Genomic DNA, 68780 nt, shown 5'->3' with positions numbered 1-68780 from the left:
ACAAATACTCTCCCAGAAGTTTTATGAATGATTTGTCAGGCTTCTCGGCAGCTCTCATGTCCCCAGGAGGCCTCCAAGCAGCCAGGACTGGTCTGGATCCACTGCACGGGGATCCCAAGCTGGGAACATCAGCTTGGGGGTGTCCCCATCCCTGAACTGCAGTGTGAAAATGCGATTTCCTTTCCATTTCATGGCAATCCCTCCAGGCCAACAAGTACTGCTAAGGCAAAAAAAAGGAGATGGCTGAAATCTTTCACTTTCCTTTCCAGTCTCTGCATGTCTGCCAACATCAGGAGGTGACATCTGAAGGACAGCCCAAACGCCGATTACCTTGACATTCAAATCTGCACTGCAGATGTCCTTCTCTAAACAGTATTTTTAGTTCAGAAGCAGCATCTCCATCTGTTTCTTCCTCCTTTCCTATAAGATTATAAAAAAAACCCTAGAATTCCTGGAATCCCAGCTCCTGGTTCACGTAAGTGACTCACTAGAAACAAGTGTTGAAACGCAGAAGGCGCAGCTGCTTCGCCAGTGGCCACGGGCTACAGCTTTAAATCTCATTATCTTCTGAGTTTTCCTCCTCACTGGTCTCATCAGTTTGCCTTAATGGTAAAGATTTTTTTTTCTAGCAGCCAGAAGTATCTAGAATTTAAGATCAGATTTTCCCTTTATTCCCCTGTCTCCAATCAGCAAAGCCTTTTCCTCTAGGCTAAGAGAAAGTGTCGCATCACCACACAGTTGATATCACAGCCTTGCAGGCTTGGTGGCCAAAAGATGCAGCTGAAGCAAGTTTTCCTACATAGGATGATGTTTTTTTCTTGGCTCATATGACAAAAAAACCCCAAACCAAACCCAAGAGCATCTTTAGATGCTGCTGATAGTCACAACATCTGACCCATCTCCCACCAGGTCAGGCTTGGAGATAGGCTTGTGTGCAAGGTGTGCCTTTCTATGGTCTCATCTGGAGAGATGCTGCTTCACCTTCATTTTCACTGGGTCTTTTTCTGCTGTTTGAAAGGTTTCAGACAGATCTGGTGTTTCCTGGAGCCAAAAACGGGCTTTAAACACGCTTCATCTAAATGCCTTACATCAGGGAGCACACAGAGAGCTGCGCATCAGGGATACGTCTTCACCCAGGCTGGTGTGAGTCAGCAAGTGGAAAAGCCAATAAAACAAGGGAAAAAGAAGAAATTGATGGGAACAGGGTCCCCCAAAACTATCATGCACCGTGGTGTAGCTGTGCTTCACGAGCTGGTACTCAGCAAGATGCAGACAATCTGGTTGGCTTTTAATTAATTGCCCCTGCTCCTGTTTTGAGCTGCATGAGCATCCTTTGATAGGAAGCAGGGATACCCCCTGTGACTCCCATCCCTGGTGCTCTTTAATGGGATTTGGGATGAGGTTGGTGGGGGTTTTTTTGCAGACTTGCTCACTTCTTCTATGGGAGCATCACTTGGCTGAAGCCCCAGAGTGGGACAGAAGATGAGCAGAGCCGTTTGCTCTCTTGTCAGGGACCTTGGCGGATCAGTGGGGTTGCGTTTCCTTTTCTGGGAGGGCAGGGGAGCGAATGCCAAGTGCACAGAAAGGGTATTGCACAACGCAGGGACACAACGCTGCCCTCCAACCGTCAGGGCTGCGAGGCGGCAGAGGCAGCAGGAGGAGAGGACGTGCAAGTCGATGCCTCTGTGGCCCCCCCACCCCCCATCCCCCTCACCACCCTCCCCCCGGATCTTTTTATACTTTTAGAGAAGTTGGGCTCATCCTAAGTTCCTCTCCCACACATTGTTCCTGTTGTTGTTGCTGCTCCGACCCCGCAGATCATGTGGCTTGGTGTGACCTGGGCGCAGCAAAGTTGGGTGCCGGGAGCTCTGGGTGCTCCCCTCCCACGCTGGGGGGATGAGGGGGACAGTGGGGGACAGAAGTCGCTCTGGCTCGGGTCTCTGGGTGCTTTTGCCTGTTTGCCATCCTGCTCAGTCTCGATCCATCCCTTCAGGAAACTCAGTTCTCCTTTAACTTCCTAAATACGAAGCACTCTCTGTTCCTCTCTCAGCTACCTTGGCAGCCGTTCCAGGGAGCAGCTCCAGCTCCTGGAACCCAAAAAGCCATGCACAGGCAGAGAAAAGGGATCTCCTTTCTAGGAGGCATCCCTTGAGCGCTCCTGGCATAAAAGGCTGGGTAACCTCCAAAGGTGAAGCTTTCCCACACAGCTGCTGGGTCTCATTTCGCCTTTATCTGCTGCATTGTGGCTGAGTCCAAGCTCCCTCTTGGCTGGATGCAACAAATCATCATTTATATGCAGGTTTGCTCAAGGGCTCAGCCAGGGAAGCGAGCTGGGGGGGTTGCAGGGTGGCCATGGGGCTGCTGCAGGCAACACAAAGCCGGAGACAGAAGGGATGGCACCATATCCCCTCCTCCTTGCTCCCAGGAGCATATTCAGAGCCAGGCTGACGTAGAGAGCTTCAGCACCGGGACAGTTAGAGACATCACTGTGAAACAGGTCATTAAGTAGTTGGTCAGGCAGCTCCTCGGGATGGGACTGTGTCAGCAGATCCCCATGATGCTCTCTGTTCAGAGCTGCTAAGCTCAGATGTGTGCTCTGATGCTCTCTCCAAGGCTGCCAGCACCCGTGGGCAGCGATGCGTCCCATTCCCCTCGCATCTCCTGCCAGCTCCCAGGAGCAAAGACAGGATTTTAGTACCAAAATGATTTAAAAATAACCCTTTATTCTAATGGAAAAACCCCAAAGAGGGATGCAGGGGCTTGGCAGAGGAATGAAACCCCTCAGCTCCATGGAGAACAGCCCCGAGCCGGTGCCCTACAGCTGGACACACACACCAGCCCAGCCCAGAGGTTTTTTAATTATCCAGTGACTAATTTCTGAATGATCTGTACATATTCACAGCACCACTCCAGCTGCAAACCCTCTGTGCAGGGAGCAGCCAGTGAGCCACAAGAGCAGACAGCTCGCTCAGTTGTCTAAGGGACGGGGATGGTGAATAACAGCAAGACTCAGCCCATGGCTGGAGCACACTGGGAAGGAGATGGAGATGCACAGGGAGGAGGGAAAGAGCAGGGACAGAGCCAAACCAGCCCAAACCATGCTAAAAAGGTGGCGGGGAAGAGGGGATGTTTCACCTCCCAGCCCCAAACCGAGCCACACAAGCCAGTGATGGGGCTGCTTTCACACAGTGCGTGCTTCAGGTCTGCCTCTGTCACTGTAGAAGGCAGCAGACACCACAAGCCCCATCCAGGACAGTTACTACCTCACTAGCAAGGTTGCCAAAGCCATACAAATTTATGACAGGGGAAAAAAAAAACCCCAAAGCCAAACCAAAAACCCACAGAAAAGCCATGAAATCCGAAATTTTGGAGATTGGAGCAAGACACAGGGAAATGACTCCCCCCTGCTCCCAGCACACCTATGTTTTTTGCAGGGCCTTCAGCTTTTCTGATGGGGAAAGAGCAGCAACGATTTTGGGGAAGTGGTTTCTCACAGCCCTAAAACTTTCTCTGGAGAGAGGAGCATCCTGAGGCAGGGCTCTCTGCTGTCACCCCCGTGCCTCCAGCAGGATGGAGGATGAGGGCTTCCAGCGTCCCTGTTTCCCACCTTTTGAGGACATGGGGCTTCACGGGGAGTGCAGCTTCTCCATCTGTGTTCCTGCCTTCGAATCCCTTGGGATGCACTTCCCAAGGTCTCACTTGCTCCCCACCCTGGAGAGCATCCACCATCGCTCTCCCAGGCTGCAAACCAGGGCTGGAGCTGGCGAGGAGGCGTTAATTGGGGATGATGTCCGATGCTGGGCTCCTCCATCACTCAGGGCCATGGAAAATCCCACCTGCTCATTTTTATATATATATATTCTTATATTTTTTTCCTCTAACAGCTTAGCATGTGGTTTTCACAGTGACTCAGTAGGGGCTCTGAGCTGCACTGGGAGCAAAGCCGAGCTCACGTCGGCCTCTGTTTTTAGTCAATCAGCCCTAATTAACACTGACTGTAAATGGTTTTCGATGGCTGTGGATTCTTCCTGTTCACATGTAAGAACATTTCCACTGCTCACTTTCCAGTCTGTGGCTGCTGTTTCCAGTGAGATATTTTGGGGGGGTCTTTGTTCACTTAAAAATCCTCTTTTCCTCTTGCAAACGGGGCTGTTAAATTTATTGCAAGCAGAAAACATGTTTTTCAGCCTCAGCTGCTAAGAATGAGGGGCTAAAGAGAAATCCATACATCAAACAAGCTACTTTTGCCTTCCCTTCCTTACTAAATTTGGCATATTTGAATTTTGATAGGACATGAGAGGAGTTTCCAGCTGGAAAATAATTGCCATAGAGGATCCTTGGCACAAACATTCATGTTTTCAGCGATCCAGGGAGTTGGTTTTGGGGGATGGAGTTTAAAAAGAATTCACAAAGAGAAATATTTTCAGCCCCTTGGAGTGCAGAGTGGGTGGTTGAATGTGGGCAGAGGGAGCGGTTCGGCTTGGGAGATGCCCAGCACCAGAGACCCCATTGGATTCCACGCAGGGTGGATTGTCCATACACCTTCATGGTTCACATAAATAGAGGGAACTCACCAGGATTTGTTATTGCTGAGCTTAATCTTGTCTCAAGGAGCGCTGGGTGCCTATGGAAGGTTTATGTTCATGGCCTATTAGAGCCCAGATGATTTAACAAGCTTATCATAACCTGGAGAGGGGGGTTAGTGTGTGAACAATACTCTGAAGGATATAGATATACATATATATATGTATATATGGAGATATATGTTTATCTCCATATATAGATATGTGTCTATGTGTATGTATATATATATGGAGGTGGATGGATGGATAGATAGATAGATAGATAGATAGATAGATAGATAGATAGATAGATAGATACGGCCGCACCACGCAGCAGCCCAAGACCTAAAGACAGGCTGGGATGGTGCAAAATGATGGTCACTGAAGGAGCAGCATGATATTCCATCTCCAGTCTTTACAGATCTGCCAGAGCCGTGGGCAGAGATGATATAACAGCACCCAGCTTTGGCGCCCAGCTTTGGCCCCCAGGCTGGCCCCACTGGCACCAAGATGATGGGGCAGCTCTGGACAGACAGATGGACCGACCCTCACAGTATCCATGGGATTTGCATGGTGCCTGATGCTCCTCTGGCTGCATCTCCTCCTGTGTCACCCTCCCCAGCAAGGCGAAAAGGCCTGGTAAAGCAAACCCAAATCGCAGCTCAGCAGCACGTGGTGCCAAATAACCCCATGCCCCCATCACCCCCTGCCCCAGCCCTTGCCTGGGTCCTGGCTGGGAAACCGATCGGAAAATGAAAATTAAGTCACCCTAACCAGCAAAAATACTGCAGTGGGGCAGATTATTTTGGGTGACAGCACCAGCCAAGCAGAACCGGGACTGGGCTGTCCCCCGCCTTCGAGCAGCACCCGCTGTTCTCTCACCCTTCTCTAGCGTGCTTCCTGCTGCCACCCAGCCCCAGCGATTTCTGGGATGGTTTTTGCAATTAAGCTGTGTGGGATGAGAAAGTGGCCAACATCGTGCCCAAATTCCCCCTGCCAGCACCCAACGGCATGCCCCAACTCCCCACGAGCATCCAGCAGGAAGGATGCAGGGTGATGGGTACAAAACTGCATGCAAATACAGCTAGAAAAGGGGGTTATCTTCTTACAACCTCCATTGTTTCGATGCAAAGCTTTTCCTTACCCCAGCTGTGGCTTCTCACACGCAAGAAGCCGTGGTGAAGCCCTTTTCTTGGGAAAGCCACCGCTCAGGGGGAGGAGGGAGGGGGGGATTTTGCAGGGCGGGCGAGGTGGGGAATGGGGAAACGCTCCTGAGATGCTGCACCAAAAGGTTGAGGGTTTTTTTATTGTTATGTTTATTATTTAATTAATTTTTAGGGGGGGGGGGAGTGTTGTGCTACCTTTGTGTCTTTATGGGAACTCGTGGGAGCCTTTCGGCGTGGAGCATTTTCATTAAGGAACAAGAATCCTGTTTTCTTACAGATCTTCCTCATTGCCAAAACCCAAAGGGAGGAAAAAAACATCATTACCCAGGAGACAGCGAAAGCAGGTCTCCTTAAATACCCGTTTCTCAGCTTGCTGCTCCTTGCAAAGGCTGCAGGCAGCAGGGACGAGCTCCCAGGTCCTTTGCAGAAAGGATGGGGCAAAAGGCAATCCCAGAGCCTGGCTTCCCAAAGCAGCATCTTTACTTCCATCTGAGCCCCAAAATGACATATTTTTGTAGATAGAAAAAGGCCCCAAAAATCTCCATGAGCCACCCCTGCAACATACTCCTTCACATTTCCTAATTGCCTTTTTGCAGAGGTTATTATTGAGTAATGCCTATTTTGTTGAAAAATTGCACCATAAACAGCCAACAGGGAAGGAAATAAATAATTGCTAATAAATGTCAAAGTAGATTAGCAAACCAGAAAGGCCAAGGAAGCTTTTTTTTTTTTTGGCCTTTTTCTTTTTTTTTTTTTTCTCTTTCCCCTGGCTTGGAAAATAACTGCAGGGTTCTTGCAAAGCTTGTATTTAAAATGAAAACTATTGCAGTACCTTGCAGGGGAGTTAATGCTTTGTCATTTCCTCAGACTGGGTTAAAACACTGTCTGACTCCTCCATCGTCTGTAGCAAGCCTGGAAAAGAGCCTTTTCTTTTGTAACACAAGGAAAAGAAGTATATATATATATATGTATATATATATATATATAAAAGAACTATATATATTAAGAACATATATATATATATATAAAAGATATATATATGATGGGTTTCTACTGAGTGCATCAGGAGCTCGGAGTACTGGATGCAAAGGGCTCAGGCAGGCTCCAGTGCTGGGAAATTTGGGGGGGGTTATTAGATCTCTGGAGTCTGAAATTAGATAAAGATAATGTGCTTCTCTCTGATACTGAGCAAAAAAATTAGCTTCCAGGTCCCTGGAAAAGCAAAGAGGGGGGGAAATAGAATTTAAAGCTTTAAATAAACTGTAGGCTCATATATAAACATCAAAATGAGCAAAGAGATGTCAAATAATGAAGATGAAGATGCTGCTACTTCAGTGTTGGGGAGTTTTCTGCATCTCTGACACCCCAGGCCGTGCATCCCTGGCCTGGATGGAGACACAATGTACTATTTGGCCAACACAACCCTTCAGCTGCCCCTTTGATTTAAGGGCTCATAAAACATCGGTGCAAAGCTCCCATGCTGGGAGCTGTTAAAGTGACTCACAGAGAGGCAGAAAAGTGTCGGGGGGAAGCAAGAAGAAACCCCTCTGGGTTCTACTTGTGGACCCACCAGCTCCACACTCCTTCCCAGGGTGTTACCCTTGCTGAGAAAGGGCTGGTGCCTCCGGTTGCTGCAATGACCTCGGCTTCCACAGTTCAGAAAGCTGGTGGGTTGGTGTTTTTTCTTGTGAGAGAGCACTGCCCAACACAAGCTACTTCAGCACAAATCCCAGGCCATATTTTTCTCCTTTCCATTGTCTCCTCTTTGCTCAGCAGAAACCCGTATTTCCTTGCCCCTTGTATTGAAGAAATAAAAACCTCAAGAGCGCAGAGGATGCAGAAATTAATAGCCAACCCTCCGCTTATCCCTCGCGGCTCCCCTGGCTCCTGCCAGCTCAACTTGTGGTTGAGATTACAGCGATAAATCACAAGCTGCTCTTTGAAATAACAGCTCTGATTTCACCCAGCGCAAGGAAGAAGGACTTGGAAGGGTTGTGCAAGGTGGTGGTAAGGAACGGGGCTGCCATGGGCTACCCTGGGCTTGGTGGTGGTTCAAGTGGAGCTGGACAGGACTGCACAACTTTCAGGCATGGCAGGAGCTCGTGGTTCATGGGTGGAAACATCTGATGGAGGTTTCTCTTCATCCCAGCTGCTGTCCTTATAAAAGGCTGGAGGGCCTGAGCATCCTCTCAGGGCAGGATGGGGCTCAGCTGATTTGGATGCTATCAAGCACGGGTGAAATTACAGGGGGATGCTGGGCTGGGTGCAAGCTTGGACCCACCACACAAGGTGAGGGAGCCAAACTCCCCTGTTTTCATCCCCAAAAAGAAAATCTGCAGGTACAGGACAGTCTTAGCACCTCTGGTCCCCAAGAAGGCAGCCCCTTGCCCGGGCAGTGAGCTCCTAAGGGTTTACACGATCGATACAAAGAGCTGATGGAGATGCCCCACTAAATCCACGCTACCAGGTCCCCTCGTTTCTCCTGTTGAGCCTCCCCAAGCAGAAACAAGCCCTTTGACACGCTCAGCTCTTCCGTTAACCCGGACTGAGTTTCACCTTATATTTCAGGATCTTCTGAAACTCGTACCCTGCCCCTATTTTTAGCCTGTCCTCTCAGTCCCAGCTGCTCTGGCTGCGAGACCCTCGCAGGACGCCTGCGGCCAGGCAGTATTTGTAGGTATTTTTAGCCATGTCCATCTGTGATGGGCTGGGCTGGGTGAAGACGAGTGTGGTTTGAGCATCTGCGAGCGAGACCGGCCAGGCAAGAGGGAGCAGAAACGGTTCCAGAGCTTTTTGGCCGTGGCCAGTAGAAAATGTGGAAGTGGCTCCTCGATCCTGGGGTCGGGGAAGGTTAAATTAAGAAAAGAGCCGCTATGGCCCGTGGGTCTTTTTGGGTGCAGCTGAGACCAAGCTCGCCGGTGGGATGGGAGTGATGGAGCTGCCTTGTGCCCAAATCCACCCACCCAAAGCCCTAACGAGGCAGAGGGGGAGGATAAGGGGAGGATAAAGTGATCTTTGATAGGACACATGTGGCTCATCCCTCACCTCCTGGCTCTGCCACAGAAACCTCAGCATCGCTGTCGTGTTGCCCAAGCCCTGATGCAACCCAGGATGCTGGGGGTCACCCCCCACCCCATCTTTGCTCTCCTGAGGGGGACCCATGAGAGGTGCACAACCCTACAGAGCCGATGGTCCCCATGCTTCCCCTTTCTCAGAATAAAGCCTGATGTTTCTCCAAAAACAACAGCAACAACAACACACATTAAAAAAAAAACCAAACCCAAAAAAGCAATGCTGGAACTTTTACTTTTTTGGGCGCCTTTTTAGGTGAGTTTTTGGGTGGGATTTGGGAAGTTGCTCAGGTTCAGTAGCTTTCAACTTCATGTTTTCACTTTTTAAAGTCTGCTGCAGTGACTAATATCTGCCTGCCCCTATCACACTACCTTGCCCTGGAAATACCCACCGGTACATGGAAAATGATCTACACAGGAGTCTCTGGTTTCCCTGAAGATCTCACCAGAGTCCCTGGGGGCTGGTGGGGGCTGAGAGCCCGCAGGGTGGGTGTGAGCCAGCTCTCACCCTGTCTCTCATGTTGGTGGGGAACTCAGCACCTTCTCCAGAGGTGGTGGCCAAGGCCAGTGGTGATGACTCCAGGTGTAGCCCATTGGCCTCCTGACCTCGCTAGTGCTGCTTCCCCATCACCCAAACCTCTATGGGGACATGGAGGTGCACAGACTTTCAGCTCCAGTGGGCAATACAGGTTGCAGTTCAGTAGAATTTCCATTCCAAAAACTGGTCACCCAGAGATTGCAGCCTGGCATCACTGACACCAACACCAACCCAAGGGTTGCCCATGAGGTGCCCAGTGGAGTTTCCATCCCAAAAGTCACACAGAATTTTGCAGCCTGGCATTGCTTTCACCAACATCAACCCAATGGATGCCCATGAGGTGCTTTATGGAGTTTCCATCCAAAAACTGGTCACCCAGAGGTTGCAGCCTGGCATCACTTACACCAACATCAACCCAAGGGATGCCCATGAGGTGCTTAGAGGGGTTTCCATCCCAAGACTGGTCACCCAGAGCTGCCCAGCCCAAGCACTGGTGTTCCCACCATCTCAGCTGACCATTAACCCACAGACATCTCTCTCTCTGAGCCGGCCATGACCCCAATCATGCACACCAGAGCCAAGCTTTCATACAGCCACTCCATACCGCGACGGCGGCTCTTCCCTTTGCCCTGTCCCACGCACTTCCCAGCCCAACAAGAGCGTGTGCTTGTCTTCAGCACACAAGCCTTAGGATTTATAAATAAAAGAAATAAATAAGGTCTTTTTTCTGTTCAAAATTAGCCCCTGGCAGACAATGTGTACGCTCAGTGAAAGACTCGGTTTCCTGTCTGTTTGTTGAGGCTCCTAACAAGCTTCCTCTGTATAACAAACCCGGCCGGAGGGCGGAAAGGGTAAGGACCGAACTGAAACGTGTACAGTGGGATTGCACAACACCCCAGGCCACCAGCGGTCTCCAGGGTTCGTAATCCAAGGGGGGAGATCCAGGAGGCTGGGGAGGGGGAGTTCAAAGTCCCTTCTGCACCCACCAACCTGGAGTAGTTTAAGCTCATGGGCAAGCCGTCGGGCTGCAAGCATCGGCATGGGACTGAGCTGGGGAGGTGCACACTCTGTCCCAAAATAGTTCTTCAGATCCACAAATGAGTCATTTGATGTCTTGACCAGAAATATCTTCCTTCTCAGAGCACGGGGCTTAAAGGAAGAGACGGACACCGGCTGCACCGGGCGCCGTTCAGTGATGCTACCCCAGGAACTGAGGCCAGCGCCAGCAGATCCATAGCCCAGAGGATGTTTGGGAGGATAATCCCTGCCAGGAGTGTGGGAAGAGCAAAGCCAGCGCCGAGAATGATGACGCAGCGTTGTTCTTGTGGTATTTCTGGCTCGGCCAGAAGTGGGAAGTATCAGAAATCTCATGAGACGCTGCTTGGCCTTGTGAGATTTCCAGCTATTTTGCAAACCCCCTGAGACCTGGAATCAGTTTTCTCCCTTGTTTTATTGTTTTATTGTCCCTTTTTGCCCTAAGAGGACGCCCCGACACAGGTACAAGGACAGGGCAGGTGCATGAGGGTTAATACCCCATCCCACCCTGCAACCTTCTATATCAAAAACTGGGGAGGGGGGTAAGGAGTCAGCAGCAAAAAGGAAATATCTCTTTCATTCATTGGCACACTCAATATGGCAGGAAAAACCCCTCCTCCTCCAGCCACAGCTTGTCTGTGGAGTGTTTATTGAATACACAAAGCATGGGATGTGAGGGAGGCTCCTCATTAACTGTTAACTCTATTAAGAACACAAATTGGTTCTGCTGTCCCCAAGGGTATCTCCCACACCAGTGCATGGCAGGTTGGGGCTTTGGAAGGGAGCTGCTGTTTCCTTCAGGCCCACAGATCGATGTTTGGGCAAACTGCCTTTTTGGAGTTCTGCTGGGGATGGGGCAGAGTTTGAAACCTGCAGAGTTAGAGAAAACAGGGTGGAGGGGAGCTTTCTTTGCCTTTTATTCTGAATTTCAAGTGGACAAAGATGTGTGAACCTCTCAGTCACTCTCAGCCATACCTAGTTTTCCCTTCCAGTACCTCTCACCTCCCATCTCACCCCTGCAAACAGGGATGCTGTGCACACCCAGGGACAGTGGAGACTGCAAACCCTTCATTTCCTCTCCAGCTATGTATCTGCCACTTCTGAGCAATCCAGTCCTTGCAGGGGAGAGGTGATGACACCAAAAAAAAACCAACCCTAATCCCAGCAGCATGAAGCAACCAGTCTGGTCCAGGGAGTGATGCACCCAGACGAGTGCACCAACCCAACCCAGCAGGGATGATTTGTCCAGCCAATTGTGGGAAGGTCTCCAGAGCCCCTGTGGGTCCCAAGGATGTCCTTATCACTCATTAATGCTTGTCAGACACTTAATTGCTGTTAAATCCTTTGATGTGACCACTGGGGAGCTGCTGGTGGTACCCCAAAAACCAGGCAACCTCCCAGGAGGAGGGAGATCTATGGCTGGAGCTGAAGAGGATGGGGGTCCCTTTGGGGTTCTGTGCAGGGAGCCCCAGCACAGGGACAGCACGTTTGGGGGCCCGGTGCACGCCGGGGCCATGGGATACCGCTGGCTTCCTGAGCAGAGGCCTCGCAGGTGCTTCCTCACCGTCGCACGGCCGGCGGTACCACCAGGCCCTCGAAGCCTGCGGCTGCCAGAAATAACAGCAGGACAGGTACGAGCTACAAGCATCACATCAGCCTTGGGGCTGGTGACAGCTGGGGGAAAGGAGGAGAGGCCTCTGCTACAGTGAGCCCCGGGGGTTTGCGGCTCCATTTCCTCAGGCAGGGGATGTGTGTAATCACGTCTGTGCACCTTCCTCGATACCTCAGCACCACCTGAATTCAGCCGCCTCTGAAGCGCTGGGTTCCTGCAAACCCCCTGGAAACAGTGAATTTAACAATAGAGGGGGATGAAGAGGAGGGTGAAGCTCAAACCCCATTACTAGACACCAGGGAATCCACCCACGAGGGGAAAAATAAAGGCTTGATGGCTCGCAGGGCTTTGCACCCTCCAAGGTCTCATTGCCAAGCCTGAGAAAGGCAAAGCAAATGGGGGAGGGGGGTGGTGGGGTGGAGATTTGGGTCAAGTTGGGTGCTGACAGGAAAGCAGCTCACGCCTGAGGACTTCTTCCTCAGCGAGATGTAAATCAGCCCTGAGGCCACCAGCCCGGGACAGACCCCAGGGCTGTCAGTCACCAGGTCTCGCTGTGTCACTTTTTCTGCCAGTATTTTCAGGAGGAAATTGGGATTTTTATTTTTTTTTTTAAAGCAGGGACACCCCCACCTCATCCCCACCCCCGTCCCCCACTCAGGCTCCGTGTCCCACAGCGGGAAACCAAAGAGCTGAAATCTTGATAAGCACAACACTGATTAATTAATTCCTGGCAGAAGCCAAAGTCCAAGCTCAGACCCAAGGCTCGGTTTGGCATCAGAGGGAATGGATTTCATCCCAGGGACATGGCTCATCCCAGCAGGAAAAGTCCTGCCTCTTTAGGGAGCCTTAGTTGAGCAAAATAAATATTTATTTGGTGAATTTTGGTGAATTTTGCTCTTCTGTACACAGAGAGGGGAGGGGGGAAGGGAAGGAGGTTTTGTGCACCAGAGATCATTTGTTTAATTCTAATCTATTTCCTTCTCAAAACCTGGTTTTAAGCCAGAATCCCTCTTGAAGTCAAGATGCAGGTGGAGGCTGTAACATAAACACATGATAAATAGCTGCAAAAAAAGGGGGGGAAAGGGGGTTAACAAGGCATTTTGGCAGCTTGTTTCAGTGAAACTCCAGGTTTTGCCAGTGTACAAAACTGAGAGAGGCTCTCAGTATCAGGACGCGGTGGGGGGAAGAGGCTGGGGAGGGGGGGCGGGGGGGTATCTGGTTTTTATTTCAGCTTTGTGGATTTTTCAAAGCCCTGAGGCTGTTTGGATTTCTTCTGGGGGTGTTTCAGAGGCGGCTGAGGTAGTTGCACCTGTAGCCACAAGGAGATGAAGGGTGTGATGGGAAGATGGGTTGGGGAGAAGTGGTTCTGTCCCAAATGCACCCTGAGAAATGCTGGTTGAGCATAGAGGGCTGAAGGGTTGGCCAAGAGTGCATCTTGGCTAAGAGTGAGATGCACCCAGTCAAAAATAACCCCCCAAAATTGCTAAAAATTGCCAAAATTGCAGAAAAGAAAAAAAAAAGAGAGAGATGTGATCAGCTCACAAATCCTTCTGGTCTCAAGGAAAAGAAAAGGAGGGGTGATAAATCAGCTCAGGTTTGGGGTCAAGGGTAGAGCAGCAGGTCCACCACAGGCACAGTTCCTGGAAGGACTATCACATCGTGCCCAGCTATGGCTGGTCCTGAACATTTATGGCATGCCAATAAAAGGGAAAACAAAGGTGCCCATTCATTCCCATCCTGCCATTTTAAGGTCTGGTCCTGCCTTGAACATGGGATCACCTCTCCGGCAAGACCTCAGCATCCACCGCAGTGCCAGCCGTGTAAATCCAGAGTGAATTATTAAATTCACCTGGCTCCTTTCCCAACCTTATCTCCTCCCAGGATGATAAAGACACATGGTATCCTAAGGAACGAGTCGTGATGCATCAGCTCTTGCTGAACGACTCCTGGTTGTTTGGAGATGAGTGAAATCATGGTGGTGCAAGGCGACAACCGGCGCGAGCGGCCCCGGGTGATCCAGCCTTTGGCAAATAAACCTTCACACACAGGCAAGGCTTTCGGTGGGGTTGATGCTGCTGTGCAAAGAAATCCTCCCTAGGCTGCAAGCCATCATGTCGGGCACTTCTCACTTCAGAAGCAGGCTGCTATAAACCATATCAGTTTCCTCAAAACTAGGGTGAAACCCTCCGTTTTCCGCTGCTGTACTTAACTGTTCCAGGCTGGAAGTTAGGAAGAAAGACTGGAGAAGACATGGCAGCCCATGTGGCGATGAAAACAGCCACCTCTTTCCCTCCAGCTCTAACTGGTGTTGTCACTTTTTACCATAGATTAATAAAACCCAGGCAAGGTTTTGCTTTCTCGCTCCTGCTTTCGCGCCGAGGGCTGCAAACCCTCAGCATTAGACCTCTACAACCCAACGCAGTTTCAGGCTCAGGCTGGTAAAAGCTCCAAGCCAGGATGCTCCAAACCCTCCTGCTCTTGATTTTGTGGCCCTTCTTCAAAATGAGAAGAAGCTTTGACCAAACAGGTTGGCAGGGAGACAATTAACAAGACGAGTTTCTCCATTCCCAACCATCTTCCAGCGCTTCTTCTACACACCCTAAGTCACCACAGGCCTTGAAAACCCATTTCCCCCCACCCCCAAATCATCTCTGCTGTGCATCTCATCGGAGCATACAGCCCAAAGGGAGATGGGCTGCCCAGCCAGGGAGAGGGGTTTCCAAGGTGGGGGGCTGATTGCTGTCCCAGAGGACACCGATCCCGCCCCGCTCCACACCACGGCTCAGCTGGGGCTCAGTGTTTCTCCTGGGGGAGTTGCATACCGTGACTTTGACTACCCAGCACAGCAGCCCGTAAAGCCCCTTGGTTTCTCACAACCCACGGCACAGCTATAATTACCCCAGAATTTCCAGCCTCTTCTAAAGACTGAGAATTTCCCACATCCACCCCGAGAGCGGAGCCGGGCACAGCGGGTTCATTTTCCCCACCGTGCTTGGCCTGAGGCTGGTCTCCTGCTTCGTCTCAGGAGGCTCAGCACCATCGCTTGCTGCAGCCAGGAAAGAGGAACCGAGGCAGCGACGTGCACCAGAGATGCTCTCAGGCTCATCAGGAGGAACCCAGGAGCCGCTTCGTTTTCCAGGGCAAACCAGGGCTGTACCCTGCCCAACAGGGATAATCCCTCTCCCCTCATAGTCCACCTCTTGGCCTTCACTTCGTAGGGGCTGGCCACCACAGCCACAGGCAGGTTAAGGGCATTAAAGATGTCCACAGAGAAGAGCTGTGCTGGGGGCTGTGTCCCACCATGTCGTAGGCACAGCCTGTGGTCCAGGCTGTTCCTCAGTCTCTGTTTTTTGGGTTCAGCACAGCTGTGCTTGCTCCATCCCCTCCCAAAGATCTGTTGACAGATGTTGGGTGTAGGACCTGGGCTGGGTGGGCATTTGGCAGGCCTTGGTATGGCAGGTGCTCGCCCTTCTCCATTGACTTCCTTCCACCAGCTCCTCCTCCGCTGCATCCGTCATGAGTCTTTCCCTCCATCCATCATCATCCCTCACTTCCCCCTTCCCCCACCTTCTTGCTTGGTGGTGAACACCACAGCCCACCTTCCCAACCACGAGACTCCTTCCTCCAGGCTCTCCTTGCCCTTGCTGGTGACACCACAAGGAAACATTTCCCACCGCCCTTTTCCTTCCTTGCCTTAAGTGCAATCAAGTGGTCCCTTCCCTTCTCCATCCGAAAGCACACTGGCCCTGGACACAGAGCAGTGAGGTTTTGCCCACCTCTTTGAGAAGCACATCTCCTCCAGACCTCAGGCCTCCCCAAGGAAGGACAGGAGGTTGCAGGGGTGATGGTACCATTTAGGAGCAAAGAGAAAACCCCCAGAGCAGGAGCTTGGTTGGAAGCAGCAAAGCAAACCAGCAAATTCTAAATACTCGTTATTTTTATAGAAGACATGTCCAGACCTTCCTCCAAAACAAAACCAGAGCATCTTTTCTGGGGCAGAAGTGTAAAACCATTTCCCAGACTGATCCCTTTTGCTATTTTCTAGCCATGCTTGCTGGGAAGAGCAACCTGCAGCCACGCCGCCACGTGCGTGTCCAGGAGCCAGATTTATCTCAGGGAGAAGTGGTTACATCTACAGAGAAATACAGAACAGAAAGATCCAGGCAAGGGAATCACTTGTTTCGAACCACTGTGCTTCTTCCACATCCTTTGGTCCCCCCACCCCACACCTCCTTCCAGGGGGCTGCAGTGCCTGGTGGATGGGGACCTGCTCTGCCATCGCTGAGCAGAAAATGGGGAAATGTTGAGTTTGGTAGGAACCTTGATGGGTTCTTGGAGAAGTTTCGGATCCCAGGGTGGATTTGCAGGGCAGTTTCCTACGCTGCAAGGCTAGGCAGGGAGAGGGGTTGTCAGGTGTGGGAGGACACCTGGGTTGAATGAGAAGGGCATCCTTGGATTGATCATTGGAGGTGACTTTGCTGGCATGGAGAGACCAAGGTGACATTTAGTGGCCTCTGGACACAGCCCCTGCAGCATGACGTGGATGAAGATCTAGCACCAGTGCACTAAGGCATCAGATGTCAAGGAAATGTGTGTTTCCTTTACAGCCTCAGTGAGCAAACAGGTTATTTATTACTCAATCACAGCCCCAGATTCTGAGCTGGAGCCGTGCTGGGATGCAATCCTGCAGGACCTGCTAGAGGTGAACCCGTGTTAGCTGGGGGGGGGGTCAGACTACATGATCTCCAGAGGTTCCTTCCAACCTCCACCATCCTGTGATTCTGTGACATGGAGGAGATGAATTTGGGCAAAATCCCCTTATAATCCTATCAGAAGGAGAAAGAGGACCCACAGCATGCTGGCAACCAGGGTGATTGCAACCCACAACCTCCCGGCTCCAAAGTTCCAAATCACATTCTCATTCGGGGTTCCCTGTGGAACACCCAGCAGAAGGGAGGGAGGTTTGCATAAATCAGGAGGATTACAGCCTCAGTGAGAGCTGGAGAGACTCTGCCAAACCAGCAGCTACTCTACCACATTGTAGGGGGGGAAAGAAGGAGAAGGAATGTTTCTCCAGCTTGGAGTACTTTTTTAATTGCCACTTTACACAGATATGGAGAGGAGCTCTGTGGAGAAGGACCTGGGGGTCCTGGTGGGTGACAGGGTGGCCATGAGCCAGCAGTGTGCCCTGGGGGCTGAGAGAGACAATGGGATCCTGGGGGCATCAGGAGGAGTGTGGCCAGCAGGTCACAGGAGGGGATCCTCCCCCTCTGCTCTGCCCTGCTCAGGCCCCACCTGGAGTGTTGTGTCCAGTGCTGGGCTCCCCAGTACAAAAAAGCCAGGGATCTCCTGAAGAGAGTCCAGAGGAGGGACAGAGATGATTAAGGGCCTGGAACATCTCCCTTATGAGGAAAGGCTGAGTGAGCTGGGGCTGTTCAGCCTGGAGGAAAGGAGCCTGAGAGGGGATCTGATCAATGGGTATCAATAGCTGAAGGGTGGGACACAGGGGGACATGGGCAGCCTCTTCTCAGTGTCTGTGGGGACAGGACAAGGGGCGATGGCCTCAAGTTGGAGCACAGGGAGTTCCCCACCAATCTGGGGAAGGACTTCTTCCCAGTGAGGGTGAGGGAGCCCTGGGACAGGCTGCCCAGGGGGTGTGGAGTCTCCTTCTCTGGAGAGATTCCAGCCCCATCTGGACACTGACCTGTGTCCAGGGACCCTGCTTTGGCAGGGGGGTTGGACCCAATGATCTCTGGAGGTGCCTTCCCACCCCTTCAAGTCTGTGATCTTGTGATATCTTTGTGAAACAGCCTTTTGCTTCTTCCCATTCCCATGAGCGTCTCTGAGCTGAGTCCAAGTCCTTCCGTGTAACCATTCTGATGAGCAACACAGACTCAGGTTACCTGGTACCTGGGCAAGTTGTGACACCAAAAGCCATCTGACCATGTTTCATGGTTCCAGCCATTCCGACCCATCATGGTGTTCATGTTATTTACTGCAAGCAAATCTCATGCACCAAAAATGGGCTCAGAGCAGAACACAACATCTAAGCACATGCAAACTCGGTGGGGAAGGGAGGGGATTTCAGCCTGGACCTTGGTTTCACAGGCTCAGTCTCATAACAAACCCAAAGGTCTGACCAAACAAAACAAGTATCACTGAATTTCTTCTCCACCCTGGGCATTTTTGCAGCTGTGGGCAGGGAGGAGCCTGTCCTCATGCCCTTGTAGCTGGTGCAACAGCAAAGGGGGAGGAGGTCACCTGTTAAAAATGTGTCCAAAGAAATGAGCAGCTGTCAGGCTCTGCTGGAGTCTGGGATCTCCTTTCCCCTTGCAGGAGACCTTTCTGCAGCCAAGTGTAACCTGGGGATAACCAGCCAGCTGGCTGCTTCCCCAGGACCAGAGATACAGGGTCACCAGGGTGACCATCCAAAGCAAGCTGGAGGTAGAAGTGCCACATGATCACAGAATTACAGACTCACAGAATCACAGGGGTGGGAAGAGACCTCCAGAGATCATCAGGTCCAACCCCCTGCCAAAGCAGGGTCCCTGGGACAGGTCACACAGGTTGGTGTCCAGATGGGGCTGGAATCTCTCCAGAGAAGGAGACTCCACACCCCCTGAGCAGCCTGTCACAGGGCTCCCTCACCCTCACTGGGAAGAAGTTCTTCTCCACATTGGTGGGGAACTCCCTGTGCTCCAACTTGAGCCCATCGCCCCTTGTCCTGTCCCCACAGACACTGAGAAGAGGCTGCCCATGGCCCCGTGTCCCACCCTTCAGCTATTGATACCCATTGATCAGATCCCCTCTCAGGCTTCTTCTCTCCAGGCTGAACAGCCCCAGCTCACTCAGCCTTTCCTCACAGGGGAGATGCTCCAGGCCTTTAATGACCTTTGTACACTCCTCTGGACTCTATCCAGAAGATCCCTGGCTTTTTGATCCCAGGGAGCCCAGCACTGGACACAACACTCCAGGTGGGGCCTGAGCAGGGCAGAGCAGAGGGTCACACCTCAAACAACAGCCCAAGTCCTTTGAGCTGCACCACAGACAACTTCACCGAGCTGTCCTCATCTTAAAACCAGCCAGGAGGGTACAAACCCCTTGAAGAGGGAGATGCAAGCCCCCTGAGCAGCTCTCCTGCCTTCTGGAGGGCAGGGATACGTCCTGCCATGCAAAGGAGGGTTGTTCTCCATATTACCACAGGGCTGCTGTGCTGAAACGGGGCATTGAGCAATCAAACCAGTTGGAAACCCTGGTGTCTAGAAATAAAAAGTGACTGTTTGTTTTCTAACGCTTACGGGGGCCGGTGGGGGCCCGGAGCCAGCGGCAGCAGGTTGGAGGAAGCAGCTGTAGCTGGTCTGTGTTGGATTCCTCAGCAGTTCAACTGTGAGCTGGGACCCGCCATTCAACTGCGGTCGTCTTTCTGCCCAGGGCACTCACCCCCTCCAAGGCTGGATGGGGATGGCTGCAGGGCTTGGCCTGTTTCTCCAGGATGAGGTGGGCTAAATCTCAGGAGCTTTAGCTGGACTAAACCTCACCTTCCTTCTCCTTGCTCCAGCAAGCCTGTTGTCCATGCAGGAGAGTTGTCAGCGGGTTGACAACCAGGAGGTGGTTGTCCTTGCACTGAGCTCTGCTCCTGAAGCCACAGGCAGTGGTCCTCTCTGCATTTGTTGAAGGGAATGTCATGGGAAACCACTGAGGCACACTAAGGAATGAGAATGATGATGCTGCAGGGTGCAGCTACTCGTTTGCTCCCAAGGAAAATGCTTCCCAGTGGCACAACAGCCTTCCAGCCGTGAGCAATGTCATGAGTAAGGTTGGCTTTGAACCCAAACAGCACCCAGCAAACCTGAGGGAAACGTTGGGTGGGGGCTGAGGGGTTGATCAAGCCCTTTGTAACACCCAGAGATCGAAGTGCTCCATGGAGTGTGCTCCATGGAGTAAGTGTCTTTATGTTGGAGGACCTTAGAGAGAGGGTCAATAGAAAATCCCCCCCACCCCATTGTCTGCCTGGGTCCACCCTTCTCTGCTGGCTGACAGGAGGATTGGGTAAGCACATCCTTCCCAAACCTGTTTGAGGAACACTGTGTGTTTCCTGCAAGGAAAGGGCAGGTTTCCTCCACAGAAACCTTCACTCTGCCCTTCTGCTCCTCAAAGCAGGAGTTTAGTGTGGGCATGCCCCAGAAAGTACCTTCCCATGTCCACAGGGGCTGCAGCCCTCTCCAGAGGAGCAGCAGGATGTGGTACCTGGGTTGGCCTTCCCAAGAAGCAAGGAAAGATTTCCCCATCAGGTGAGAGCTTGATGACATGACTGCTCCAACCCAATCACATGCTCAAGGTGTAGGAAACCACACCTGAAACAGCAGCAAGCACCCTGGAGAGGACAGCTGCTGAGCTTCTCCTCCATGCTGCCCACCATCCTGTCAGGATCACTCAGTGGAGCAGATGCCACAGAAGCTATAGGTAGTAGGTGCTGCATCCCCAGGATCTGGGGACAGGACCCTCAGCTAGAGAAGCCATGGGCCACTCTTTGGACTCACCAACAGCTGAACCGTAGGCGAAGAAGAGATGACACCAGGCACCAAGGTTTCACTTCAGTGAGGCCATAGAGAAGAACCCAAGTGAACAGAAACCAATGAAAGTATTTGAGTCCCCAGTCACCCAAAACCGCTGAGACTGGGTGCAGCTGCAGTGAGCAGCTCACTGGAGCTGCCCAGGACCAGGGGAGGTGCAGGGACAGGTGCTGGGGATGCAGGTGCTGCCTCCAGGTCAGGATGCTCCCAGAAGACACAACCATCACCAGCTCCCCAGCCAGGGCAGTGGGGATGGCAATGCCTGCCTGGCCAAGGAGTTTGGGAGTAAAGTAGATGTGCAGAAATTCCTCCTAGCTTTTTTACAAAGGCCACCACCAGTCTGGTGGAGCTGAGCATCCCATTGTATGACCTGTCCAGTTACCTCAAATCCCATTCCCACCTGCTGAATCATCCAGTCCTTTGTCTGTGAGGGAGCACCAGCCTCTGAGGTTTCTCTTATGCTGGATTTTTGGGGGTGGGGGGCAGATCCTGGAATTTCAGCTGCAGCCAGGCATGAGGCACAAACCCAAGTGCAAGTCCTACCAGAGCAAAAAAGAAGACCCCTGCCCACAGCCATGTACCCACATTATCCTTCATGCATCCTACCTCTGCTGTAAGACCCTATCTCACAGTTTCCTCCCCAGTCCCTCCACACCCACCAGTTGTCCCCTCTTGGACATGGCTTTAGAAGCCCCTCAGGACAGGAGCTGTGCTGCTGGTGTTGGGGAATAAGGCACAGTGTGGTCCCAAACCCAGCTCTGGGCTGTGAGACACAATGGCAATGGTAAAAATAAACAGGGCAGCCGGGTCCAAGAAAAGGTCCCTGCGGTCCCCAGCACTCTGCCACAGTCTTGGGGTGGAAATTGAAAGAGCCCTGAATACGTAGCAGGTGGCTCCAGGCGAGCACAAGGTGGTGGTTTCTGGGGAAGGACTCACACCAGGACAGCTGGGGAAACCGCAAGTGGTGTTTATGGCATCCCAGCCTGCAGCCCATCATGTGCTCCACAAGCAGGCACGGGTTGTTCCAGCACAGACCACAGCAGGTACCTGGCTCCCACCTCCTGCCCCACCAGACACCTCACCCTCAGGGAGGTGAGCCTTCCTGAGCCTTCCTGAGCCTTCCTCACGCTCCCAGGGAGCGCCGAGGACTGGCACAGGGTAAAACCCCAAGGGCAACACCACAGTGGTCCTCAGGAGGAGCAGGGAAAGACTCCAGCTGAATGCTGAATCCCCAACTCTGTGACCAAGCACCCTGCAAGAGCTTGCAGGAGCTGGGGGCTTCATTGCTCTTCGGACCCTGGAGCATCCCCAGAAGTCTTGGTCTGCAGCCAATGCTGCTCACAAGCACCCAAGCCACGTGCCACAGCACCTACAAGGGACATGGACAAGGGCACAGCCAGAACCATGAGCATCCCACACATTACATTTGGGCTCTGGAGAACACCTTTGCCATAGGATGGGGTGCTCACAGCATAAACAGGTTGGGATGCAGGGCTTCCCTCACTCCCAGTGCATAACCACAAGGTTTCAGCCTCTCCTTCCATCTCAGAGTGGTTTTTTGGGTGCTTACCCCCCAGGGAGGAGAGGAGGGGGTCACCTCAAGTCCCACAAGAGCTGAACACCTAATTGTTTCAGGGAGGCTTCCCTGGGAATGCAGAGCTGCTCACCCCAAAAGAAGCAATCCCACTGACCAAACCACCTCCTTGCAGAGGTGAGCTGTGGTCAGCTCACTCCAGGTCAGGGTCTTCACATCTTAACCATGCTCTGGCCACACTCTGGTGCTTGGTGAGGTCCCTCTAATAGCAAAATCCCAAAGCTGTACAGAGGGCTGACATGCTCAGGTACTTGAGCAGAGCTCCCAACCCACCTCCTAAGGAGATTCAGCCTCCAGCTGCCTGCAGCTCCAGGCACCCCCTTCTCATGTGCCTACACACCCCACACCCAAGGTCTGGCACTGGGTAGGGCCCACCCAGAGCACACAGCAGAGCCTGCTGGGGGGAAAGGAGCTGGACTTTGGGGTTGTTCTTCCCAGGGGCCAGACCAAACAGTCCTCATGCTTCCAGAGCCTCTTGGGGTATCACCCCCAGACTCCGGCTTGAGCTGGAGAGGGGTGCTCAGCCTGCCCTGCTGTCCCATGGTCTGTGCTGTGTGACCACAGATGCTCTGCTTGCTGTTGGTTCTCCCCAGACAGGCCCCCACTAGAAAGGTGGGTGGAGAAGACAGTGGGGAAAGACTCCATCAGTGACAGGGGAAGGGACTACAGCACTTTGATTATGGTCCTGCTCAATCACCCCCACCACCCCAGGACCTCAGAGCCACAGGGAGCCCAGGAGCAGGGGGGGTCTATCTCCACACTCCCTGGAATGAAGATTCTACAAGTAATACCCTCCTCCTCCTCCCTCTATCCCCTCCAAACACTTCGGTCCATTCCTCTTCTCCTTGCCCCAGAGATGAAGCTGAGCAGCAAGGCAACAGCTCACAGACCCCACCACAGAGAAGACAGGAGCAAACCAGAGATACCAGCCCCTTCCCACCAGAGAGACACCACCCTGCTCATCATGACCAAGAAACAAACCACCCACATCACAAGAGAACTACAAAACATAGCACTTTAATTGCAGTGAGATAAAAAAAAAACCCATCCACATTACAAAACACTTTAATAAACCTCAGGCATAAAATAAATAGGCAGCTTCACAGCACACACACGTGCAGACCTGGCTTGTGGCAGCTGCAAACATCTCCCCCACTGCTGGGTGCTCAGATGAAGGGGGTGAATGAGGATTTACACATGGATGCTGCTGCCTGGTCACGCCTGGGAGGCACCAACACGTGTGTTTGGGAGGGTGAAGCCAAACCTAGTCACACTACACTGCAATCTTTTTCAAATAGAAGATCTTCTACTGGATATCAAACTCTGGTTTCTGGTTAGGAAAAATCAGCATTCCTAAAGGTCTCCTGGCCAACATTTACAGGTAGAATCTCTGTGCTGGTTTCCAAGTCCCCATGTACTTTGGATAAACATATAAACCTCGTAGCAAAAATAAAGAGGGGTTGGAGAAGGTTCTCCATGGGAGGACATATCCTCATCTCCATCAGGACTCTTTGGCAAGGGGGGGAAAAAAACCTGATTTCTGGAGAGTTTCCTAAAATTTCAGCATTTTAAGGCTTTAAGAGGTTTTAAGGCATTTTAAGACTTTTTAGGAGGTCAGCCTCCTACCAGATCGCTCTTCTGAACAAGGTCTGAGTCACAGACTGGTGGAGCAGGTTATGATCACTGGTGAGTTTGGGTTCTGCTTGATTGGTCATTAACAAAGGCAACACAAAGCACAGACCTTCCCACACAGCTTGGTCACCCTCTCATCCTCCACCACTAGAGATAACAGTACATGGACACTACCCTGCTCAGAGGAGAGTGGTTTTTATCAGCACAGTGTCTGTGGGACAGACATGAAGCATCCAACCTACTTCCTCAGGGCAAGTTCTACCACTGTGTTTATACAGAGCCTGGGCTGGAAACAGCAAAGGACAAAGAACCAACTTTCCAAAAGGGGAATTTTAGGCACTAGTGGGACCAAACTGGGGCTAGATCAACCCAAGGCACCACGTTCTGTCTGCAGAGAAGGAGGCTCAGACAGCAATCTGTTGGTTTTCTCTGAAGAGGGGCCGCTGGTGCATCCCACAGATGTCCTGGAAGATCCTGTACATCTGGTCATGCTGCGTCTCATCAGCTATGGGGACCATGGGGCTGCTGCTGCAGGTCTTGCCAGCCTCCTCCACCATCTGCCTGACACACAGCTGCTCCACCTACACCAAAAAGAAGAGTCAGGAAGACACTGAATGGAAAGGAACCTCTTTGAGCATCTCCCAGCACTACCATCCACCCTCACAAGCCCAGGCAGCAGGTTATGGGGTGGGAGAGGTGCAGCAGAAGGGTTGTGGCCAGGTCCAGCCATGCCAACAGGTCCAACTGCACAAGCCACCTGGGCACAAGTACCTCTGGGAGAAAAAGGAGCTGTCACAAGAGCTCCTCTCCCAGTAGAGCTATAGGGAGGTGAGGACATGCTGGGGACCCATCCCAGCACACACGGAGTGATCCTCTGGTGCAGGATGATGTGACCAGGTCAGAAAGTTGTGTAGGGAGGCACAGGGACAGTCTCTGAACTGGCAAAATCCCCTCCAGGACCTCAGACTTGCATCACTGCTCACTCAAGGGTGGATACATAACCCACCCTGTGCCCTCCATGCCACAGCCCTGCTGCCATAGTTTCATTGGCCCATGAGCATCCACAATGGGTGCATTCTCCAGAAACACCATATACATTGTCCCAAGGCTTTGGGATCCCATAATTGCTTCAGCTTCTCCAGGAAGTTTCTGGCCACAGCCATGGGAACAGATTTCCCCTCTCATCCCATCCCCAACTCCACTGCTGTCCACTGTGGTTGTTCACCACATCTGTTGGCTGTTCAGCTTGACACTGTCCCTTAGCTCAACCATTCCAGGCACTGATTCACCCCCATTTCCCAGCAAAGAGGGCAAGAGGTCCTAGTGTCATGGAGCAGGAAGAACACAGACTTCCCAGCAGTTTAAAAAAAAGCCTTTGCCACTTGTGAACTTTCAAGCACCATCTACCCAGATCAAAGTCTGCCAGACAGCAGCCCAAGCACTTCTCCAGAGGCTGTAGATAAGCTGATGCTCACACCACAACTGCCACCCCCCATTTCAGGCACACAAACAATCCATGGCTCCAGGAGTTGAAGCTAGAGCCTTGTTTCCCCTCCCCACAAGTAACAGGACAGTATGATCCAGAGAAGGGTGGAAATTCAGCAGCAGAGCTCTGAAGAGCAGCCCCCCATACCTGGACAAGGATGAGCTTACACCGCAGGGGCACCGTGTCTGGGAACTCCTCTCCAAAGCACAGCACGACTCTGCTGTCTGGGAGGCGGCCCTGGTTGTTGTAAAACTGCTGCAGCTCTGCAAGGAGAAGGGGGGGAACAGTTGGAGGGTGCCTGCCACAAGCTGCCAGCTTCAGGTCCAAGCATGGAAGAAAGCTGCAGGCTCAAGAGAAGCCACCTCCAGCCAACATCAGGTGACTCCTTCCCAGATCCAGCAGCACCACCTACTTGAGTAACCCCTCAGTGATAAACTCAAAGTGCTCCAAGGCAAAGGGCTCCCACCCTTTCACCCCCACCACATGGATGAAGAGAGAGAGAGAGAGAGGAAAGCTCCTACAAACCTCTGAAGAACAAGGTGGTGTCAAATATCTTCACCACCTCATCCCGGTCCAGTTTGTTGGGTCTGTCCTTGTAGACCACGGCGTTGCCACTCCAGAAGACCCTGCCCTGGCACAGCCTTTTGATGAAGATGCCTTGCTTGTTGCTGTGCAGCAGGACACCCCTCTCCAGGTGCCCAAAGAGCTTCTTGGTGATCTGCTTCTGGCGGTCGTTCTGGATGGTGTCAGCCGAGGGAAACCGGACGTGCTCCAGGGCATCTGGGGCATAGAGCTTCTCCCCATGGCTGGAGGGCTGGCTGAGCGAGATCCTGCAGCCCTCAGTGCATGAGGTGGTGATGTGGCCCACCAGCCTCCCACTGTAGAAGAAGCTGATCACCATCTGGGAGTAACCTGGAAGGGATGGGGGCATGTATACCACCCAGCAGGAAGAGACAACCCCCTGCCCGCTCTTCCCAAAGCCTCTGAGGGCAGCAGTTTCCTGCCAGCAAGCTTCACTTGACAGAGATGACCCCCTTGCTTGCTAGAGGACATCTCCTCCAGCACTCAGCAGGGCTGAACAGCACAAGCTCCAGCCACCAAACCCCTTCCTCCTGCCTTTGCTCCATGCTTCCCTAATGGGCAGATCCACACTAAGTACATGGATCATCCCAGCATCCCAGGCCAGCTTCCCCCTTGCCACAGCCACAGGTAGGACGCATTCCTACTCAGCAGGGGCACAGGACATCCAAAATCTAAAGCAAAGCCTCCCCCAAGGCAGGAAGGCAAGTCAGGGCCACCTTCAGCCACCACAGGAGCCCTGGAGGGCTTCAATGGCCAGGCTACAGGGGAGCTGCCTTACCTGAATGATGCTGCTCGTAGCCAGAGTATCCATTCATCAGTGGCAACGCTGGGGGCAGAGAAAGCAGAGTTGTGACTGAATACCCAGCTCCCAAACCCCCTTCTCCCCCCTGCTCTTCTCCACCAGCCCCCTGGTCTTCTCCTCCAAGCTCCCCCACGGGAGATACCAGCAATGACTGGCTGCTTCTGCCCCACACAGTCAGCTCAGTCCCAGTAACACCACACCCCCTGTCAGCTGCTTACCAGGGCTGGGCTGCTGCACCCACCAGTCAGGTATTGGGGGGTTTCTGCAGGTCTCCTGGGGGGGTGAGGGGCTTCTCTTGATGATTCCCAGGTACTCATCTACGCAGGGGGACTGTGTAAGACAGGTCAGAGTGGGTTTGATGCCTTGGGGAGCCACTGCCCTGCAGAGACACTCACAGAGGGTCCAAGCAGCAGTGACAGTGAGATGCTAATGAGTTTGTCATTAGTAAGAGCAAGTTTGGCTTTCCCCAGGCTGCACAGTCAAGTGACACCTCCTGAGCCCAAACAGCCCAGGGCTAGCACAGGTAAAGAGGGAAACAGAGCTGCAAACCAGCCTCCACCCCTCAGCAAAGCTCTTGCCCACCCAGATGCAGGCACAAGCCATCCATGAGCCACCAGGTCCTGGCACCAACTCACAGGGATGAGCCAGGAAACTCAGCATCACTTGCTGGGATGATACCCAAAGCCTTGCAGTCAGGAAAGCAACGCTTCATCAGGCAGCTACCTGCCACCCATCCACCTCAGCCACAGCCAGAACTTACCTCTTTGATGAGGTCATCGATTGCAGAGGAGCTGCAGTCCATCTCTGTGACGTCATTCATGCTGTTCCCATTGGCAATACCAGCTTTGCCTGGAAGGAGAGGCCAGGATGGAGTGAGCACACCCACCCTCCCCACCACAGCTCACTTTGCCATGGGGTTTTAAAAACCCTTCTCCCTGTGAAAGTTATGAAACTGAGAACCACAGCACAGCAGAGACATGCAACAGCTCTTCAGGGGAGCTCAACAACCCCCTCCAGAGCTGCTTTTTGGGACCAAACCCCCCTCACACCCCCCCAGTTTTCACCCCATCATCCCAACAGCAACAAGGCAAATCAAAAAAAAAAACCCCAACCAGCAGCAGAGACAGAACTAGAGCAGAGGCTCAGGCTTTGGGGTTTTTTTTTGCTGAGCACCCCAGAGACTTGGTGGGGGTGCTGCTGCTGCTTCTCTTTTTCACCACCAGCCACCCTGACACAGTCACACTGCTGGTGGGAACCTGCAGTGCCATTTGCATAAGCAGCAACACACCTCCTGTGTGAACAGGGCTGGAAGAGGCTGAGATGCTAAAGGCAGATTTCCTGACAGCGAGCTATTTTCACAGGTTTGGGGTTGTGTGTGTGTGTGTTGTAGGGGGAGGGGGGTGTTTTAAACTTTAAAGAATCAGAAGGAAAGCACACACGCCTTAACCACAAGTACCATGTACTCAGCACGACCTGAGCCACACCGGACATCACAGCAGCTGCTGCTCTCTGCAGAGTTACTGCCATTCTTAATCACAGCTGGGAAGGGAAGGGATTTATTGCAGCTCCCTGAAATCCAGCCAGAGGGATGGGGGGCAAGTACCACCCTCTCTAAGGGGGGAGAGAAGAGTTTTAAGTTGCCCCTACAAGCTCTTTGTGAGATGGATGCTTGCACAGAGTTGTAGTTATCCCCAATCTCCTAAGTAGCTGTTGGAAGGGAGAGAAAGAAGCTTGTCCCTCACCTTGCAGGGGACATCTCCTGCAAAGCAGGACAAGCAAAGCATCACACCCAAGGTATAACCCCACCAGGAAGCTCTGCTCAGCTGTAGGTCAGCAGCACAAGGCTGTGGTTACTCACAGGACCAACCAGCACCTTTGGGGGAGGGGGTCAAAGTCCCTTATCAGAGCACTCACATTTCTGTTCCTCCTCTGGCACGATCCTGTAGACCTTGTAGGGCTCAGAGATGTCCAGCTGAGACCTGTCTGTCACCTCCTCAAAGTCGGGGCTCTTGTTCAAGGCACAGCGCAGCCGCGTCTTCCACGTGGCCGGCTCCGCTTTGTCACCTTCTTTGAACTTGCCTTTGAAAACAGCCCAGGCCTAAAACAAAGCAACAGCACCCCAAAGTAAATCCTCAGCCAACCCCCTCAAGCCACAGGAGATGGGACCACAGAGGTGTTTGCCTCTTGCAGCCTCTCAACCATCCCCGGATCACTCCCGGACGGCAGACACGCATGTGGGGACGGGTACCCATAGCATCACCCCCCACCCCCAGCGATGCACCCAGGCACTAGGAGGGCTGCAGCACCCAGGTTTTATAAAACCAGAGGTCAAGATCATAGGGTTGTGGCTTCACCTCTGCACCAACGTGCCAGGGGTGTGAGGAATCACTGCCAAAGCAGTCACATTCCTAATGACCTGGTGATACGCTGATTAAAAACTCAAGTGACATCCAGCTTTTTTGAGCATCATTTGTGCTCAAAATTGATTGCAAAATACACATAACTGAGACTATAAATTATTGCAAATATCAATATTTTATGGATATTTACACATTTGACAGCTGAAGGTAATACCATCCTCATAACTCAGTGCTCCTGAGCTAACCAGCTCTCACTGCCCTGAAAGGGAACTCACCAGTACAGATATTTGGGAGGGATGTTGGGCAGAGGGAAGGGAATTCCTGGGAAAGAACCTGACCTTTTTGGTTCAGGATGGAATTTTCCAGTTTTTCCCCAAAACTGGGAATCCCCACACCCCTTCAGTGAAATCCAAAGCTTCCTTCCCTCCTGCAAAGTCTTTTTGCAAGTCCAGCCTTTTATCAAGAACAGGCTGATAAGAAATTCAGAGCAGGTCACAGAAAGGAACACGTTGAGATCCTCCTTACACCAGAGCCAGGATGCAAGGATGCTGAAAGCAAACCTAAACCTGGCACTGAAGTTTGGCAAAGAGGAATAAATACCCCAAAAAAAACCAGCCTGGAGACCAACTAAATGAACATCTCTGTAGGAATCAGGGATGCAAAACCCACAGACAGCATGGATATCTCCCACCAGCCAGACCATCAGCAAGGGGAAGACTAAACCAGCATCACTGAGCTCAGAAATCATGGAGAAGAGGTGTTAATCATCCAGCCTTACCTTGAAAATAGAGGCATCCACCTCCTGGTTGTAGTCCTGCTTCCCAGCGTGCTTCCAGGGGATGCGGAACATGGTTTTCTCCTCATTCTCCCAGATGAGCCCTGGGTACAGCTCACTGTCAATCTGCTCAATCAGCCACTGCCGCAGCCTCCGCCCGCTGTTGCGGTCACACATCCTGGATGGAAGGAGAGGTCCAAACTCCCTCAGCTCCCCCAGAACCATCCCACCCCAACTGGGGTGCAAGGGATGGGGCTGTGTTCCTGTCTGGTACAGGCATGGCTGGGAGCTGCACTGCCTGCTGAGACAAGCAGGTCCAGGAAGGTGCCACATCAACACCTGCACGTCAAAATCCCACCCAGCTGCTTCTACAAGGAAAGAAAATCCAGGCAAATCCCCCTGCGTTACTGCAAGTCCACCCTCCAGCTCTGCTCACCCAAACAAGCTGACTCTCTGCTCTGCTGGTTCCTTTTTTTTGGGCTGTGGGATAAGTCATACACGAAGCAGACAGACAGGGACTCAGCACCCTGTTACACTGTCCCCTGGACAAGTGACACTGGACAGGCCATCCCAGGGCAGAAACCCACAGGCATCTGCAGGAGATGGAGCCAAGTGCCACCACTGACACATTGTGGCACAAGGGTTTGCCCTGGAGAAGGCAGCTGCTGTCACCAAGCACTGTCTGCTCGGGGAGCAGGCACAGGATGCAAGCAGTGCCTGGAGTCACTGACAGGATGGGGGTCACACAACCAAACCTGGCCCACAGACAGAGTGGGGTGACACCAAGCCACCCGTGCTAAGGACCTCAGGTCAGCCTTAGTCCAAATCACTTGGTGACTTCATGGAGAACCCAGGAGGACGCTTCTCCCACCCAGCTAGAAGCAAAGCATCAGGCTCTACCCTCCTATCAGCCCCAGTCACCTCCACAGCAAGACCTGCAGGGACCCCCAGAGCGAGTGGCCTGGCAGAAACACCCAGCAGCCCAGCCCTGCACGCCCTTTGGGCCCACAGCCTGCCCCTGAGTCCTACGAGAGTGACTCCCCCCCCTTATCTCCCCAAGGTTTTGAGGAGGAGACAAGGAGGCTCCCAGCACCACCCAAACCCCCGCAGCACCTGCTGTGCCACAGGCTCACAGCAGCCACCAGCGTCTATCCTTCCCCTCGCACAGCCCGACACAGAGGCCTCCCCCTAACCACACCGCACAGCCCCAGCCAACACCTCCAGCCAGAACAGCCCCGAGGGTGCAGCTCTGGGTCCCAGCACCCCAAAAGCACCTTCCAGAGCATCTCCCCGGGGCGGGGTGGGGAAGATCCGTGTCCTCCCGCACAAGCCTCCTTAGATCAACACAGAGACCCTCAGAAACCCCTGCCGAAGCGGGGCTCTAGCTCAGCCTGCTCCCCAAGAAAGCCGGTCCCCATCACAGGCAGGGAGGGGCCGGGGCTCCGCATCCCCTCCGCGCAAAGCCGGGACGCGGCGCCGAGCGCCCCGACCCCGCACACCGACCCCGCACCACGGGGGACAAGGAAACCCGGCTGGCAGAGACAGCCCCCCCCCACCCCCCGGAGCCCCAAGCCGCCACCAAGCCCCCCGCAAGCTGGGCTCTACCCCAAAACAAGCCCACCCCCCCGCCGCCCCGGGCTCGGCCCTCACGCCCCCGCAGAGGGACGTGCGGGAAGCGCCGCGCTCCCGCCGCACCCCCAGCCCGTACCTGCCCCGCGCCGCTCCGCGCCGCCACCCGCGGCACCCCCTGCATCCCCTTTTTATAGCGGCGGAGGGGGCGGGTCCGCCAATGGCCACGCCCCCTGGACGCCGTTCAGCCAATAGGCAGCCTCGTCCCCCTCCTATGCTCACTTGGCCCAATGGAGGGACGTCTCTGTCTCTGGCGGGCCAATGGAAAGGCGCCCGCTGGGGCGCGCGCGGCCGGCGCCGGTTTCTCTGAAGCGCGCGCCTTTCCGAGAAATCGGCCGGCGGGACGGGGCCGGGCCGGGCCGGGCGGGGCCAGGCTGGGCCAGGTGTGTCCGGCCTCCCACACATCGGCCCGGGCCCGGGCCCGGACCAGTCTCCCCAGTCACAGACCAGTATCCCCAAGTCCTCCCCAGTCCCCGATCAATCCATCTCCAGTTACCGACCAGTCTCCCCAGTCCCAGACCAGTCTCCTCAGTTATCAACCAGTCCCTCCAGTCCCAAATCAGTCTTCCCAGCCCCACATTAGTCCATCCCCAGTTACCGACCAGTCTCCCCAGTCTCAAGCCAACCTCCCCAAGTCCTCCCCAGTCCCAGACCAGTCTTCCCAGTCCCAGATCAGTCCATCCCCAGTTACCACCCAGTCTCTCCAGTCCCAGACCAGTATCCCCAGTTACCAACCAGTCTCCCCAGTCCCAAGTCAGTCTCCCCAAGTCCTCCCCAGTCCCAGATCAGTCAATCCCCAGTCCCAGATCAATCCATCCCCAGTGACCAACCATTCTCTCCAGTCCCAAACCAACCTCCCCAGCCCTAGCCCAGTCTCCCCAGCCCCAGCCCAAACCCTCCATCCACAAACCAGTCCACCCCTGGGCAGTTTCCAGTTCCCTCCCACATCACCCCTTGCTGCCGGCTCCATCCCTCCCTCTCTCCCCACAGCTGGGATCGCTGCCCCAGCAGCTCCCAGCAGCTCCCAGCAGCTCCCAACATCCCCAGCCCAACCCAGGGCCGTACCAGACCGTGAAGGACCATCTGCAGCCTGGCTTCAGCCGGGGAGGAGGAAAGGGGGGGTGTGGGGTGGGGGTTTTTTTTGGGATTACCAGATTACACACACATTTCTTGGAAGCAAAGCCTAGTGACTCCGGCGTGGGTAGTACAGAGAAATGGGAAACATGGGGAGCCGCTCCGATGGGCCGACAGAAACAACCACCTCAGGTACGGAGCCTCTGCCGCCCGCGCCCACCGAGTGACGCCCGCGGCGGCCCTTGTCCCTCAAACACCCAGCTGAGGCCAAGCAACCCCCCCCCTCCAGGAGATTTGGGGAGAGATGGAACCATCTCCGGCAATCAGAGACCATCAGGAGGGTGGCAAAGTGGTTAAACTTTGCTAGGGAAAGTCGGATGGCCAAGTCCTGCCCCCCTGCACTGGCTTGGAGATCCCCCCCCCCGTTCCTCCTCCTCCTCCTCCTCCTCCTCCTCCTCCTCCTTGAGTTTGGGGATGTTTTAAAGGGATTTCTTAGAATCAAGCCTTTCCAGCCCTCCAGCCCTTCCAGAGTGCGATGCCCCTGGGGTGTTCCCATCACTTCTGGCTCCAGGATTTCATGAGCAGCAAAAATCCCAATTCCCCAGGGCAAGGGGAGAAGGTGAAAATCATAAACCCCTTAAAAATGTGTCGTTAGGGGAGGGTGTTAATTATTTTACAGCTTCTCAATGGGCTGGAAGGGAGCGAGATGTCCTGCCAGTGGCTGGCAAAGGGGAAAATATGGATGGGCAGGGAGGAGAGCTGGGACTTTCTTGCAAAACTATTCCCCTGTGTGTGAGCAGCACCCTGAGAAGTTCATTCCCACCTCAGCAGAGCTGCTTTCCTCCTGCCAGAGGTGTCAGGCATCAGGGAGGGGTGGTGAAACACTGGAGAGCCTGAGGAGCTCTTGGTGATGTAGAGGAAAGTGGGAATCAACCCCGTATTAGGTTTTTCAGGGCTTGCTTTCCAGTGCTCAGAAGTCCTAAACCCTCTCCCAGTGGAGGCAACGTTGGAAAAAAACATGTATTACCCACAAATTTGGGGGAAATTTGGGTTAGAAGATGCTGTTTGGGCAATAGATGCTGCAGTGCCAGGCATGGGTGATGCTGCAGCTTACAAGGAGCATCCCTTGTGATTCCCAAAATTCAGGGTGGGGGGGTTTCCAGGGATGCTTTGGTGCTGTGGTTCCTCAGGGAATATTTGAGGACAGCTCAGCTGTGGGATGGGAAGGGGCACAGCCACCCAGGCTGGCGCAGGTGATGAGGACATCAGTGCTCAGCAGAGGTTATCACACCTAATCCCTCCTTATCGTGTTACCTCTGATGACTTCCTATTAACACCAGAAACCAACTTTCTTCTCTTTTTTTGGTTGTTTTTCTCTTTTTTTCTCTCTCTCCTCTGCACAAGTTCCATTTTTCTGCTTCCCAAAACGATAACAGACCCATTAAATACAACATCAACCCAGTCTGCTCCACTCCCCTTCACTCCATCAACCAGCATCTACAGTCCTTGATCTCATGAGGCACTGGGGAGGCTCTTTCCCACATGGGAACAAACCTCCACGTACATCCACGTAGAATACCAGCCAGCAAAGGGTCTCTTTCTTCCACCCCCCCAAAAAGACAAGGAAAATCCCCCATGATTTTTTTTTCTTGGAATCCCACACGTTACAGCTGAACACTGGGGCTTTAAAACATCAAATTCTGCTGGTGGTTCTCATCAAGACAATGAAAACCAGGGCACGGTCACCTCAGTCCATCCCTCCATTCCCACCAGGAATACTGCAAATTGAGACCAGCCATCCTCGTGGTTTTAATCAGTCTCTTTATTTGGAGCTGGGCGACTCACCCCTGGTGCTGTTGTGCTCCAAGTACCCAGAAGTTTTCATTAAGGGAATTCCTAGAAATATTTTGAATCCCTTTTTTTCTCCCCATTTTCTTCTGAGAATGGGCTGCAGGGCAGATGTTTTTGTGAAGCCGAGCGAGGTTTTAATGGTAAAAGACCTACTTTTCAGGGAAGATTTGAAGGTTTAAATGTAGAAGGGTCGTGGCAATGGGTTGGGACCACCTCCCATGGGTTGGGACACCCCCTGGGATGGGAAACTCCCCCTCCTCATAGGATGGATGCAAGGAGTCCGTGCTTTAGAAACTCACTGTAGGAGTTTGGGATGGAAAAAGGGATGGAGTCTTGGTCTTTCAGTGTTCAGAATGTTGCTGGGGAAGGACAGCATTAAATTGGTTTGCAAGTCAACTGAGTTTAATCAAGTAATTGGCTTCTTTTGCAACTGGGGACATTCAGATTCGGCAGTAGGGGAAACCCAAAACCGCTCCGGCTCCAGGGATGGAGGTGGAGGGGATGGACAGCCTCCAGCATGGCTGGATTTCCCCCTCCCCAGAGGGGGTGGCTTAAGAGCAATGCCAGGCAGATATCTGCCAAGGACAGGCTGGACCAGGAACGTCCAAACACTGTGAGGGGCATCTGCAGCCCCTTGGAGCAGCTCAGCCTCCGGCTGCAATCCCCATCCCATAGGGTGACAGCAGGGTGGGCAGCACACCCACACCCCACGAACCATTCCTCCCTCCTTGGAGCAGTCTCGCAGGCTGCATCATCCCCCAGCTTCCTCACAAAGCAAGGTGGTCTCTCCCCATCTCATCCTTGGCTCTGGCTCTGCCTTGGCATCCCGTGTCCTGCCAGAAGAGCACCCGGGTACCACGCTGCTGGGGAGAGGAACGGGGCTCAGTGCTGCTATGTGGGTGGGAAAGTGGCTGTGAGCCACTGGGCAATGGGACAGAGCAAGGGAACAGGTCAGAGCAAGACACTGCCATCAGTAAACTGGCTTGCCCAGAGGTATACACAGAGGGTCCATGCATTCTGATGTCCCCCCACTCCAGCCTCCCTAGCCAAGGCCAGCTCTGGCTGCCTCTTGCCCCAGACATGAACCCCCATGGATGTTTGGCAGAGGCAACAGAGAGTTTTCCAAGCCCCAGGGCTAACGTCTGCCTTGGGGCAGCCGGCTGCTTATCTGTTCATCCATCTGCTTCTGCCAGTGCCACCTGCATGGTCGGGGAGTGGGTAGGTGGGAGCTGGAGAGCGGAGCCAGGAACTCTCCCTGCTCCCCAGCTGCTGCTCCTTCTGCCTCTGCTCCTGCTGGGCCAGCAAACGCAGCAGCTCCTCCTGGTCCTTGAACGGGTTCCTGCCATACTCATGGTGGATCCAGGCACGGTACTGCAGAGACAAAGCCAAAAGAGGTTGCCAGGGTCACTGGGGGCTGAAATAAGCCCAGCTCTTGGGCTGGGGCTTGCAACAGCTCCAGTGGAAAGCAGTGAGCATGGGCAGAGCCCGCTGCATCCCAGCCGCAGCCCCAGACGAGGCTGGGGGATCCCCAGCCACAGCCAGCAAGCAGAAAGGTCCCAGTTTTACAGGAGCTCACACACCACGACCACAGCGTCTGAGAGATGTGATGGTTCCCTCCAACCGAGCTCTCCCTGCATCCCCAGCCCGGCACAGATGGACCTGGAGAGCTGGCAGCATCCTCAGCTTCTCACACCGGCTGCGGTCAGGACAGCAGCTTTATTTACTTCTCATCGCCAAGAAGCTGCTGCTCCTCCTTGTGTGCCCGAATTCCCGTAAGAAAAGCTTTCCCTGAGCTTCCTCCCCACCGTGACAGCACGGGGACAGGCTGGACTCACTGCCACACAGCCAAGCCAGCTGAGGCAGGTTTGTTTGGGTAGCATCTTGGGGTTGGGGGGAGGCGGAATATGCCTCTGAACACCCCCCTGCATCGCTGCAGCCAGCTGCAAAGCTGCTCTGGTGGCCGGAGCATGCCAGGAGGCAGCAGGCTGAGGTCCAGAGATGGCTGGGGAGTGAAAGAACAGTCTGTGGAAATGCCTCCTGCTGCTGCTGGGATGAGGAATGGCCAGATGGGCTCAGACTGCAGCGTGGGCAGGAACGGGCAGCTCTGCTGGGACCCGCCGTGCCAGCTGCCTTGTGCTCACAGAGAGTGGGGCAGGGCTGGAAACGGCTGCTCCAGCAAGCAGGGCTTACTGGGGTGAGTGGTAGGAGCACACCCAGAAACTATAAACACCTTCCAAAAGGGATGGAGGACACGGAGTAGGGCTGGAACAGCCATGGGTGCAACCAGAGGGAGAGGGCAAGCACCCCATGAGCTGCTCAGCCTTGGCATCTCCAGGGTGAGACACCCCAGCAATGGCTCCAGCTTCCCGGGGTGCTGCAGCAGCACCCCACAGCCAGGTCAGAGCCCATGGCAAAGGTTCAGGATGCAGGACAGGCAGCTCAGCCCTGCCCTACCCAGGGATGCTGCAGGTGCAGGGACCACAAGCCGCAGGAGGAGAAAGTCTGAGTCTAATGCTGGCAGCATCTCCTGCTGATGGGGGAGAGTCAGCTCAGGCAGAGGGGATTTCCACTGGGAATGTCTGGGTTTCCCAAATCCGCTCCCTCAGCCAGGGGGACTCGCTGTGGCTGCTGCACACTTGCCCCTGGCAAACAGGAAGACCCTTCGCTCCAGGTGGACTCCAAGAGCTGATTTCCTTGCTAGAAAGCAACCCCTGGGAAGCAAATCCCAAAGGATTTGAGATGGGATTTGGGACCAGCATTCCTGCCAGGATGCAAACTGCAGGATGAAGCTCCACAGGGAGACAGACCAGCCTAGCCACCGAAGCTCAGCACTCCCCAAGGCTCAGCACCCACCACCCAGGCTCCCACCATCCAGCAAAGGAGGGAAGGAGCCAGCGGGAGGCCGGGGGGAAGCACCCTGCCAGGCGTTTCCTTTTAAAGCCAGAGCAAGAAGTGGTTACAGCCCGTTTCCTCCAGCGCTGACCACTAACCCGTTGCCCTTCTTCTCTCTCCTGGAGCCAGGAGCACCCATCCCACCTGGGACATCATCTGACGGCGAGGAAGACAGCCTGACCACAGTGTGCCAGCACCACGGGGCGGGGCCGGGTCCATCACCTGCGTGTCCATCTGTGCCCTCTTTCCCATCCATGGTGCCTTCTCTGGGCTCACTCACTTCCCTTTCTGACCTTACCCGTCATCCCGCTGCCGCTCTTGGTCCCTTCCTTCCTTCTTTATCCATCCAGCCCTGACAAGCACCATTCGCTAGCTGGAAACCACAGCTGCACGCTCGACGCGCGCTTCCTGCGGCGAGGGGCCAGCTGGCCAGTCCCAGGGAGCATCTTCCCCATTTCTACCTCCCAGGACCCAGCTGAGGTCCCTGCTGCAGATCGAGGAAACCAAGGCACCGAGGGATGCTTGGCCCACAGCCGTCCCAGAGAGGAGGTCCCCAGGAGGACCAAGGTGTTCCTCACAAGTTCTAACCAAGAAGAAGTGAGGCTTTCCCTCCCAATCTCAGCCCTTATCCATGTCTGCTCCCAAGCACCGTGTTTCCAAATCGCTGCCTGCCAGCATGATGACTGGGATAAACGGGGAAATTCAACCTCTCTTCTGCCCTCGGATAGGGCTGAAGCTCAGGTCATGGCACCCTTGCTCCTGCCTCCTACCTACACCTCAAAGCCACAAAACGGGAACAAGGTGTGACCTCCCGAGTGCTGCTCAGAGAGGAGCAAGGCACAGGACCCACAGCGGTGGCATCGTGTCCCCTGGGCTGCTGGCCACACACATCCATGGTACCCAACCACCCCACAAGACCCCCAGCCATCCTCCTCCTCCTCCTCAACTGACCTGCCCATGCTGCACACCAAGTCCCTTCCTCTTGCAAAGGTGGAGGATGTGAGGGTGAGCGGGGCATTGCCAGCCAGGTCGGAGCATCCATCCTGGCCCTTCCCCTTCTTGTAACACAGCTGTGGGTGAGTAATGCCTGAGCGCTCCCTGCTTCCAGCATCCAGCCTTCACCCCGGGGGCTGTACTAGCAGCAGTCCGCCCACGAGGGCCATCTGCAGCTTCCCTCCCCACCCCACCATGCCGTGATCCCGGGGAACACAGGGTGTTTCAAGGAAAAGGCGGCTCAGAAAAACACATCCCAGCAGTTCCGCCCTCGACTCTGCCTTTGGGATTCTCAGGGAAAGGCTTGCAAAGCCCCAGGCAAAACTCAAAGGCAATGGGAAAAGCAGCGTTTTAAGGGAAAGGGAAGGAAAATCCAGCGCCTGCTGAGCCCAGCCTGGATTTTGGGGAGCGGGAGGAATAACTCAGGGGGAGCACGGCAAAGCCTGTATCATGGTCTGTGCTGGGATGAGGCCAGAGCGTGGGAAGGCGTAGGGAGAGCTGAGCAGGCCAGGGGAAGCCCCGCAGGGAATCTCCAGCACCCAGGGTGTTTTGTAATCCCTCGGCCTGTTTTCTGCCCTCCTCTGCGGGTGTTTTTGCAAGCTGGTGATAGCAGGGCAGGACCGTGGCCCTCATGTGACAGCGCCTGCCCGCTGCCTCCGGCACCCAGCGAAGGGAACTTGGCAGCGGGGAAGGGGGTTGACATTTGGGCTAATGTCACACGCTGCCCCTGTCCTGGAAGGAGAGAAATCCCCTTCAAGGCCTCAGCGCGGCCTGAGGCACCCCTGGGGCTCCGCCACCGCACGCTGCTGGATGGGAGGGCTTCAGGACCAAGTTTAGGGGTGACACAGGCCGCGAGACACCTGATGTGGGTGGCTCTCTCCCTGCAAAAGTCCCTACGTGGACCGTGTACCCTCCCAAGGCGGTTTTAGACCCCAGTCCTTTGCTGCAGAGACAGGGCTGAGCAGTGTGGGAGGCTGGAGGGCAGCCAGGGAGCCAGGCTGAAGCTCTGCCTTTAAAGGCCTTTTCCCGTTGCTTTCCAAGGCTTTCCGGGTCGAAAGTGCAGCTCTGATCTCTGCAACCAGCTCCCTCCCCAGCCAACGTGCCGCTGCTGCTGCCGGCATCCAGCTGGGCTCAGCTACACCCACATCCCTCCCTTGCACGGGATGGGAACTCGCCCAGCCCAGGGCTTCTGCACCCCCAAAACCCGCTGCTCCCCATCATTTTGGGGAGGAGGAGAGGAGAAGTTCTCCACCAATGCTCGCTTCCCTCTGTCTCCTGCTTCTAAAAGCAGAGCATTTACTGTCAGAGGAAGCCTGGACAGACCCGAGCGCACCCCGACATCCCAAAACTGCTCACAAGAGCCTTCCTCCCCCCTCTCCCTCTCCCTCTTTCCAGCTCCAGCTGCTCTGCATTGCTAGGAACCGGTCCAGTGCCCTTCCTGGGGCTGCTGGGGGGACTCACAGCTTCCCCATCCCTCCTGAACTCTCAAAAAAAAAAGAAGTTTAAAGAACTTTTCTAAGCACACTCACATAATCACAGAATCCCAGCCTGGTCTGGGTTGGAAGGGACCCCAAGCATCACAGAGCTCCAACCCCCCTGCCACAGGCAGGGACACCAACCTCCAGGCCTGGAGCTACACATAATCTGTAGGCACTTCTTCCCCCCTTCCACCCCACCCCTGCCATGCAAACCCCCAAATCCCCAGGTACTAAATAGCACATGCAAAGGCCAGCTCAGGCTAACAGCCCTTCCTCACAGCAAACTGCATGCAATAAAAAGCCACACGTGTTTACAAAGCCTGTGGACACGTATGTAAAGGGATTTTTAGGGGGGGATGTACCTCCTGCAGCAAGGTCACCTCGTACTCCTGCAGCTGCTGCTGGAAGCCGAAGTTGGGGCTGGCGTAGGAGCGCACGGCCTTGGTGGCAGCCAGACACCCCTCCCAGCCCAGCTCAGTCACCGTCATCAGGTAAGCCACCAGGATGGTGGTGCTGCGGGAGACCCCAGCCAGGCTGGTATGGCACAAGGGGACAGCGTTAGAGGGAGTTAGTGCCACCACGGGGGCTGGGGGTGTCCCCACAGCAAAGGGACACCCATGGGGTGCACCCTCCCAAGGGCATCCCTTTCTTGCTAGGGGTGGTAACGGGGCTTCCCAGCTGTGGGATGGGTGGGAGTAGGGAGCTGCATGGGGACAGGGCAGGTGGCTTCCTGCTGTCCCCTCCTCTAGCCTGTCCTCATCATCTCTCTGGATGCTCAGGTTTTCAGTGCACAGACCACCCACCCCTTGCATCCGGCGCAGGGACCTTCCCCCACTGCCCTCCCGCTGTCCCTCATCTCCTCATCTTCTTCCTCCCCACCACAACTGACATCTGATGCCAAGGACACTTTTTGGGTGCCCACAGGACCTGGTGAGCGCTGGTGGGACACGAGGTGGTGATGGGACCGCTCACCAATGGACGAGGCAGCCTCCCCCACCGAGCCGGCATTCGTGGATGAACTTGATGCACTCCTTGAAATGCTGCAGCCTGCAAGGAGAGAGGTGGGGAGGTGAGGGTGGGAGAGCTGCCCACCCCTGCAAGGTGCCCCACTACCCCAGCAGCAGCAGTCCCGTGTCTCCTGGAGGACATGCCACCACCCTGGAGCTGCTAGAGAGGGATGGGAGCCAAGATCCTTCCTCTGCTGGGCCAAGGAAGGAAATGACCTGGGAGGCTTTCCAAGGGATTTCCTGCTTCTCAAAGCATCAGGATGAAAGCAGGGTGATGCTGTTGGCCAAACCAGCTCAGGGAGGACACAGGGGTGAGACAGCTTCCAGTGCAAAGTGTCATCTCCTGGTGCCCAGGGGACACGCACAACCCTGTGTCAGAGGTTGTCCTGAGCCACCTGCTCACCCCTAATTCCCAAACGATGCCAAAAACACCCAGCTCTATCCCTGGGAAAGATGCTGGTGGGGAAGAAGGTAGGGAACAGGTGGCTCCCAGGTTGGTTTGCCTGAAGATCCCAAAATGGTGTAGCTCCATTCCCCCCTCCTCACTCCAAGCAGCCCCTCTGGCCCCTTCCCACCCCAGGGAGGGCACAGAGCAGTGCCCATGCCAGGGATGTCAGGCTGCCAGCAGCAGCACAACCCCAGACAGCTGCCTGCATTCCTGAAAGCATAACCAGTAACAAGGCAGAGGGAGCACGTTAACCCTAACCAAGTTTCAGGGGCACAATGGGGCAGCTCAGGGACCTGGGGCTGCCTGGCAGCTGAGCTGTGACACGCTGAGCCCCCTCCCTCCTTCTGACCTGGATGCTCAGCAATATGAGCAGCACCCAGCTTTTTAAAGGCATGGAGACCTAGAAAATGGGGTAAGTAGCCCCAAATGTACTGATGAGATAGAGGTGGGTGGGTGCAGGGGGGTTATGCTGGCTCTGGTGAGACACATCTCTCCTGCTCATCACTGCGTGGGATGCTGGAAGCCACTGCTGGTCCCTCGTGAAGACAGAGTGCACGTCCGAGACCCCACTCTGGGCCAGGTATTCAGCTCTTTGGCACATGTTTGTAGTCACAGAATCCCAGGATCCCAGAACATGAGGGGCTGGAAGGGACCTCGAAAGCTCATCCAGTCCCACCCCTGCCAGAGCAGCATCACCCAGACTAATCCCACAGGAACATGTCCAGGTGGGTTTGAATGTCTCCAGAGAAGGAGACTCCCCAACCTCTCTGGGCAGCCTGTCCCAGGGCTCCAGCACCCTCACAGGGACAAAGGTCCTCCTGACATTCCCATGGAGCTTCCTCTGCTCCACCTGCACCCGCTGTCCTGTCGCTGCCACCCCTGAGCAGAGCCTGCCTCCTGCCTCCTGACTCTGGCCCTTCACATATTTATAGACATTAATGAGGTCACCCCTCAGTCTCCTCCAGGCTAACGAGGCCCAGCTCCCTCAGCCTCTCCTCACAAGGAAGGGGTTCCACTCCCTCCATCACCTCAGTGTCCCTGCACTGGGCTCTTTCCAGGAGTTCTGTGTCCTTCTTGAGCTGAGGGGCCCAGAACTGGACACACTATTCCAGGTGGGGTTTGACCAGGGCAGAGCAGAGGGGGAGAAGGACAAATAAACGCTGCCCATCCCTGCTCACCCTCAGGGTCCCACCGAAGCTGGGGAGAGTTTTGAGGCAGAAAACCTGGTTCTGGGTAACTCATGCTGCTGGTGGACTCACTGACCAACACATCCCTAGCTTTTTCAGGAGGAGGAGGAGAAGATCCCTTTGGTGGATCCAAGGCAGAGCCACCCAGCAGCGAGCTCCAGGGCCGGCAGTGCCTCCGCCCCGGTGCTGGACTTCCTCTGCCTCCGCGTGACGGGGTGGGCGTCCGCCTGCACAGCCTTCCTCATTTCTCAGAAGCCAAGGCACGAGCTAACACACAGTTATTCCCCCTGCACCCCTCACCGAGAGCATCCTCCCCCCAGAAACCCCACCCTGGGGCTCACAGCCAGCCTCCCCACAGGGGCAACCCTCTTAAAACCTGCCCCATCCCTGCCAGCTCTTCACCCTTCCCTGGAAGGGCAGAGCTCAGGAGCCTTCTAAGAAACCAGCTGAGGATGTACTCAAAAATAGCAGGAGGCCCAAGAAGAGGAGGGGAGATGGAGGAGTCTCTCATGCTATGGTCATACTAAAAGTATTGAGCCCCTCAGCCCTGCAAGAGGACATCTGTCCATCACTCCTCGTGGGCTACAAAAACACGCCTCCTCCTTGATCACTGGAACCAACAGAGCATCACCATCTGGGGGATGGTGGTGGGGGGATTTTCCCTGCCTAAAGCTTGTCCCAGGGGATTTCTCCTCATCTTACTTATCTACACGTGTTGCCTGCACGTGTCCACGCTCTGCAGATGCCAGCCTTCCCCTCCAGCCCCTCTCCAAGGACCAATGGGGCTGCACCTCTCTTGCAAGGACGTGATGCTCTCACCTCCAGCTCCCTCCACACGCTCACCACCAGCATCCCTCTCCTAATCCATCCCAGAGAGACACAGGTGAGCGCTTCAGCCACCCCATCCATCTTCACCCACTCCACAGAGGGGGGACCTTTCCCAAAGAAGAAAGCTCTCCCTATGCTTTTCCAACCTCAAAGCATGGGATCGGGGCGTGGAGCCCGATAACACCAAGAGAGCCACCAAGATCCTGAGTCACAAGCATCTCCTCTGCAGGACACAAAGTTCATGGGGATTGTGAAATCCAAGGCATAAACTGACAAGCAGAAAATAGTTCCTTGAACAAGCCTTCCTTCCGGCAGCAGCTCTTAATTTGGGGGGGTTTTTTCTTGTTTTTCTGGGTTTTGGGTTTTTTTTTTCCTTTCTGTAGACACGCCACGAGCGCAAAGAAATGAGAGAGAGAGAGAGAGAGAGAGAGAGAGAAATCAACCCTCTTCTTGCTGAGGAAGGGCTTTCTTGTAAAGCTTCTCTTTCCGCTCAGCAGGAGCATGAGCAAGCAGAATCACACACCCCCCCCCATACACCATCCCCCAGGGCACACACTGCTCCCAAGGATGCTGGAAAAACCAGCACCCTCCACAAATGGGTTTCTGTCCTCATGCCACGTGTGAGGTTTCGGTCCTTTATAGGGTTTTGCTGGGTGAGGGGAATCCCTTGGAGTCACTCTGTTTTCTAGTTGCAGGGGATGGTTAAGGGATGCTCAGCACCCAAAAAAGGAGCAGGGAGATGCCACCCACTCCCTGCAACGCCCCCCAGCACCATGTCCTATGGAAGCCTGCAGCTTCCTTGCAGCACCTCTCACCACAGCATCATTAGGGGTCTGAGGAGCATCTATATCCTTTGTGCTGGGAAAGAAATACCCATTCCAATGACCTTTTTATTCCTCTTTCCAAGGAGAACGCCTGGAAGACCAACACAAATCACTCTCTCTCCAAGCCAATAAAAAATTGCTCTGATTTTCTACCCTGCCCAGTAGAATAACCCTGAAATTTGAGGGGGAAATTAAATTTACTGGCTGCAAAACCCCACAGGAACAGGTTGTGAAGCCCCTCAAATGCTGTTTGCTGCCTGGAAACGAGCGGTGGCTTTTGTCACACGGCACAGATGGACTGAACCTTCGCCCTCCCTCAGCTGCTAACTACCAAAGCTCAGCCCTGGGACAGCAGAAGGACAGCAAAGGACTTACAGGTTTTGACTGGATGAATCCGAGGCTGAGATACAGAGATAGGTCATGCCCTGCAACACAAAGGTGGTAGTAAAACACCCCCAAGGAACAAAACCTTCCCCCCGCCCCCCCCTTTCTCTCCTTTTCCTCTCCTCAGCTGCCCCTTCAGCGAGGGGAAAGCTGAAATCCATTTTTGGGTGCCATCACCCCTCTCCCCACAGGTAGGGAGAACCATCCACCACCCACCCCCAAAGCCTTATTCCCCCTCCCAAGGCTATTCCCCCCCCAACCCAAGGCTATTCCCCCCCCCCCCCCACCCAGTTCAACCCAGGCTATTGAAAACCACTACGATGCTCAGTACCCCACCCCCTCCAAACCCAAGCCACCCCTTCCCTGGGACCCTGAGCAATGATCCCCATCAGGAAGACGTGTGTGAACACGCACTGATGAAGTCACTCTCATCAATGAGTTATTTCCTCCCAGTCCTTTAATACACAGTAAATCATCCTGCCACACACTGGCGTGGGTCAGATTGCTTTCCTCTCTTTAAAACATCTCTTCCTCCAGCCTCCCTGTCCTGGGCTAAATTTAAACTCTTTTCCTCACATAGTTTTGAGTGTTGGATAGTTTTTTTTCATTATTATTTTCATTTCTGAGCGAAATGGATGGGAATCCTGCCTGCCAGGGCTGAAACAGCAGAGCACCAAGATTGTCTCTTCTCCATCAGCCCCCCGTGGCATTGCTGCTGAAAGGACCACCCACCCACCCACCCCCCACCCCAATAAAGACCAACCCCACGGGTCAGCCTTGCTTCCCTCCACAGCCCAGGATGAATCAGGAGGCTAGAGAAAGATAATTATTTAAGGAGGGAAGGGGCAGAGTGGGATGGGCTCTGGAAAGACCCAGGATGAGGGCAGGAAGGTTTTCCGTGTGACTTCTCTCCATCCCATCCAGCCTCCACAGCCCCATCCCGCACTCTCCCCCCCCCTCCTCAATCTGCCAGCCTCTCACAGGGCAGGGATGAGATGCTGCAGTGATGTGCTGCTTGTTGGCTCCCTGTGATGTGCCAGCCGGCTGCTCACTGCCTGGAGAAGCTGACAGAAAGGCTGGGGCTGGTGGGGAGGGAAATGACGCCCGTGGGTTCCTCATCAACATCCCTGGCTAAACCACAGCTCCCCAACACGCAGGGAATGGCAGGAGGAAGGAGAGAGACCATGGGGATGAGCTGTGATGGGCTCCAGCTTCCCAAAACCTGGCAGGACCCTGGCACCTCTCCCCCCTGCAGCGAGGAGGGGAGCAGCAAAGCCACTGTGCCCACCAACAGAGCACCACAAGGAGCCCCCCACTCCTCCTCCCCCCCAAACCCTGACCCCACACCCTGATCCTGGATTAACTGCCGGGCTCCCAGCAGCTTCCCCTTCCCCTTTGGGGCATGGTGCCCCCCATCCCGCCTCGGGGAGCCCAGGCCACGCATGGGAACAGTGCTGGGGTTTGCGGTTCCCAACCCGGGGCTGTGATTGACACATTGCTCAACCCACCATGCCTTTCCGGTTCCCCTTTCCACCGGGCCGGTGGCTTGCTCCGTGTTGTAAGCTCGGCGTGTGGTTTGCTACCCGTCTGGTCGTGCCCGGAGCCCCGGCAGCCCCAGCTGCTGCTGCTGCCCCTTCTCCAGCCACGAGCTGGTTCTCTGCACCGATTTTAAGCAGCCTCCTTCCTTCTCTCTCTCTCTCTCTCTCTCCACCCTCCTGTTACTCAATGTCTTAGCAGGGGGAGAGGCTCGAATTGGTATTTTACTAAGGCCCCCCCCTGTCCATCGTGCCCCCAAAGGATGGGGGGTACAAGCAGTCCCCTTTGCCTTCTGCAGCATCCCAGGGTTTGGGAGCTGGCAGCAGGTCTGACACAGGGATGAAGTGCAAGTTATGGGCTGCAAGACGACCCCCACGGCCCGAGCATCCCCCCCACACACACACACGGGGCTGTTCCTCCTGCCGCAGCCTCCGCGGGGCCGTGAGACAGGGTCTGTGCGCGAAAACCACGCGCAGCTCCCCCCCTGCCTCAGTTTCCCCACACACAGCACGGAGGGACCGTTGGGCTCCGGGCTCCGCGAGGTGGGAGGGAACGGAGCGGGGAGGCGAGGGGAACGGGCAGGCAAAGCCAGGGCGGCCGGGGACCCCTTTCTTTGCCGGGGTGTGTGGGGAGGGGAGAGGTTGCTCCGTGTCCCGCCGTGCCCCCCCTCCCGGTCGGGGCTGGACCGGCCCCGGCGCCGCCATCCGCGGGGCGCCGCCGCCCTCTCGCGGTTCTCCCCGCGGCAGCACCGGGCACCCCGAGGGGCCCCGGCCCCGCCGGCTGCACCCCGGGGCCCTGAACCCCACCGAGGGGTGGCCGCGCCCCACAGAACACCCCGTGACCCCCCGCACCCCCGGTCTGAAAGCCAGTGCTGAGCCCCTTGGGGTGCGGCTCAGCATCGAAGGGGGAGAAATGGGGCAAACTGGGGTGAACTGGGGCGAACTGGGACAAACTGGAGCAAACTGGGGCAAACTGGAGCAAACTGGGGGGAACTGGGGCGAACTGGGGCGAACTGGAGCAAACTGGAGCGAACTGGGGCAAACTGGGGTGAACTGGGGCGAACTGGGGCAAACTGGAGCAAACTGGAGTGAACTGGGGCAAACCGGAGCGAACTGGAGCAAACTGGGGTGAACTGGGGCAAACTGGGGCAAACTGGGTCAAATTGGGGCGAACTGGAGCGAACTGGGGGAAAACCATGCAAACTGGTGCAAACCCATGTAAACTGGGGCAAATCCATGCAAACTGGGGCAAACTGGTCCAAATCCATGCAAACTGGTGTGAATCTATGCAAACTGGTGCAAACCCAGCACTGCTTCTCCCCTCCTCTTCCCTACACCAGCAAAAGACCCCGTGTGTCCCATCTGCACCTTCCCAAGCCCTGCACCCTCAAGCTGGTCCCACAGCCCATCACCACCACCACCACCCCCCCTGCCCAGTTGCTCACCTCCAGCACCGGCTTGGCACTGTTGTGGACAGAGAGGATGTGTGTCACCCCGGTCCTCAGCAGGTTTTCCTGGTCCTCAGAGTCTGGAAGCAAGAGCAGTGTGTGAATCACACACCCTCCTGGGAGATCTGCTGCACCAAACACCCACCAGCAATCCACATCCACCTTTCCCCCCACACACACATCCCCTCTCCCCCCATCCCAGCCCCTTCCCGCTGCATCTCACCCAGCACAATGCAGGAAGGGAGATGGGGCATCCCCTCCTTCAAAGCAAAGCCCTGCTCCGAAGCACTGGGTGCTCAGCAGCCTCCTAAAGCCACCCCCAGCATCAGAAACGACACCACTAACTTGGCAAAGGCTGTTGTGGCCTCACTCTTGGGTGAAACCCCAAGCTTCACCCTGCTCCCCATGGGGACAGAGGTCCCAGCAAGAAAGCCAGGCGTTGGCCCACTGTAAATATTGTCTCAGCAAACAAGAGGGGAGGTTTCCAGCCATGCAGGGGTTGCCTGGTGCTCTGGCAGGGCTGGTGATCACAGGTCCCCATGGATGTGCTTTTCCTGAGCTAGAGCTGCCCAAGACTGCTTGTAATTTGGGCTTTTTCTTTGGAGCTTTGGATCTCTGGAAGATGCTGAGGTCCCCAGGTGGGAGCAGGGATGAGGAGCCCCCCGAGGAGGAGGAGGTTTCCCACCAGCTGCCTGGGATAAAGAGCAGGGAAAGGCACTCACCACGGATGTTCCCAAGGTAGAGGCCCTGGACAACCTGAGAGGTGACAAGGAGAGAGGTTTCAGGTGGCAGTGGGTACAAGGTGCATCCAACGTGAGGTACAGACAGGACCAGGGCAGCAAACTCCCCAGGCAATGCCAAACCAAGCACCTCATCAGGGAACCAGCCTCATTAAGGAACAGCAGAGGCTGAACCTGCTCAAACCACCAGCCCAAACCCCTCCAGGAGCACAGAGCTCAGGGAAACTCAGCACATCAATGGAAGGCACTTGCATATGGTCCTCCTGCTACTGGCAATGCAGTGCTGGGGGACTGGACTCCTAGACCCATAGAGCTGTTAGACTGGAAAAGATCTTTGAGACCATCAAGACCACCCCAAAACCATGTCCCTCAACAGCTTCAGTCCACCCCAACCTCCTCCCTCAAGGTGGGGCTGCAGCAGGGACCCCCCATCACCCCAGCTCCCCAGGGCAGGTCAGCCTGGCCAGAGCTTGGCTTTGTTTTGCTGTTCCACCTCTCACAGAGTTCCAAGGGTTGTGTCTGCCAGCTGGGGACACACAGGCAAAGGCTCAGGCTATTTATAGTCCTTCCCTGGCCGGGACAGTGCAGCCAGAGCTCTCAAATATGCAGCTCTGGTCTCCAGAGCCCTATCCAGGGGCATGGAAAAGCAGAGCTGGTTCCTGATTGGGCTCATTTGCACCCATCTGGCAGAAGATCCCTGCTTTGAGAGGGCGTAGGGAAGGTTTGCAGTGGTTCTGGGGTACAGCCAGCCCTGTGCCCTGAAGCCCAGCCTGCTCCTGGGCTGCTGACACCTGAATTGAGCAAATGCCTGTGCCCAGCACAGCAACTGGTGTTATGGCTACAGGGGAAATGCCAAACTCTGCAACTCCTCACTTCAGAGCTGGATCCTGCAGTGTAAACGTGCCCACACCATCCCAGCCCCCCCTGGCAAAGGCAGCCCAGGCTCCCTAAAAGGGTTTGGTGGCACCAGGGAAGCTGCAAAAGCCCCTTCACAGGTCAGGCTGCATCCACAGTGTGAAACTCCAGCATTAAATCCCATCAGAGCCCTGCAGAGAGAGTTTGACCTGATCTGATCCCTCTGTTGCTGTCCTGGAGTCTTATTTTAAACTGGGGAAGGCTGATACCCAGCGGCTATTTAAGGATGCAAACAGAAATGGATCCCCTCTGCCAGCCCCAGAGCTCAGCTGAGCAAGAAGCAGCAGCCAAACTCTGCTGCTCCCTTTGCAGGGCACAACTGGAGGCACAGACACATCCTGGGGGTGACAAGGGGAGGAAATTTCCTCCCAGGGACCCCCTACCCACACCCCTGTGCCAGCCCTGAGGTCTCTAACTCCACGACCTCACTGCCCAAGGGATGAGCATCTAAACCCAGGCATTGCTTTTTCAGTGCCTGCAGCCCCTCAGCTCCTCACCTCGGATATAAACCCAGGGATCACCATTCGCTTTCTTAACCCCCTTTCCCATGTTCTTGGGGTTTCAGAGGGGAATGGGAAGGGGAAGATGCAAATGGTTGTAGTTAGAGCATGGTGGTGGGTCTGGGAAGCAGCATCCCCCAGGGCTGCAGGAGGAAAGTCCTGCTTGAGGAGGACACGCTGGTCCCATCCCGCTGCCCCCCTCCCCAGTTACCTTGCTCATTCCAGTCCCCATTGAGCAGGATTCCGATGGCTTCTTGGTATCCAAACCAAGGTTATCTGCAAATCAACACCCAAAAAACCCAGACAGGAGGGTGAGATCAGCCCCCTCTGATGGCACATCCCTTTGCCAAGGGCAGGACAGAGGGGGCACACGCGTCGGGAGGGGAGCGTGCAGAGCCCTGGCACGCTCAGCTCACTCACCGGCAGCAGGCTGCTCTGTTGGTGGGTGAAGGGGACTGAGAGTGGCTGGTGCTGGGAAGAGGAGGATGAAATAAGGATCCAGGGCAGTGGTGAGGCTCAGGTTTCTCTCCTGGCTTGCCAGGGCTTTCACAGCCTTTTGGGGAGGGTGAAGAGGAGGACGTTTGGGGCAGGGGAATGACTCCCTCATCCCCGTGATGCTCCCCGAGCTTCGTTCTGGGATGCTGTGGGCTGGTACAAGCTCTGCACCCCACAGGATTTCTCTCCCTCTCCTGTTAATTGCTCCCAGTCACAGGAACAAGGGAATAAAGCACTTCCCTGGGCAAGCAGAGCACGGCACAGGCACATGCAGTGACTGGAACAGCGAGTGATCACATCCTATCACCTCAAAAACCTTCCCCCAATTTCTCTGACAGCCCCCAGCGTGCCCCACAACTCAGCTGGCTGTGGAACACCCCCTCAGGGCTGCCAAATTCCACACAGACAGTCCTGTCACCAAGAGAAGAGCAGACCTAAGGCAAAGCTTGGTTCCATCTCCAGAGGAGAGGCTTTAAACCCAAGGCAGAAAGCCTCAGGGACACAGCCCAGGGTTGGCTGAAGGGAGGCATTTGGCAGCTCTGGCCCTGGAAACATTAAGCCATGAACCAAAACATGTGTTCAGACCACTGGATTTAAGAAGAGCTCTGAGATGCTCCCAGCAAATGCTGTTTCCTTCCCTCCCCCAGCTGCAGCACCCCCTCTCCCAACACCATCACCTCAAGGCACGAAACACGTGCTGGGGTTTCATCTCAAACCTGTTCTGGGCTGAACCAGACGCATTCATTCCCTCTTGCTCACCCCAGTCGGGGTGGCAGCAAGGTCTGCAGCCTGCCTGGACTGTCCCTTCCTTCCCTGGGAGGACAGGCAGGTGGAGGAGAGCTCACCCCAGCCCCACAAACTGCTCAGTTTGACCTATGCTGCTGCCTTTTGAGGAGCTGCTGTGTGGTTTTCAGAGCAGTTACAGGAGGTGGAACCTCAGCAGGAGCCGGGATCTGTTTATCTTCCACACAGACCTCGAGATGTTCCCTTCAGCCCCTTACACACCAACCACAAGACTACAAAGGAGAGCTCTGCCCCTCTCAACCTACACACTCCCATCCCAACAAACACCTGCAAAGACCAATCAAGCTTTCAAGTTCACCAGACGTTTATTAGCACGTATGTAGGCAGAGAGGTCGTTCCAGTACAAGCAACAAGGTCACACTCAGGCGATGGAATCGCTTCCTAGTTGAGCAGTGCCAGGTTCCACCCAGTTGCTTTATTTCTTCCATTCATTCTTCTCAAAATCCCACTGGGAAGAGATGCCCTCCACAGGGTTAATCCTCATGTCCAACATTCTCTTGGTCTGCATGGAGATCCACTCGTCAGAGAAGGTGTGGGGAATGGGGCCGTACACTGCAGTGCAAGAGGAGGAGTTGTTGTATCAGGAGGCAGAAGGAGCAAGGTGGGAGCAGAGGTGAAAGTTTTGTTAATTAAAAGCTTCCCCACCACCACCCTGCACCCAAGGCACACTCATGTCATCACCTGTTCCAACCCAAACTGTATTTCCAAAGAGTTTAGCTCAGACCAGATGCCCCTGTTGATTCACAGAACCACAAGGTTGGAAAAGACCTTTAAAATCACCCAGTCCAACCATTCCCATCCTGTGCTAAACCAGATCCCTGAGCACCTCATCTCCCCTCTGTTAAACACACCCAGGGGGTGACTCAGCCCCTCCCTGGGCAGCCTGTGCCACAGCCCCACAACTCTGCCAGGGAAGAACTTTCCCCTCCCAGCTGAGCTGACCCTGCCCTGGGGCAGCTTGAGCCCATTGCCCCTCATCCCATCTCCTGTCCCCTGGCTGAAGAGACCATCACCCACCTCTCTGCACCCTCCTGGCAGGGCAGGGGAGGTGGGGAGAAGGTCTCCCCTCAGCCTCCCCTTCTCCAGGCTCAACACCCCCAGCTCCCTCAGCTGCTCCTCAGAGGATTTGCCCTCCAGCCCCTTCCCCAGCCTGGTTGCCCTTCTCTGGACTCGCTCCAGGACCTCAATGTCCTTCTGATGGTGAGGAGCCCAGAACTGGACCCAGAACTCAAGCTGCAGCCTCACCAGTGCCCAGTCCAGGGCCATTCTCTAGCATCAGTACCAGCTCGTACCAAGCCAGCAGCCTTCTCCCTCAACCACAACAAAGGAAAAAGACAGAGAGCAACTCATCTAACAGCGCTCTCTGCCTCCCAGCAGCTGGAGGGAAGCTCCCCTGGGGTAGAAAGGAGCTGGGAAGGAAGCCAGCTGCAGCAGAAACCCCAGTGTTCATTGCCCAGGCAGCAACCAGCTCCTGTGACAGCAGGAATTCACGGAAGGGGGAAGCTCTGCCACCATCAGCACAGCACTGCTGCCTCCCCTCCCTTTCCTCTCTCCCTCCATCACCTTCCTGACTCACGCTGTGTTTGCACCACTCCCCATGAAGCTACAACTCCAGAGTGGAGCCTTCAGGGATTTAACAGCCAGCAGCTGCCAGGAGGAGCTCCCCAGCACCCACCACCATTCCCAACAGCTGAGTGGTTTCTAGAGGATTCTCCCCACCAGGCATGAGCTGTTCTTCATTTGGGAGTCACCCCTGTAGAATCACAGGGGCTGGAAGGGACCTCCAGAGCTCATCAGGTCCAACCCCCTGCCCAAGCAGGGTCCCTGGGACAGGTCACACAGGTCGGTGTCCAGACACGGCTGGAATCTCTCCAGAGAAGGAGACTCCACACCCCCTGGGCAGCCTGTCCCAGGGCTCCCTCACCCTCACTGGGAAGAAGTTCCGCCACACGTTGGTGAGGAACTTCCTATGCTCCAACTTGCAGCCATTGCCCCTTGTCCTGTCCCCACAGACCCTGAGAAGGGGCTGGCCATTTGCCCTTGCATCCCATACTGAAGATGGTTATAAACACTAATAAGGTCCCCCTTTAGTCTTCTTCTCTCCAGGCTGAACAGCCCCAGCTCACTCAGCCTTTCCTCACAGGGGAGATGCTCCAGGCCTTTAACCATCTCTGTCCCTCCTCTGGACTCTCTCCAGGAGATCCCTGGCTTTTTGATCCCAGGGAGCCCAGCACTGGACACAACACTCCAGGTGGGGCCTGACCAGTGCAGAGCAGAGGGGGAGGATCCCCTCCTGTGACCTGCTGGCCACACTCCTCTTGATGCCCCCAGGATCCCATTGTCTCTCTCAGCCCCCAGGGCACACTGCTGGCTCATGGCCACCCTGTCACCCACCAGGACCCCCATGTCCTTCTCCGCAGAGCTCCTCTCCAGCAGGTCACCCCCCAGCCTGTCCTGTAGGGCCTTTACTTACTGTAATGCTTCTGCCAGATGAGGATGAGGCCGGTCACCCCCAGGAAGAAGAGCACTCCCCCCAGCACAGTCTTCCACTCGCTGGAGCCGCGGTTCATCTCGGCGTAGCTCTCGTTGAACTTGATGCGGTACACTGGGCAGGGACACAGGGCGCTGCTCGGCCGCTGCCACGCGGCGGCCAGAACCCAGCGCCCACAGAGGGGAAACGGAGCCCTTCCTTCCCTTGCCCTCCCTTCCCTTGCCCTTCCTTCCCTTCCTCCTTCCTTTCTATTCCTTCCTATCCCACTTCCTTCCCGTCCTTACTTCCTCTTCCCTTCCCTTCCTCCCTTTCCCTTCCTTTCCCTTCCTCCCCCTTTCCTTTCCCTTCCTCCCCCTTTCCTTTCCCTTCCTCCCCCTTTCCTTTCCCTTCCTCCCCCCCTCCTCCCTTTCCCTCCCTTCCCATTCCTTTCCCTCCCTTCCCATTCCTTTCCCTTCCTATTCCTTTCCCTCCCCATTTCTTTCCCTCCCTTCCCATTCCTTTCCCTCCCCATTTCTTTCCCTTCCCATTCCTTTCCCTCCCTTCCCATTCCTTTCCCTCCCCATTCCTTTCCCTCCCTTCCCATTCCTTTCCCTCCCCGTTCCTTTCCCTCCCCGTTCCTTTCCCTCCCCGTTCCTTTCCCTCCCCGTTCCTTTCCCTCCCCGTTCCTTTCCCTTCCTTCCCGTTCCTTTCCCTTCCTTCCCGTTCCTTTCCCTTCCTTCCCGTTCCTTTCCCTTCCTTCCCGTTCCTTTCCCTTCCTTCCCGTTCCTTTCCCTTCCTTCCCGTTCCTTTCCCTTCCTTCCCGTTCCTTTCCCTTCCTTCCTTCCCGTTCCTCCCATTCCTTCCTTCCTGTTCCTCCCATTCCTTCCTTCCCGTTCCTTTCCCTTCCTTCCTTCCCGTTCCTTTCCCTCCCTTCCTTCCCGTTCCTTTCCCTCCCTTCCTTCCCGTTCCTTTCCCTCCCTTCCTTCCCGTTCCTTTCCCTCCCTTCCTTCCCGTTCCTTTCCCTCCCTTCCTTCCCGTTCCTTTCCCTCCCTTCCTTCCCGTTCCTTTCCCTTCCTTCCCATTCCTTTCCCATTCCCAGGGCTGTTACAGACTGCAAAGCTCCCTAGCACAAACAATCCGAGTGGGAAAACCCGTCTCCTCCAAAGCTCTCTCTCAGCTTCACCATGACAACCTCCAACCAGCAGTCAGGAGCGTTTCAGCGGTTCCCAGAAGGGTTTTACACCTCCCCAGCATCACCCAGGGGGGTACAGAACTGTTCATGGGGCCAAATCTCACTTAGCAAACCCCAGGTGGTTTTATCTGTAGGACACAAGACCCACCCAGCCCTTTAATCAGCTGAAATTTGGCAACTCTGGCCCAACAACTGCAATTTATTATGATAATAAAGAGTTTTCCTGGCTTGTTGATTGCCAGCAGAGGGGAATCAGGAAACAAATACAATTATTAACCCTTTTCTAGAAGAAATCATCACTGAGTCACCTAACAGACACCATGGCAGGGGCTTTAACTCATGGAAACAGCCCCAAGAACCCACAGCACCCATCTCCACCAGCAGACCCATGAAGAGCTCCACTGGGACCACCACAGCTCCTCCACAGCTCAGAGGGTGTAAGAGGCACCACCGCTCACACACAGAGTAAGGCTGTGATGAAACATGGTATATTGTGTGATGCTATATGGAGCTACAACACCTGGGGTGATTGTCTGCAGTAAATCTACATTGTTCTTCACAAAAAAATGCAGATTTGGGGGAGCAGAGATGACCAAATTAGGGTCAAACAATCTACCCCAGGCAGAAATCTCTCCAGAGAAAAAGTAAGACTACACAGTGGAGTAATTTATCCCTCTGAGTGAACATGATTGCATTGCAGAGCCTTGGGATTTTGGCCAAGGAAAGAGAAGGAGGACAGGGAATAGGGGGGGAAGGTGCTGGAAGAATGGTGCTGCTGGAGTGGGTCCAGAGGTGGCCATGAAGATGGTGAGAGGGAATTGATAAGGGATGTGTGGAAGGATGAATCGTGTCACTGCTGGTTGTAAAGGTTACTCAAAGCCCCCCTGGTACCTACATTCAACCTTCTCATCAACAGAGAGAGCTGTCCAAGATGCCTTTTCCTTCTCTTTCAGGGCTTTCTGCTGAGCAGAGAGATCCTTCACAAAGGCCACCTCGGGCAGGGGGACGTCCCGGCGATCCACATAGGCTGGGAGGCTGAAATCTTCTGCTTTGATCACCCCAGCTGCAGGGGAAACACAACAGACACCCCAGTCCAGCTCCCTGCTCCCACACCAGCATCTCTCAGGGGTTATCATACTGAGAACCCCCCCCCAGCTGGAACAGAAAGGGGAGGAGTTAAGGGATCCAGGGGGGGAAAAGAGCTTCCAGGTGAAGCATTTAACAACCATATGCCTCAGCAATGCCATCTGCCACCACACAAGGGACCAGCCTCATCAACCCCCAGCCCTTCCTCACCCAAAGCCCAGCAGCAGCTTTTCACATCCTCCTGCTTTAGTCCCCTGACTGAAAGAACAAGGCAGCTGCTGACCTACCGTGACCATGTGCTCTGACACAGGCAGAGGTGGAAATGGCTCTCTTCCCAATGAGGCTGAACGCCCTTGCAGCCAACATCCTGTCAGGATAAAGCAACAGCAGGTAAGCCTCGGTGTCAGGTGAAGGTGCAGGAGGTAAAGAAGTGGAGTAACAGCATCTTCTGGTGGTCTGAGGAAAATCAAAGCTGGCCTAAAGGCTTTCCACCCCACCAAGCCAAACATTCATAGAATCATAGATTCCCAGACTGATCCGGGTTGGAAGGGACCCCAAGGGTCACAGAGCTCCAACCCCCTGCCACAGGCAGGGACACCAACCTCCAGGCCTGGAGCTACACAAGGTTGCCCAGGGCCCCAGCCAACCTGGCCTTGAACACCCCCAGGGATGGGGCACCCACCCCCTCTCTGGGCAGCCCCTTCCAGCCCCTCACCACTCTCTGTAAAAAGCTTCCCCCTCATATCTCATCTAAATCTTCCTTCCTTTAGTTTTAATACATCCCCCTTGTCCTGCCATTATCTACCCTTTTAACAAGCTGATTCCCCTCCTGTTCCTCTGCTCCCTTCAGGGACTGGAAGGCTGCAGTGAAGTCCCCCCACAGCCTTCTCTTCTCCAGGCTGAACCAGCCCAGCTCCGTCAGCTCCCCACTGTGGCTGCTCAGATGAGTTCTCCTCTCCCTGTTTCCCCCTGCACCGGGACTCCAAGACCTTGTGCCCCACTGGGACACGGGAACAAACCGTTAGCAGGCACCAGCCAGGAGCCCTGAGCCAGCCATGCCCGGATGCATCCCAGGAAACACCTCAACGGCAGGAAGGGCAGACGCCCAGGTAGCGGTTTCTCCCGCAGCCCCAGGGTGCCCATACAAGGGCTCAGCGGCAGCAGCGCTTGTGCTGCGAGACACGGGCCTGCTCCGAGCTCAGAACCATCCCCACCCTTCCCCCCCGCGACCCTTCCCCTTCCCCCGCCGTGAGGCGAGCGCGGGGCCCGCAGCCCACCCCTGACCTTGGCACGGTGCTCACGGTGCGGGAAGGCCCCCCCCGCCCGGCCTGAAGTGACACCGGCGGCGTGAGGCCGACCCGGCAACAGCGGGGGCAGCGCTGGGCCCCGCAAGGGGAGGGGGAGGCCGCTGGGCCCCGCAAGGGGAGGGGAGGCCGCTGGGCCCCGCAAGGGGAGGGGAGGCCGCTGGGCCCCCCCGTCCCGCTCCCCACCCCCTCACACCCCCCCAACCCGCACCGTCCCGGCCCCCCCGCCGCTCCCCAGGGCCGGAGGGACGCGGCGGGGAGGCGCCGCCCTGCCAGGAGCAGCGAGCGGCCCGTCCCGGCCCCGCAGCCCGCCGCGGCCCAACGACCTGGCGACCGTCCTCTACGCCGGGCAGCGACCGGAAGGAGGCGCGGAGCGGAAGCGCGGGGCACGCCGGGAGACGCGGGGAGGGAGACGCCGCAAAGGAGCGGCCCCTATCCGGGGGGGGGGCTGATGGGATGCGGGCGGACTGTCTCCCTTCACTGGCGCTGTTTTACGACAGTGCCGGCGGCGCTTGGCGGCAGGTGGCCTGAGGGGGGAGCCGGCGGCAGCGGAGCCGGTACCGGGGGAGGTGGGGGGGTGGGTGGGTTGTGTGTGTGGCGGCGGCCGCGGGGCTGTGTGGCCGCGGCAGGATGAAGCTGACCACGCAGGCCTACTGTAAAATGGTGCTTCACAGCGCGAAGTACCCGCACTGCGCCGTGAACGGGCTGCTGGTGGCCGAGAGGCCGTCGGGCGCCCCGCGCCGCGAGCAGGCCGGGCCCCCCTCGCTCTTCGTCGACTGCATCCCGCTCTTCCACGGCACCCTGGCCTTGGCGCCCATGCTGGAGGTGGCCCTCACCTTGGTAAGGTCCCGGGCCCTGCCCTAGGCCTGGCTGGGAGGGAGGAGCTGGCGTGCGGGATGGGGGGATATGGGGATGGGGGGGTGGGGGAGAAATCGTCTCCAGGCCCTGAGCCGAGGAAGGGCCGGTGCTGAGGGGATATGGGGATGGGGGGGGGGGGGGGGGTCGGGGGTCGTCTCCAGGCCCTGAGCTGAGGAAGGGCCGGTGCTGAGGATATGGGGATGGGGGATGGGGTGGGGGGGTCGTTTCCAGGCCCTGAGCCGAGGAAGGGCCGGTGCTGGGGGGATATGGGGATGAGGGATGGTGGGGGGGGGGGGTCGTCTCCAGGCCCTGAGCCGAGGAAGGGCCGGTGCTGGGGGATATGGGGATGGGGGATGGGTTGGGGGGGTCGTCTCCAGGCCCTGAGCTGAGGAAGGGCCGGTGCTGAGGATATGGGGATGGGGGATGGGGTGGGGGGGTCGTCTTCAGGCCCTGAGCTGAGGAAGGGCCGGTGCTGAGGGGACGTGGGGTCCCGGCAAGGCGCGGCTCGGCCAGCTGGATCCGTGGGGTGAGGAGATTGGAGAGGAAAGAAAGGAAACTAGAGGGAATGGTATCCAGCTGCGCCAGGGGAGATTCAGTCTGGACATTAGGAAGCACTACTTCTCAGAAAGGGTAGTCAGGCACTGGAATGCACTGCCCAGGGAGGTGGTGGAGTCACCGACCCTGGGGGTGTTCAAGGAAAGACTAGATGGTGTATTGAGGGACATGGTTTAGTGGGAGCTAGTAGTAATAGGTGAATGGCTGGACTGGATGATCTTTTAGGTCTTTTCCAACCTTGATAACTCTGTGATTCTGTGAAACCCCGAGGCCCACCCTGCTGTACGGCGGCTGCTGGCGAAGCAGCACAGAGCTGCCGGGCCTCGGGGGTTCTGAGTCCTTGTTTCAGGGCGGGGAAAGCGCTGTTTTTACGGGCGTGGTTATCCCCCAGTACCTCCCGGGGCGGGGTAGGGGGCGGTGGAACGCCTTCCTTCAGCAGCAGAAAGAGCTTTTCCCTGCTCAACTCCAAGGCATTTCAAAGCAGCGTTGGCTAAATGGCCGAGGACCTGCTCATCTCCAAGTAAAGGTGTGCAGGCTTTGCCTGAATGTCTAGTTCTTAATTCATTTTGGTGTACTTCCCCTCACTTGTGGAAGCTGCTAGCCTAAAGAAGAAGAAAAATCATGTCACTTCATACTGCACTTGGCATCTTGCAAGCTTGTTGTTGGTCAGTTAACCCTGGGATAGCCCAGGGGCAGCCGAGTGCTCCCTGTTACCATGTATCCCATGCCTTGCCCACTGCTGTGGAAGAGCCTTGCAGTAAATCAGCGTGGGACAATCCCTTTTCCCTCCTTGCTGTCACGTGGGCAGGATGAGAGGGGTGTCAGGACTGTAGGGCTGGTGGTTCCCAGTCTTGACCCAGTTCCTTGGTTGTAACAACCAGGTGCTGTTCCTGTGCTGGGCAGCAGCTCTGTTCCTCCTGGTGTTTGGGGAGAGTTCCCTCAGCAAAGCCAGAAGTTGGAAGGAGCAAAACGTGCCCAGATTTTGTTGTAATAGGGAGTTGGGATGGGCTGGTGCAGATCTGGAGCAAAGAAGGGCTTTGGTATCTTCACTGTAGGCGTAGCCACCACCAACATGAGATCTGGGAGTGATTTGAGCTCCAGACTTTTCCCTCTGCTTTAAGACTTGTTATTAAGCAGGAGAAGATCCATTCCTATCCCACAGCTAAAAATAACGACTTTCTGATTCTTCTAGGCTCCTTGACCTACACATTCCTTGCAGTTTAACAGATTTCTTGATCAAAAAACAATTAACTGTAAAAAAAATTTCCATTTTTCTCCATTGAGATGGGAACTTTGAGCTCTTCCTGAAGCTGCCACGTGATGCAGCACAGCCAGGGGCACAGGAAGAGGAGCTGAGCCTGAGCCCTGGCCATTTAGCTTTGCCATAACTGCTGGGGGAGCTCATGAAATTTGTCAGTCTTAAAGATTTTGACAGCAGCTTAACGGTGTAGGAGGAACCCAGAGACGTGTGCTGCTCACATCAGCCCTTTCTACTGTCCCTGCTGATGGGTTTCCTCTCCTTACTGCTCAGGAAAATGCAGTGATACTGGTGGTACTGGGTTTAATGTGGGCAGGGCTTTGGCTTCACAGAATCACAAGGTTGGAAAAGACCTTTAACATCATCAAGTCCAACCATTCCCATCCTGTGCTGCCCCAGATCCCTGAGCACCTCATCTCCCCTGTTAAACACACCCAGGGGGTGACTCAGCCCCTCCCTGGGCAGCCTGTGCCACAGCCCCACAACTCTGCCAGGGAAGAACTTTCCCCTCCCAGCTGAGCTGACCCTGCCCTGGGGCAGCTTGAGCCCATTGCCCCTTGTCCCAGCTCCTGTCCCCTGGCTGAAGAGACCATCGCCCACCTCTCTGCACCCTCCTGGCAGGGCAGGGGAGGTGGGGAGAAGGTTTCCCCTCAGCCTCCCCTTCTCCAGGCTCAACACCCCCAGCTCCCTCAGCTGCTCCTCAGAGGATTTGCCCTCCAGCCCCTTCCCCAGCCTGGTTGCCCTTCTCTGGACTCACTCCAGGACCTCACTGTCCTTCTGATGGTGAGGAGCCCAGAACTGGACCCAGCACTCAAGCTGCAGCCTTACCAGTGCCCAGTCCAGGGGCACAATCACCTTTTTCAACCATGGCAATTCATTTCTTCCTCTGGGTACAAGTAGAAGTTACACAATAACATGTCTAATACAGATAAAGGACACATAGGTTTTGCCTTTAAATCAGTCTCAGGAGTCTTCCTGTGGGGTCAGCAGTGACTTTTCCTGAACTGGAGGCCTGTGGTGTAGATTTCTGCTGTAGATCTCACTGCAGGATGGGATTGTTAGGAAATAAATCCTCTTCCTTGCAACATCTGAAACATCTCCCCACATTTACAGGAAGCAAATCCCTATGGAACCAAAACAAAGTAATAAGAAATGGCAGCATCTCAGGTATTTGCTCTGGGGTTTTGGTAGGAAAAGGTAAAGTTTGGAAACCCCCACGGTGTTTCCCATGTTAATTAGGGACATGCTGTGGTTTGCAGTCACATCAGATGACTCCTGTGATAGTTGGCAGCTTGAAAACACGGTGCTGGACAAGAGCCCAAGGGCTTTTGCTCTTGTTTTTTGTTGAAACAAAGGCAAAGGTGTCACTGAGCGCTGTCACGCAGCTCTGGAAGCTGGAGGCATGGCTGAGAGGTTCAGGAGGAGGGCGCTCTCACCCCTCCCTTGCAACATACCACAAGGCTGCTAAAAAAATCAGTGTGATGAGCCTGGCTGAGACTCGGTGTTTGCAGCCAGGTGCCTCTGTTCAGTTACTGATCCTACTTACAAGGCTTTTCTAGAACCATCCCCAGGAGTTTCACCACCTCTGCCCTGACCTGAGTTATCCCAGAGTGTCGTGAAGGAGCAATAGTTTCCAGATTTCATCAGGGAACCTTTCTCAGAGGGGCTTGTGTGTGCTGTAACTTGTAAAACACCTGGAAAAAGGGGTGCTTTAGCACAAGGAATCTGCAGGGTTAGATTTTATGAAGCACACAGCAGTGCTGGAAGCTCTGTTGCTCTGGAGGAGAGAGCAGAAGCAGGGCTGTTGGTTTGAAATCCCTTTCAAAAACACAGTTGTTAGAGAAAAAGCTAATTAAGGGGGGGTTGGAGCTCTATGATCCTTGGGGTCCCTTCCAACCCATGCCATTCTGTGATTGATTCTGTAAGTTTCACATGGGTTTCGTTTGGTTTGAGCTTTATTTTGTTGCACTTTGGGATTTCTCTGCGAATTGATGTGGTTTTACAACCACATCATCTCACAAATAAAACCAACAAACCCAAGCAACACTTCCCCCTGGGTTGGTGGGGCTGGTTCCCCCTGGCCTGGAGCTCTTTGGATTTTTCAAGGGGGGTGGAATCAAGATGTGATTTGTGTGTGTGTGTGTGTCCCCTTGAGTTACCCTTGTCAGGGCTGGATGTGATACCAGGGGCTCACTGATGCTCAGGCTACCTGTGGCAACAGTGCTGCTGGTAGAGAGTGTTTGGAAATTGCAGGTGGGAGTGGCTTTAATTTCAAATAGAGGTTTATTTCTTCTTTTCACAGAAGCAGTTTATAATTGCCACTTGGGGAACTGAGAACTGAAAAACCAGACACTGTTTTTGTTTGGGTTTAGTTCTTCAAAGACCACTCTTCGATACACAACAAAAATCCATTTAGAACTGGTTTTCCCCTTAAATTGACAGGCTCTTTTTTTTATTATTATTATTAATCTTAATATCTAAGCTTGTGGCTTTAATGCCAAGCTTTCAAGCCACTAACAATTAAACCCATAGTCCTAAGCCCTCAAAAATGGGTTTGTAATTGAAACAGCACTTGGCCCTCAGCTGCACCAGGGCTACACAGCTCTGGGGGTGGAGGGTAGCCACGTAAATCCATGTCATCCTCCTCATGGAGGAGGGATTATTCACATGGCTTTTTTTTTGTTTGCTTGTTTATGCAGTTTAATACCATAATTATTGCTAAAAGTGAGATTGATTTGACTTACAGGATGCGACAGGTCAGCAGCAGATGTATTTTTGGCCTCAGGTTTAATATAGCTGTTGAGGGTGGTTTTTTGAGACACACTCTCTAGGGACTGCAAAGGAAAATTCTAGCTGCTTTCTCCACTTCTGTCTTTCAGGGCTCTGTATTATGCTGACTTGATATCCTCAGTTATAAGGGGAAATGTCATGTGTATCTGTGTATTTTTAAAGCAAGACAGGCTCAGCAGGAGGGATTCAGGTCCAGTGCAAAGAACGGCTGTGTGGGCATGCTGAAACCACCCTTAGGAAACCCCCAAACTATGTCAATGTTTCTACTCCTGTTACTCAGAAGTTGTGTGAATTGTATACAAATAACATATGTTTAAGTGTTCACATAGTAGAGGGGCTAAAGTAGAGGGGCTGTGAGGCCCCAGATGGAGTCCTGTGTCCAGATCTGGGGTTCCCAGTATGAGAAAGATGTGGGACTGTTGGAGAGGGGTCAGAGGAGCTACAGAGATGCTCAGAGGGCTGGAGCAGCTCCCCTATGGAGAGAGGCTGAGGGAGCTGGGCTGGGTCAGCCTGGAGAAGAGAAGGCTGTGGGGGGACCTCACTGCAGCCTTCCAGTCCCTGAAGGGAGCAGAGGAACAGGAGGGGAATCAGCTTGTTAAAGGGCAGAGACTGGCAGGACAAGGGGTCTGGAGTGAAGCTGGAGGAAGGAAGGGTGAGATGAGATATTTGGGGGAAGTTCTTTGCAGAGAGAGTGGTGAGGGGCTGGAAGGGGCTGCCCAGAGAGGGGGTGGGTGCCCCATCCCTGGGGGTGTTCAAGGCCAGGTTGGCTGGGGCCCTGGGCAACCTTGTGTAGCTCCAGGCCTGGAGGTTGGTGTCCCTGCCTGTGGCAGGGGGTTGGAGCTCTGTGACCCTTGGGGTCCCTTCCAACCCAGACTGTGATTCTATGATTCTAAATAAGGAGGAGCTGACCCGTGGCAGAGATGAGGGAATTCGTGCCAATAAGTACTTTCCTCCAACCCTTCTCTTGTGGCTGAGCAGGAGAGTGTTTGGTGGGTGACAGGGTGGCGATGAGCCAGCAGTGTGCCCTGGGGACTGAGAGAGACAATGGGATACTGGGGGCATCAGGAGGAGTGTGGCCAGCAGGTCACAGGAGGGGATCCTCCCCCTCTGCTCTGCCCTGGTCAGGCCCCACCTGGAGTGTTGTGTCCAGTTCTGGGCTCCCTGGGATAAAACAGCCAGGGATCTCCTGGAGAGAGTCCAGAGGAGGGACAGAGATGGTTAAAGGCCTGGAGCATCTCCCCTGTGAGGAAAGGCTGAGTGAGCTGGGGCTGTTCAGCCTGCAGAGAAGAAGCCTGAGAGGGGATCTGATCAATGGGGATCAACAGCTGAAGGGTGGGACACAGGGGGACATGGGCAGCCTCTTCTCAGTGTCTGTTGGGACAGGACAAGGGGCGATGGGCTCAAGTTGGAGCACAGGGAGTTCCCCACCAACATGGGGAAGAACTTTTACCCAGTGAGGGTGAGGGAGCCCTGGGACAGGCTGCCCAGGGGGTGTGGAGTCTCCTTCTCTGGAGATACTCAAGACCTGTCTGGACACTGACCTGTGCAGTATGAGCTGGGGAGCTGCTTTGGCAGGGGGGTTGGACCCGATGATCTCTGGAGGTCCCATCTCTGGAGGTCCAACCCCTGTGATTCTGTGTGATTCTGTGACTCTGCTACTCCTATCATTCACATTTAGGCCAGGCTTTGACCTTCTTGCTCTTTTGCTCCACTTGCTTCATGTTTTCCATCATTCTCCAAACACCTGACTTGCTTTCTCTGCTCTCAAGAAATCACCCAAACCCTGTGTGTGAGCACGGGCGTCAGTATCTGTATAAATACATCGATATCTAAAGGAGCAATCAGCAAAGTTACTGTAACGCTTCAACCACTCTTTTACTTACAGGATAGACAGGAGATTTTCCTTAGATCTTTGGGGTTTTCTCTTCTAGTTTTATTCTTCCCCCCCCCCCCCCCCCCGAGCTTAATTGTTCCAATTCCTTTTTCAGATTGACTCTTGGTGCAAAGAGAATAGCTACGTGATAGCTGGATATTACCAGGCGAACGAACGCGTGAAAGATGCCAGGTGTGTTGGTGCAACATTTCCTTCTGTTTGCTCTTTTTCCCTTGTACTTTGGACTCTGCCAACAAAAATCAGCCACGTAAATCGACGCCTCTTGATTAACTTTGACAACTGTCATCTGGTTTCACATTGTCTTCCCCTGGCTGGTGGATGCGCCCTTTGTTCAGGTGCAGAAACCCCAGGCTTTCCAGAATCGCTCCTCTTTAGTGGATGCTATAAAAGGCTGGGCTTTGAACTGCTGCCAGCCAGTTTAATTACAGTTGTCAGGGAAATAGCCAAAATTCACAGGCACATTTGCTTGGAAACTCAACTGACTCCTGAGTATTTTTTGGAGGAAATCTTTCAGGAGTGAACTAATTCTTACTAAACTCCTTAATTGTCTCTGAGTTTTATTGAGGCGTTTTCTTGTGTGGTAAAGAGACTCTCTTGTAATGGAAGATGATGTCAGTCACCCAGAGAGATCTCTTTTCACATACTTGCCCTGGGATTAGTCATTTTTTTCCCCTGCTAACTCAAATTTCTCACTAAACGGGCCTTCCCGCAGCGCTGCGACGTAGTTTCAGGTAAGCATATCAAAGATTTTCCCCAGTATCTATCTCACAAATCCAGTCTCAGGACTAATGAGAACACATCATACTTGCATTTAACAATAAACATAAGCAGTTTGCTGAAAGCATCATGCTACATACTGGTTATTTTGTTAATACCCATCCTAAGTAATAATGCTGCTAAAGTATCTAACAGGATGTTAATTTATCCATCCCTTACAAGGGGAAATTAATCTGCTGGAGGTGTTTTTAAGGAGAAGATGCAGTTTGCCTGCTGTGTTTGAGGCTTGCAAGAATATCCCAGGCTTGGTTTGTGTTGTTTGTTTTGTTTTTTTTCTTTCTTTAAACTCTGACTTCATTTCTGAAGATAAATGGCAGAGTGTAGAGATTGTCATCTGTGAGGCACGCTCGAGGTTTGCCTTTTGAAAGATTATCTGATTTTTCTCGTTAGAGAAACTGGGCAGTGAGTGGGTTCAAATGCAGATTGGGGAGCAAACTCTGTTTTAAATGCCTGCCAGGCCAAAGGTGGCTGCTGTCTTTGTTCTGGTGGAAGAAGGTAGGAAGCCAAGTATAATCTGCAGTTGAGCGTTTTGCTGTTGCCTAAATCCAGCTCGTGTCTGAAGGAGCAGTGCTGGGGTTTTCTCGGCCTTCTGACTTCAATCAGGAGTAGCATCAGCTTGCTATCTTGTTCCTGTTTGTAAGCAGGCAGTGTAGTTCTCACATCTTTCTCTAAGCAGGTTTCCTGCTGGTTTCAGTTGAAAGGTCATGGTTCAAATAACACGGTTGCTTTTTGCCTTCTGCTGCAGTCCCAACCAGGTCGCGGAAAAGGTGGCCTCCAGGATTGCAGAGGGCTTTAACGATACAGCGCTCATCATGGTAAATCACTTCATTTCCCCCCACCCCTTTCTGTCTGTTACTATCACAACCACAGTGCTGGACTGGCTGTTTAAATGCTTTTCTCTGGATCCTTTAACAGAGAACTAATCGCTTTCCCTCCCAACGCTCAGGAGAAGAGATGCAATGACCCGTAGCTAGTGAAGTTCTTAGCAAGTCTAGGGAGACACTCTGGTTAGCTCCTCTGCCATCTCAAAGGAAGCAGAGAGGGATGAGTGAAGGCAGTGAGTGTATTCATGACTTCAGACCCCCTTCTGTGCCTTAAACTCCTGTCTTCTGTGAAGCAAACCATGCTTTGCCTCCTTGCCGCGGCGACAAATGTGTAAAACTCAGCTCAGTTTGAGGGTAGAACAGTGGAGATGAGTTAGTGTAAGGCACCCTGTTTGCAAAATCTGACTTCTCTTGAAATTTCATCTCTTCCCTTGGGATCTTAAGGAGGAGACTAAAGCAGTATCCCTCTGTCACACGCCAGGTCGATAACGCCAAGTTCACGATGGAGTGCGTAGAGCCTGCCATTCACGTGTACGAGCTCCATGAGAACAAGTGGAGGTGCAAGGACCCGCACGTGTGAGTAAACCTCTGAGGTTATTTGTCTTCTGGGAGTAAAGGGAAAACAGGTGGACCCTTTAAGGGCAAAATTTTGATTGCCAGGAGTGACACAGTAAGGGCGGTGGGTGTAGCTGAGAGTGCTTTTAAAGCTCCTTGCTGTAGCGAGGGAGAACAGAAGGATTCTGCAGCCAGGTATGTGGAGGTTGTGGCTTAAATTTCCAGAGCAGAAGAGGTGGTGGAGATTTTCTATGGGATTACTCTTAATTCCTGGTTATTTTACATCCTAGTGATTTTTGTGAAGATTGGAGTGAAGCCCAGAGAATCGCTGCATCTCTCTTGGACAGCAAGTCCTACGAGACGCTTGTAGATTTTGATAATCACCTGGATGATATCCGGAATGACTGGACAAACCCAGAGATCAACAAAGCTGTCCTCCACCTCTGTTAGGGGGGGGGAGTCTCTACTGACTAAATCCTGGGTGTTCCTGCTTTGTACTGAAGAGAGAGGGGGAAAAAAATGCTATTTTTGAATGTAAATAGAATAATATTCAGTACCTTGTGTGAAAAGCCGACTGATTAAAAAGGAGTGGCATGTCCCATTGCAGCGAGTGATGGGTCTGTGAGCTGGTGACTCTTTTTCTGTGAGATTCCTTGGAAGAACCTCAAACTCTCTGTCCTCATGGAGACCTTCCCAGTTGTAGTGAACGTTGCCATCCCTTCGAAACCAGAAGGACTTCTGCTTGTCCCTCCTGTTCCAATTACAGAGCTTTTTCTAATCTGTCTAGAGATTACCTTGTAACGATTGATGGAAGTACCTTTCAAAAGAAAATCAATCCTGTCCTCAGACGTGAAATTTTAAGGTCAAATACATAAGAGTTGACTCTTTATTCCTTTGGCTTGGTTTGGAAATACCCTGCTGTTGGCATATGGTACAACACACACTGCCCAGGAGGATGCGCCGCGCTCGCGTGTCACCCGCTTTGCGGTGTGCTTACCACCGGTAACGTGTTGAAACGGTGTTCCCCAATGCCACAGTGTTTCCTGCTCTCTGCAGGCAAACAGCCACTGGTGGTGTTTCAATATGTTAAACCCCAGGTAAAGATGGATAATTGTGTAACGAGCTGTACGAAGGACTGGAAGCGCACTAATGAGCCTGAGTGAAAGGTCTCAAGTGCTTTGAGCCTGTGGAAGAGGAGGGGAGTGAAATGCTATGTTAATTTTATGTGGTGTTTTGGGGGGTTTTTTTAAGCAGGTTAACTTTAAAGTGGTTCATGTGGCCTCCAAAGTAGGGCTAAAACGGGTCCTTCCACATACAAGGAGCCCTGATATGTTCTCCTTCAACTTCTTTCTAATTAATCTTTGTTTCTAATAATGAAGTTTTAGAGCATCATTTCCTTGTGTGGTATTTTATACTGGGCAGGGGGGAATTGATGGAGGAGGGGAGGAAGAGGTCTGGATGGACAGCTTCCTTGCTCTCTCTGGTCAGCCTGTGTCTCGTGTGCGTGCCTGTCACTGTGTCAGTCTTGCTGCCTTGCTCCTCAGGGTTGTGTGTCAGACTCAAACTGTGATGGTTTCTCTGGTTTGCCTTCCCTTCCTACTCAAAAACCTTTGCAAGGAAGATCAGAGTGCTTGTCTGCTCACCGAGTTCCTGCTGCTTCCCTGCTGCTCTTGTTTTAAAACACAAGGGCTGAGATTGTCAAAACCTCCTGGTCTACCTCTGCTTCTGTTTAAACAAGCACAAGTTTTGCCTGTGGTGTCCCTGAGAGGTGGGATAAGGCTGAAATCCCATTCTGGAGCAGGGATAGAACTGGAATGGCTCCAGGCAGGTCCTGCCACAGAATGCCCCACAGCTTGGATTCAGCAAAGCCACCAGGCGTGGTCCAAGACACTCCCTGTCCAAGGAGGAGGCGAAGGTTTGGGTTTGGCTCCCTGCTACACAGCAGTGAGGTGTGATGGGAGTTACAAAAGGGATTGGTGTGTGGTCAGTAGCCTTTCCTAAACGTGAATCCAGCTTGCAGGAAAGGAGAACATTGTCTTGTTGACAGAAAACATTGATCTAGCTTACAAGCAGTGAGATAAATACATTCCAGTGGTTCCTGGTTTACTACAGAGTCTACAGCAGCCTTTGCAACATGCACAGGCTGGGGGAAAGAGTCCTGTTGTCTTGACTGTACAAACACCTCCTGACATCTGTTGTTGGGCAGGCAGTATCTCAGGCTAGTGATGTGAGATTGTTGGCTGTATCAGCTGCTGCCTCTCCTGGGTCACAGGAAACATATTTCTTTGCAACTAACCATCACAATCAAGCTTTGATCATACATATGCTAATGCAGTCTAATCTTGCAGCGCTCCCCCCACCCCCTTGTAAGACAAAACAGTCCCTGTGACCAACTTT

The 68780-nt window shown here is 54.3% G+C and overlaps 4 protein-coding genes across 4 annotated transcripts; 1 reads left to right on the top strand and 3 right to left on the bottom strand.

Moving 5' to 3' along the window:
• Window positions 1–23148: 23148 nt before the first annotated feature.
• Window positions 23149–29965, bottom strand: IRF8 (interferon regulatory factor 8; the record flags this gene model as incomplete). The annotated part of the gene is made up of 8 exons (XM_084270281.1): window positions 23149–24364; window positions 25417–25532; window positions 25795–26181; window positions 26630–26677; window positions 26872–26983; window positions 27414–27502; window positions 28568–28751; window positions 29792–29965. The coding sequence occupies 8 exons, from the start codon at window positions 29963–29965 to the stop codon at window positions 24188–24190; spliced, it is 1287 nt and encodes a 428-aa protein (XP_084126407.1). The 3' UTR covers window positions 23149–24187.
• A 4172-nt stretch (window positions 29966–34137) lies between these two features.
• Window positions 34138–49952, bottom strand: LOC311196447 (dual specificity protein phosphatase 22-A-like). The gene is made up of 8 exons (XM_084270016.1): window positions 49942–49952; window positions 49733–49797; window positions 48089–48122; window positions 47364–47446; window positions 44375–44424; window positions 40678–40752; window positions 40068–40239; window positions 34138–35713 (listed from the first exon to the last, which is right to left on the bottom strand). The coding sequence occupies exons 2-8, from the start codon at window positions 49751–49753 to the stop codon at window positions 35507–35509; spliced, it is 642 nt and encodes a 213-aa protein (XP_084126142.1). The 5' UTR covers window positions 49754–49797; window positions 49942–49952; the 3' UTR covers window positions 34138–35506.
• A 1154-nt stretch (window positions 49953–51106) lies between these two features.
• Window positions 51107–57272, bottom strand: COX4I1 (cytochrome c oxidase subunit 4I1). Its single transcript, XM_084269947.1, has 5 exons — window positions 57199–57272; window positions 55856–55935; window positions 55378–55545; window positions 53294–53425; window positions 51107–51372 (listed from the first exon to the last, which is right to left on the bottom strand). The coding sequence occupies exons 2-5, from the start codon at window positions 55932–55934 to the stop codon at window positions 51236–51238; spliced, it is 516 nt and encodes a 171-aa protein (XP_084126073.1). The 5' UTR covers window position 55935; window positions 57199–57272; the 3' UTR covers window positions 51107–51235.
• A 212-nt stretch (window positions 57273–57484) lies between these two features.
• EMC8 (ER membrane protein complex subunit 8) lies at window positions 57485–66993 on the top strand. The gene is made up of 5 exons (XM_084270026.1): window positions 57485–57712; window positions 64322–64398; window positions 65750–65819; window positions 66310–66404; window positions 66674–66993. The coding sequence occupies exons 1-5, from the start codon at window positions 57503–57505 to the stop codon at window positions 66831–66833; spliced, it is 612 nt and encodes a 203-aa protein (XP_084126152.1). The 5' UTR covers window positions 57485–57502; the 3' UTR covers window positions 66834–66993.
• The last annotated feature ends 1787 nt before the right edge of the window (window positions 66994–68780 follow it).

This window comes from Gallinula chloropus (assembly GCF_964237585.1).
Source record: "Gallinula chloropus genome assembly, chromosome: 13".
NCBI classification, from domain to species: domain Eukaryota; kingdom Metazoa; phylum Chordata; class Aves; order Gruiformes; family Rallidae; genus Gallinula; species Gallinula chloropus.
This window is presented reverse-complemented; position numbering and strand designations above follow the sequence as displayed.

Coding starts and splice junctions, on each gene's coding strand:
- EMC8 (XM_084270026.1), top strand. CDS start 57,503: ATGAAGCTGACCACGCAGGCCTACTGTAAAATGGTGCTTCACAGCGCG. Junction 64,399..65,749: donor GAACGCGTGAAAGATGCCAG/GTGTGTTGGTGC, acceptor CTTCTGCTGCAG/TCCCAACCAGGTCGCGGAAA. Junction 65,820..66,309: donor ACGATACAGCGCTCATCATG/GTAAATCACTTC, acceptor GTCACACGCCAG/GTCGATAACGCCAAGTTCAC.
- LOC311196447 (XM_084270016.1), bottom strand. CDS start 49,753: ATGGGGACTGGAATGAGCAAG. Junction 47,447..48,088: donor CTACCTTGGGAACATCCGTG/GTGAGTGCCTTT, acceptor TCTTGCTTCCAG/ACTCTGAGGACCAGGAAAAC. Junction 44,425..47,363: donor GTGCCAAGCCGGTGCTGGAG/GTGAGCAACTGG, acceptor TTTGTGTTGCAG/GGCATGACCTATCTCTGTAT.
- COX4I1 (XM_084269947.1), bottom strand. CDS start 55,934: ATGTTGGCTGCAAGGGCGTTCAGCCTCATTGGGAAGAGAGCCATTTCC. Junction 53,426..55,377: donor TGTTGATGAGAAGGTTGAAT/GTAGGTACCAGG, acceptor GTCCCTGCCCAG/TGTACCGCATCAAGTTCAAC. Junction 51,373..53,293: donor CATCTGGCAGAAGCATTACA/GTAAGTAAAGGC, acceptor CTTGCACTGCAG/TGTACGGCCCCATTCCCCAC.